This window comes from Dendrobates tinctorius, unplaced genomic scaffold, assembly GCF_039654945.1.
Source record: "Dendrobates tinctorius isolate UK_male_01 unplaced genomic scaffold, ASM3965494v1 ptg000016l, whole genome shotgun sequence".
NCBI classification, from domain to species: domain Eukaryota; kingdom Metazoa; phylum Chordata; class Amphibia; order Anura; family Dendrobatidae; genus Dendrobates; species Dendrobates tinctorius.
In genome coordinates this window covers 41898729-41970817 of record NW_027361684.1, presented here as the reverse complement: position 1 = coordinate 41970817, position 72089 = coordinate 41898729, and the positions used below count along the sequence as shown (strand labels likewise).

The 72089-nt window shown below is 45.3% G+C and overlaps 2 protein-coding genes across 4 annotated transcripts in view; one reads left to right on the top strand and one right to left on the bottom strand.

Annotated features, from left to right (window-relative positions):
- Window positions 1–8405, top strand: part of NSUN5 (NOP2/Sun RNA methyltransferase 5) — a 13749-nt gene extending 5344 nt beyond the window's left edge. The window contains exons 2-11 of one of the 2 annotated variants that reach the window (XR_012228952.1): window positions 1384–1506; window positions 1928–2099; window positions 2560–2668; window positions 2859–3006; window positions 3088–3203; window positions 3330–3508; window positions 6839–7049; window positions 7140–7286; window positions 7907–8035; window positions 8155–8289. Coding sequence is in view for 1 of the 2 variants with exons in the window: in XM_073565744.1 (XP_073421845.1) it covers window positions 1384–1506; window positions 1928–2099; window positions 2560–2668; window positions 2859–3006; window positions 3088–3203; window positions 3330–3508; window positions 6839–7049; window positions 7140–7286; window positions 8155–8335 (1386 nt within the window). In the remaining variant the exon portion in view is untranslated. Of the gene's footprint in view, window positions 1–1383; window positions 1507–1927; window positions 2100–2559; window positions 2669–2858; window positions 3007–3087; window positions 3204–3329; window positions 3509–6838; window positions 7050–7139; window positions 7287–7906; window positions 8036–8154 lie in introns of both variants that reach the window. The other variant, XM_073565744.1, reaches the window with a different exon arrangement.
- Window positions 8406–27536: 19131 nt separating this feature from the next.
- Window positions 27537–70876, bottom strand: LOC141080498 (uncharacterized). 2 transcript variants are annotated; one of them, XR_012228951.1, is made up of 14 exons: window positions 70338–70876; window positions 67443–67655; window positions 56051–56215; window positions 55356–55433; window positions 54881–55046; window positions 54703–54794; window positions 53659–53726; window positions 51489–51607; window positions 51307–51409; window positions 51062–51229; window positions 37657–38964; window positions 36796–36894; window positions 30121–30368; window positions 27537–29830 (listed from the first exon to the last, which is right to left on the bottom strand). XR_012228951.1 is itself a non-coding variant. In XM_073565743.1 (13 exons), exons 1-13 carry the CDS (start codon window positions 70814–70816, stop codon window positions 30268–30270), a joined length of 3159 nt encoding a protein of 1052 aa, XP_073421844.1. In that variant the 5' UTR covers window positions 70817–70875; the 3' UTR covers window positions 27537–30267. The 2 variants fall into 2 exon arrangements, 1 of the variants encoding a protein (XP_073421844.1); XM_073565743.1 differs by having other exon boundaries at window positions 27537–30368; window positions 70338–70875.
- Between the last annotated feature and the right edge of the window lie 1213 nt (window positions 70877–72089).

The following is a 72089-nucleotide window of genomic DNA, read 5'->3' as shown; positions in this document are numbered from 1 at the left end:
AAATGGCCAGGACTTTCCAAGAGCGATCAGCGATACCAGCAGGGGGGCCGGTCGCTGATCGCTGTCACACACAGCTATCTCGCTGGTGAGATCGCTATGTGTGACGGGGCCCTAAGACCCAGCTTATAGCAGGATTTAACAGGCCACTGTACTCTGGGGTTATCCAATAACCTTGAGGTACCATGACAATGATCGGCACCTGCGATTACGATTGCGGGTGGGAAATTCTATCAAAGGGGGTCTTTTAAACACATGGATATGGCTGTCATGATTGACAGTGATATTTAAGGGGTCAATCGGCCCAAATCAGTCCCAAAACCCGTCTTTGGTCAATGACTTTGGTGTCAGCTGTCATGTTAAGCTCTCACCCAAGGGAATTTTGCCTGCTGGCCCCTTAACGACCGCCATTTTAATGCATTACAATACCCAAAGAGATTAGCAAAATTAGGATTGTTTAGTCTAGAAAAAAGACCACTGATGGACGATCTAATAACCATGTATAAAGCCCCCGTTACACACTGCGATATCGCTGCATGTGATACTTACCTCTGACCGGCTCCCCCGCTGGTTATCGCTGATCGCGCGAGAAGCTCCTGGACCATTCATCGTCGGCCACTTCCTGCTGTGACGACGAGCGACGCGTGGAGCCGGGCGGGAGGACGCAGGATCGCCCCGTCTAACAGGTAAGTAGCGATCCCCGTCCCCAGCGATGTCGCTGGTGAGATCTGCCTGTGTGACAGCTCACTAGCGACCACCTAGCGATGCACCAGCGATCCTGACCGCGTTTTAATTTTAATTCTATTTTTTACAGGGATATGGTATCCAGAGCCTGGAGAAGAATCTCCTCTCCCCCAGACCGTGGGTACCATCCGCAAATGTTCTGCTTACTTTTTGTATGGTGGGCACAGCCACATGCGGAAAGTAAGCAGAACAATGCATTCCTATGGGTGCGGATTTTCCCACGATTCCGCACAAAGAATGAGCATGCTGCGTATTTTTCTGCAATGCAATTCCGCCGTGGAAAAATCCACAACATTAGCACAGCATGTGTTGAATTACATAGGATCGCATGGGATGCTTTTGTTTGCGTTTTCGCGGAAAAATCGCGTGTTTAAAATCGCCACGAAAATGCAAAAAAAACGCTATGTGTGAACACAGCCTTAGTTATTAGGTTCTTTAGACTTTTTGACCTTTCTAACTATGTTACTATGTTACATTTCAGGTGTCATTAAAAGGTCGGCAAAAATAATTGGTACTCTTTATTCTTCCAAAAGACTCAAGTGATTCTATGATTTATTGCTCCATGTGCGATACGTACAGTCCAAGTGTCAGTCATGTTATGTTTTCGCCTCCTCGGCAATAATGCTTCCTCATTCCCCCTAGAATGTGCGGCAGTTGTACGCCCTGCTCTGTCAGACGCTGCGCTACACCTCCGTGATTGAAGAGATCATCAGAAGTTCAGAGCTGCTTCGTGGACCAAAGAAATTGCCAATGAACTTGGCTACAGTAAGTAAAATAAAACTACAGTCCTGGGCTACAGAGTGACCATATTAGAAACTGAATTACAACCAGGTATCCTAGAATGTTAGAGTTGGAAGGGACCTCCAGGGTCATCATGTCCAACCCCCTGCTCAATGCAGGATTCACCATCTCAGACAGATGTCTGTCCAGCCTCTGTTTGAAGACTTCCATGGAAGGAGAACTCACCACCTCTCGTGGCAGCCGGTTCCACTCATTGATCACCCTCACTGACAAAATTTTTTTGCTAATATCTAATCTGTATCTTCTCACCTTTCAGCATTCTGTCACCTGGACCCTATTTACTCTATTGCAGGCATGAAGCTACTAGAGCAAAGAAATGGGGGTTCACAGTTGATGTATATGGAAATCACATGTGTGGTCAATGGCTTTTGTCTTTCCATGTCAGGTGCTGGTTTATGACTTGCTTTTTGGGAAAGGACTTCAGTGCGGAGGCCGATGGAAATCAACAATCCTAGCACAACGAGCAAGACTACATGCCGAGCTTGCAAAACTAAAAGTCAAGAAAAAGGTCAGCAGCAACCAGGACTTGGTGACGTCAATGGGTGGCTCATCTGATGGTACGTAGAGAAACCTTCCACCCGCAGGAGCCATTAAAGAGGTTATCTAGTCTTTTGATAAAGGAGTGACTGCCGGCATGTGAATCCTTACAGAATGCAAAACACACGCTGTCAGGATTCTCCAGTGTTAACGGTCAGAGCAGGTGGTCATGTGACTGCGGTTATTTGCATACTTCCGGTCACATTCCGACTAGACGTGCTCGTCATCGCTCAGTTCTCTCTTATTGAGCGAGGCTGAGCACATCTATTCAGCACTTGACTTCAGGAATGCAAATCACATTCTTGCGGTCGCGTTGCCATCCTCTCTTGATGGCAACACTGGAGGATCCGGACAGCTGTCATACGCGATGTAAGGATTCAGAAGTCTGCAGCCGCATAAAGCAACTGAAGACTTTTATCAAAACACTGGAGGACCTATTTAATATGCCTATGATTTGCTATTTAATGGTTTCTCTCATAGGCCCTGTTTTGCCACGATATGTACGTGTCAACACACTGAAGACCACCATGGATGATGTCATATCTTACTTCAAGCGCCAAGGTTATACCTACCTTGGCAAATCTCGCAGGTAAGCAGCCAACATGGTATTAAAAATAACCGTGAATTGTCACAATGGTACATTCTGGGGTCTGGGACAGGTCTTCTCCCTCACTTTTCAATCACCACTTGCGCTGATACAGAGCCATTTTGCCCTCGGCTGGACCACAGCTAGTGACATTTATGATGATCTGATTATACATTGATATTTTCCTCTGTAGTATCCAGGAACTGATAGATTTTGGACAGAAATCTGGGAAGTCTTTCCTCCAGGATCTCAACATCCCAAACCTGCTAGTTTTTCCACCCAGTACAGACTTTCATAAGGACTCCTTATACACAGCCGGACATCTTATATTGCAGGATAAGGTGAGCATACCCCTGTTGTATCCACAAGAAGAACTTGTCATCCGCTCCAGACACGTTACTAATAAAGCTCTTCGTCCCCAGGCCAGTTGTCTCCCAGCATTACTCCTGAATCCTCCTGTGGGGGCCTGTGTGATTGATGCTTGTGCTGCCCCTGGGAATAAAACTAGCCAGCTGGCTGCCATGATACAGAACAAGGGGTAAGGGAATCCTGTGAGTGATATGTAGCTGGACCCCTACAGTCTGGTGCAGCAGACCATTGAGGAGTAGATGAATGCATGACCCCGCTGCCATTGGTGTTCTTTAAAACTCTTTATTAATTCCAGAAAAGTGTTTGCCTTTGACCTGGACACAAAACGTTTGGCAACTATGAGTACAATGCTGCTGCGTGCTGGAGTCACTTGTCAAGAACTGGCCAATGTGGACTTCCTGACGGTCAATCCGAGCGAACCAAAATATCACAAAGTCAGTCACATCTTGGTGGATCCATCGTGTAGTGGATCAGGTAATTCATGCCTTTTCCTACAGATATAAGGTATCAGAGTCCCTTTGTAGGTCCTCAGTGGGATTGCCCTGGATTTTAAAGGGGCTGTCCATTACCGCACAGCCCCAATAAAGTTCCCCAAATGAAAACACAACCTCATCTCTTGGATCAGCGCCATTTCGGCAATGTCAGCGCTGTGTCTTCCAGCGGTTACGTGACAGTATGTCATGTGACAACTTCAGCCAATCAGCAGCCGCTGTACTGTGTACTGGTGTACAGTGTAGTGTAAACCATGAAGAGACCACAGTGTTCAATGGAAGGCAGCAGCCCCATTAATATCTGATTAACGAGTTCCAAGGGTTGGATCCCACCAATCTAATATTGAAGCTCAATTCTGACTAGAGGTCAGTGACAATATAATGAGTTTTATTTAAAGGGGGTGTCTGGACTTTCTGTATAATTTTTGTGTGTACCTAGGATGCATAATGTTAAGTGTGTAATATACTCCCTGTCCGCATACTGCATCTTGTCCTAGGTATCACACTTAGTCATGTGAGCAGCTGTCTCCTGCTTCTGGAGGAGCTGCTCACTCACTGACTAGAGTTTTCCTGCCTGGCAGAGACTGGTCATAACCGCCCCCAGTCTCTGCCAGACCCTCCTTCCTTGTGCACCAGCCTCACTGTGCAGTACACCGTGCGAGGCAGCAGGTGAATGACTCAGCTGACTGTAGGAACCATAAAGGAAAAGGCTTCTATCTAGGCGAGTATGATGTGCTGTGTGCATCCATCCATCCACACACCCATCCCTCCCTCATTCATCCATCTACACACACCACTATAGACTGAGGTTCTGCATCAGCTGAAGTGTATTATGTGGTATATATGTAGATATACATACACACATCACTATAGACTCTTCACAGTACTCGTATGTCGGGTAATGTGACGTCGTGTGACGCTCTATCACCACTGTGGATGTGATGTGGAGACATGAGATGCTCTATCACCACTGTGGATGTGATGTGGGGACATGTGATGCTCTATCACCACTGTGGATGTGATGTGGGGACATGTGATGCTCTATCACCACTGTGGATGTGATGTGGGGACATGTGATGCTCTATCACCAATGTGGATGTGATGTGGGGACATGTGACGCTCTGTCACCACTGTGGATGTTGTGTGGGGACATGTGACGCTCTGTCACCACTGTGGATGTTGTGTGGGGACATGTGACGCTCTATCACCACTGTGGATGTGATGTGGGGACATGTGACGCTCTGTCACCACTGTGGATGTGATGTGGGGACATGTGATGCTCTATCACCAATGTGGATGTGATGTGGGGACATGTGACGCTCTACCACCACTGTGGATGTGATGTGGGGACATGTGACGCTCTGTCACCACTGTGGATGTGATGTGGGGACATGTGACGCTCTGTCACCACTGTGGATGTGATGTGGGGACATGTGACGCTCTACCACCACTGTGGATGTGATGTGGGGACATGTGACGCTCTGTCACCACTGTGGATGTTGTGTGGGGACATGTGACGCTCTACCACCACTGTGGATGTGATGTGGGGACATGTGACGCTCTGTCACCACTGTGGATGTGATGTGGGGACATGTGACGCTCTACCACCACTGTGGATGTGATGTGGGGACATGTGACGCTCTGTCACCACTGTGGATGTGATGTGGGGACATGTGACACTCTATCACCACTGTGGATGTGATGTGGGGACATGTGACGCTCTACCACCACTGTGGATGTGATGTGGGGACATGTGACGCTCTGTCACCACTGTGGATGTTGTGTGGGGACATGTGACGCTCTGTCACCACTGTGGATGTGATATGGTGTGGTGTGGAGTGCAGTGATTGTACCGTTTTCCACAGATGAGGGCACTGCTCTGTTATTTCCAGTACTGGAGAGATGACTGAGGCCAGTGCTGGGGCAGATACAGACAGCCAATGAGTGTGCAGGGGGCGGGGCTGGACACAGACTGGGCGATGTGAGGTTAGATAATGCAGCACAGGGAGCTGTCATGTTTGGTAGAACTGCAGGTACAGTGGGTGCAGAGAATGAAGTGAGATTCAGGAGGAACAAAAGGCAGAACCAAAAAGCATATAGGGGTGTTGTATGTCACAGTACAGCACAGATTAGCTTAAAAAATTGTGAGCGTGCAGGTTTGCTCTGCCGGCACCATTATAGTCTGTCCTCTTCGGCGCATACATAACAATCCAATTTTGTTGGCGTTTCGGACACAAGCTCTGCCGGGACCCACGAACGTGCAGAGAAGCGCCGTGGGAAAGCACCCTTAGGCCCATAGTAAAAATAAATAAATAAAATGGGCCTGGATAATCCCTTTGAAGATTTATGGCTGCCTTTTTCTTAGGCTCTCACTTGTAGGGTATGTGCTCACAGTATGTAAGAAGCTTTTAAAAATTTAGTTTTTCCAGCAGAAATCTCTTCAGGGATTTTTTTTTTGGTTGTTTTTCTTTTCCTGAAGAGCTTTCCGAAGCTGTCTTGGACAACGCCTAGATTGGAGAGGTTTCATAAGAGGATCAAAGAAATGATATGCACCTCTGTTTTTCCACCAGGTGCTTTTCAAAACCTCTTCAGAAAAATAGAAAGCTTAAAAATCTGCTCATGATTTTTTTTTTTTTTTTTTTCCTTCTATATAAATGAATTGAAAGAGTTTTCCAAAAGTTCTTGAACAAGATTTTGAGAAGAATCCACTCCACAATACTCCATGTGCACATAGCCTTACATGTCTCATTCTTGTGCAGCTTTTTCTTGGGGAACATTAAGTCTATGTACACACAGAGGGCCCGATTAAGATGGGCATTGTTCACGCCAGTCCTGATGGGAAGACTTTTTGGAGTCAGACGCTCCTGATTTATTAAGAGATGCACACGTTTTAAAGAATCCAGCTTGTCTGTAGAGAGACGCGCACCTGTGTGCACAGCACCACAAAACCACATCCGGTCCTTGATGGAATAAGATTTGCAGCTCGCCCTGGATTTAGCGAGCAGGGATCGCCATGCTTCTGCCCAATTTGATAGAACTGAGTGAAAATGGCATGAGAACACCAGAAGTCGTAAAAATTTAGCACCGCTTCAGGTTACACCAAAATTGTGACCTTTCAAAACTTTTTACGCTGACTTAAGAGCTTTACTGAATCAGACCCCGGGTCTTTTTGCTGAGGTTTCAGAGCTGACACCAAGTGGAAAAACTCAACGTTTTTGGGGAGTTTAGAAATTTGGAGGAGGATTTCTGCTCCAAAAACTCCTAAGAAAAACTGTGTGCTTTTCTAAAAAAAAAGAGTCTTACATTTTCTCAGGGATGCCAGATCAGATGAGAGTCCTCACAGATGAGGCAGGGTCTGAAAAGGAAGATAGGCTGCAGGCCCTGTCCGCTTTCCAGAGACGAGCACTGTCCCATGCTTTGCAGTTCCCTTCTGCGCAGCACGTCGTCTACTCTACCTGCTCCGTGCACCAGAAGGAAAACGAGGATGTGGTCAAGGATATTCTAGAGCAGCACCCTGACTTCAGGTACCTTGCGTGTGTATGGTCTCAGCTGCTGATATGCAGAGAGTGTAATGCTGCTGACATCGTACAGTATCACATCTTTGTCTTTTACAGGTTGGTTAATGTTCTCCCCTCGTGGCCAATGCGTGGGCTGAATACATTCCCGGGATCAGAGTGCTGTCTGCGCGCCTCTTTATCAGATACACTGACAAATGGATTTTTTGTAGCACTATTTCAGCGCAGGAGCCCTGAAGAAAAAAGGTAGAAGAAAATAATGTGTTGTGACAATTTTCTATAAATGTTTATCTCTTTTGATAGAATAGATATCACTATTTGTTGATAGAATAAATATCACTATTTGTAAACTTGGATTAAAGCAAGAGTTGTGTGGTGCTACAAAGTGAATGTATAGTAACCTTCAGGCTATGTGCCCACGTATGCAGAAAATTTCTGCATGAAAACCGGACTCCTTCCCAGAAAACGGGCGTTTTTTTTTTTTCCGTACGTTTTGTGCGCAAAAAAAGTGCATTTTTGATGCGTTTTTTCCGCGCGTCCCCAGACACATAGAAAATAGCTAAAACGCGGACTTTTCCGCAAAATTAATGAGCATGTTGCGTTTTTTTCGCGGAAAAAAACGCATCAATATGCACAAAAAGTGCAAAATGCGTTAAAATGAATGGGATGCTTCTTTTGAGCGATTTTTTTTTTTTTTTAAGCGTTTTTGCCGGTAAAAACGCTTAAACGCGGAAAAAACGCTTACGTGGGCACACAGCCTCAGTGTATTCTAAACAGTCTAGTTTCATGATGTCCCAGCAGAGCTGGGGTGTGGGGTGGAGTCCCATGTTGTGATACACATTCATTAATTAGCAAATTTCTCCTAGCACACAGGAGAGGGAGGATGGGCCCTGTAGCACTGAGGAGAAGAAAATGCTGATGGGAAATGTAGTTTTATTAGTATAAGAAGAGAAATGTGCATTCCGCTATGTGAAAAAAATAAAACACACACAAAGGTACAAGAAAGAATCTTATGTTGGAGTGTATATGAACAATACGTATTCATTTTATTGCACTTTATGAAAGCAATGCAATTGTAGGAATAACCCTTTTACTATCTTTTTTATATATGCAGAATTTCCTGCGCCACTAAAGAGCTGAAGCCAGCGAGTATACAGGTAAATGTCTCAGATGGAGGGCATAAGAATGAGTTGGTCCAGTCTAAAAGGAAATCTGAATGCATCAGTCAGGATTCAGTTAGCAGCACAAAGAAAAATCGCAAGAAGAAGAAGAAACGTAAAATGGACCAGTCCTAATTTTTTTTTTTTTTATATGCTAATGTATGTATGATTTTGACACTTATAAAAAGATAAACTTTAAAAACCATGTTGTGCTTAAATACTTCTAAGGGAACATTATAAAAGAAAGCATGGCTCACTCCTCCATCCACCACTCACTCTGTCCTGTGGACCAGGGCATTAGAAGTCCAGTTTCTTGCTGTTGATCTGCTGTCGGCTTCGTATTCACACCTTAATAGCTGAGCCTGCACCATACATGGTGGGTGCTGGCTGTATTCAGTCAGGGCGAGACGGGAGAAAGCCAAATCGCTGTTGACAAACGGCCGGACAATTGTGAAAAACTATCACGTGCCAATTGGAGATGGCGATGGGTGAAGTTTCATCCTCTTGCTGCAAAAAAGTGAGCAACTCCTCCAAACAAAATAAAGACAAGTGTGAACAGGTGCAAGCTTTCACAACTATAAAATATAACCAAGAGAATTCGGCTGCACTCTGAAACGGTCATGTGAACCTACCTTTATTAGCATAGCTAGGGGTTCAGCTCATGGGGCAAAATGTCTGAGTGGGCCTGTAACCAGGTAACCCGGACTGCAGCCAGGGCTGTGACAAGGTATCTTGGTGAGCTAGGCAGATGAAGCCAATGTTGTTAGACACCCCCCCCCCCCCCCCAAGAAAAAGAATGGGTCAGAGACTAAGATAACAGGACTGCACTCACCCTCCTCCGATAGGTCGGGTAACAAGCTCTGACAACGACTTCTATTAGAATTATTAGCTTTTTAACAAAAAAAAGAAACACCGCAAAAGTAAAAAAGTGGAGTATGTTAGAGGTGAAGCCCCATTGGGAGCACAATTTCAATGATATAGAGTCATTCATTGTATGTGAACCATTTACATAATACAAGGGACAAATAGTGATATTCATCCCTGACATCCTATATTTTAAATTTCAGACCCGAGGATGGTCATGGAGACCAATATGACTTAAAGGGGTATTCCCATCCATCTCCAAGATCCTAACCCAATATTTAGTTGGTGTAATAATAAAATTAGCTAATATATCCAATTAGAAGTCCAGTATACTTTTTCTGATTGGATATGTCTCTTTCCTCATGTGCAGGCATGGCAGGACCTTAGGTATCCATGGTTACATCCACTGATGAAGTGACAGCTAGTAGCTTGTGGTCATAACCATGGATACCTAAGGTCCTGCAATGCCTGCACAAGAGGAAAGAGACACAGCTAATCAGAAAAACTATACTGCACTTCTAATTGGAGTTATTTGCTAATATTATTATTATTGCACCAACTGCATATTGAGATAGGATCTTATAGATGGGAATCCCCCTTTAACTATAATGGTGGCAGTTTAGTTTCCAATAGGGTATCCGCCAAATACTGGACACATTAACTGAAACAAAACCATCATAGATAAAGGGATACGTACGATGAGTTTTGGATCCGTGACAAATACAGCTTGAAGTGGAAAAAGTGCAATCCTCTCACCAGTCCGGTGCATGGCTACGCACTCCAAGAGATGGCAGTAGCAATCCAAGTAGGAAGCCAGCACTCGCTTTTTTCAATAAAAACAATGCTTTGTATCGAGTCTTATGGATTAATAAGCAACAATGGTGAAACAGCAGCACAAAAATACAAATGGCAAAGGGTGACCACGAGCAAGCTCAAGGCAACGCGTATATGACCTACATGGTCCTCAATCTGAGCCTGAGGGAAACATGCAAAACTGCAGAGGATATACAGTCCTTGCTCTATTAATTAACGAACAGGTGAGTAGTAAAAGTAATAATGAAAAAGACTAATTCACATGGAAAAGCACACATAAATTACATGAAGGAATTCCACAAAAAACTAGAAAAACAAATTGACTTCTTATTTAAACATGTAGGATGTGAAGCTTAAAGCATTAGTATCCAATATGCTTCCCTGATTAGCAAGGCTCTCCTCCTCAGGGTGGTCTGTTAACCCTTTCAATGGCATGAAAGAAAAAATGAATGAGATCGCCTGAACTCAACATTAGATGGATTCGGGGCATCAGAATCCCCCAAATCTGTGTTCCCGCATTCTCTGTATAAGTTTTCTAGTGGTAAATCCCACATAAAATTACAGGAAAACAATTTATCTTATGATAAGCGCATGTGTCTATTTTATTAGATGTTAAATTTGATGACAAAAGTAAATCCTGAAAAGGAAGATTCTCGTTGCCAATTAATGTAAATCTAAGGCCATACTAGTTACTGTTTAAATAATCCATAAATTGGGGTATGGCTGCTTTACTCTCAGACCTAATAAGGATTCAATCATCGATACAGCGGCCATACCATGTTTTGGAAAAAATTAGACATATAAAAATATATTCTTCCCAAATGGCAAGAATAAGATTTCTTATTGACTCACAATTCCTTTGTTTGAAGGAGATTATTATCTACATATAGTAGGTGCTTCCATGGGCGCAAAATACTCATTCTTTTTTTGTTGCCATTTGTTGTCTTTCCTTTCGTCTCCATCTTGTCCAGATGTCATGATGACCTTTCACAGCCATAACTTATCTTTGCAGACCTCCCTCTTCTTTGGTCTTCTGCAGCACATCCCCACACAGTGCCCTTAACCCCTTTGCCCCGAATCCTGTCTTCCCCTTCCTGACCAGGCCAATCTTTACAATTCTGACCACTGTCACTTTGAGGTTCAACGGATCCCAGTAATTCTGAGATTTTTCTCGTGACATATTGTACTTTGATAGTGATAAAAATTCTTTGATATGGATTGCGTTTTTGTTTAAAAAAAAAAAAAAGACAAATTTTGCAATTTTCAAACTTTTAATTTTTATGCCCTTAAATCAGTCATTTTGCACAAAATAGTTAATAAATAACATTTCCCACATGCCTACTTTACATCGGCACAATTTTGGTAACAATTTTTTTTCTTAGGAAGTTAAGGGTTAAAAGTTGACCAGCAATTTCTCATTTTTACAACACCATTTTTTTTTTTTCAGATGCTTCACCGGGAAAAGTGCCAATAAAGAGTTACCTTGGTATGAGTTCTGAAACTGAATAGATGAGTAGTAGCCTGTAGAGAAAAGTCCTCTAGGGAAAGCTGGATGATCCTCTTTTCAGAGCTAAAAAAAAAAAAAGGTGGTTACCTTTTAAGGAATGTCCTGTAGGAAAAGCTGGGTGATCCTGCCAATAAAGGGTTACCTTAATGCGAGTTCTGAGACTTTAAAGGAAGGTCCTATTGGGAAAGCTGGATAGTCCTCTTTTCAGAGCTAAAAGGAAAAGTGGTTGCTTTTTAAGGAAGGTCCTGTGAGAAAAGCTGGATGATCCTGCTTCATATTAAAAAAGCTCAATACCTCAGTTCACAGTTGAAACTCTCCAGATGGTGAAGTGCAGCGTCCTATTTGTTTCTCCTGCAGCACTTCACCATCTGGAGAGGTTTTTTTTTTTTTAGCTCTGAAAAGAGGATCATCCCGCTTTCCCTAGAGGACTTTCCTCTACAGGCTACTACTCATCTATTCAGTTTCAGAACTCATACCAAGGTAACTCTTTATTGGCACTTATTTTTATTACTAAGCTTTTTATTATCAAGTTTTTTGTTTTGTTTTTTTATTATATAGCTGATAGTATTATTTTATTTTAGGGTACATTCATAGCGCAAGTTCTAAACTATACTATTTTTTTTTTTTTACTTTCGCAAGGGTAACTGGATAAAATTGTTCCATACAATTTGTTGTGCAATTACTCCTGAGTGCGCAGATACCCCATATGTGGGGGAATACTACTGTTTGATCGCATTGGCAGGGCTCGGAAGGGAAGGAGCGCCATTTGACTTTGTGAATGTAAAATATGCTGGAATAATTAGCAATTGCCATGTCGCATTTGGAGAGCCCCTGATGTGCCTAAACCCCCACAAGTGACCCCATTTTGGAAACTGGACCCCTTTGGGAACTTATCTAGATGTGTATTGAGTACCTTGAACCCCTGGGTGCTTCACAGACGTTTATAATGTTAAGCCATGAAAAAAAAAATCACTTTTCTCACAAAAATCTTTTTTAGCTACAAATTCTGTATTTTCACAAGGGCAAAAGGACCTCCTAGTTTGTTGTGCAATTTCTACTGAGTCCACCGATGCCCCATATGTGGTCGAAAACTACTTTTGAGGCACAGTGCACAGCTCAGAAGGGAAGTAGTGCCATGTTACAGTGCGGATTTTGCAGCACTTATTTGAGAGTGCCATGTTACATTGGCAGAGCTCCTGAGGTGTCACAACAGCAGAACCCCCCCCCCCACAAGTGACCCCATTTTTACAATTGAAACCTCTCAATGAATTCAGCTAGGGGTGTAGTGATTATATTGACACCACAGGTGTGTCACAAACTTTTATACCATTTGGCAGTGAAGAAAAAATAATTTACATTTTTACCACCAAAATTGTGATAGCCCCAAGTTTTACATTTTCACACTGGGAAATGGGTAAAAATGGGCCCAAAATTTGTCCCACAATTTCTGCTGAATGTAGGAATACCCCATATGTGGCTGTACAGTATTACTTTGCCATATGGAGAGACTCGGGAGGGACGGAATGCTATTTGCCTCCTGGAGCGCAGATTTAACTAAACTAGTTTGCGGACTCTATACAGAGCCCCTAAGTGATAGAAATGCAGAATCCTCCCTCAAGTGACCCCATTTTGGAAATTATAACCCTTTGGGAGTTTATCTGAAGATGCAGTGACGATTTTGACTCCATGGGTGTTTGACAAAAACAAGCAGCAATGGATGTTGGTGAGTAAAATTTGCAAACTGCCGTTGTAGTGGCCAGTACGTTGCAGTCACCAGTACATTATACCCTACTCATGCTTCTGGAGACACGCACCTGTTAGTTAAGCGAGCTCTAATCAATACAGAAATGCCAAACATGTGGGCGCTAAATGTTGTTTAGGCACACTGGGGCTCGGGGGGGGGCATTTGAGCGGAGAATTTGCTGAATTTCTTTTAGGGAGCGAGGAGCCATTTCGCTTTTCCAGAGCCTTTGTGCTACCAGTAATGTAGAAGCCCCCTATGTTTCCACTAACAGATGACAGACCTCAGTGGGGACTTGCTTTTTTGTGGATTGAGTTGAAGCTTTTATTGAGAACATTTTTCATAACCTGTGGCGTCACATTTATCCGGAGCGCTATGCTAAGCACTTTGGGGTTTCCATCTAAATATCTGAGTGACGTGACGGATGAAACCCCTGAGGGATCCATTCACTATAATGAGGCAGCAGAGTTACTCTGGACTCCGTCTGGCCTCCAGCAGTGTCCTTCTTTTCAGAAGTGCAGAAAACTGTGGCCGATGGCACTTTTATGCAATCCTAAAAAGATGGACACCGCCAGATCACAGGTCATATGGCACCCACAGTGCCTCCATCTGCCTCATTATAGGGAACCTTCAGCCAGAGGTTCTATCTGAATCACGTATTTCATTTACACGGACCCCCAATGTAAGCGCAGAGCGCAGGATAAACGTGTGTCGAGCCTTACTGTGATCTTTGGGAGGCAGAATGAAAAAAATCAACAGCATGTGAAGAATTGGTTTTATTTACGCCGTTCCTTGTGTGCAATTACAGCGATACCAGATTTATATCAGGTTTTTATGTTTGCTGTCACACACTAAGACTCTTTTTATTGCAAAAACTATTTTTAACTTCACCATATTTTGTGAGCTATATTTTTACATTTCGACCGACAAGCTGATGTTTTTATTTGTAACATTTTTTTGGGCACATGAAATTTTTTGATTGCTTTCTATTCTGATTTTTGGGAGACAGAATGAACAAAAACCAGCAATTCAGGAATTGCTTTTTTTTAATATCGTTCCGCCTGTGGTAAAATTGGTAAGGCAGCTTTATTCTTCAGGTCAGTACGATTACAGGGATATCTCGTTTATATAAAATTTTGCATCGCTTTATTCTGAGAGCTATAACTTTTTTATTTTTCTTCTGATGGAGCTGTATGGTGGCTTGTTTTTTGCGGGACAAGATAACATTTTCAGTGACGCCATTTTTATTTACATCCGTCTTTTTAATTGCATTTTATTGCACTTTTTGTTTGGCGGTATGATGATAAAGCATTGTTTTTTTGCCTCCTTTTTACGGTGTTCACTGAAGGGGTTAACTAGCGGGACAGTTTTATAGAGCAGGTCATTACAGACGTGGCGAATCCAAATATGTGTACTTTGTTTTATTTACATAAATGTATTTATTGGAAAAATATATTTTTTTCTTTATTTAAGGATATTTTAGAAAATATTTTTACACAGTAATTAAAAAAAAAAAAACTTTTTTACATTGTCCCAATATGGGACATCGCTATATATAATGTCAAATTGCTGATCTGACACTCTGCACTGCAGTTTCAGATCAGGATCTGACAGGCAGGGAAGGAGGCATGCCGGCAGCAGGCGCTTGCAAGCCACCTTCCCTTCAGGACCCTGCAGCCATCTTGGTGTCAGTGGTCTCCATGGAGACCATCAGGACAACACGATCGCATGACGTTGGCCTGATGGAAGCGTGCAGGGAGCCCCCTCCCTGCGCGATGCTTCTCTATGCCGCTGTCACTACTGCTAATTAAATGCCTGCGATCGGTGCTAGAAGTAACCACCCCCAGGGAACAAGTTAACATTGATCCCGCAGTCCCAGGGACTGTAGGTCTCACACCAAAGACAGGAAAACACTGAAGCGTGTAGCGTGGCTGGCTCTGCCTTTTAAAGCTGTAGTTTTCCTTTCCTTGGAGAGCATATCTTTTCCATGGAGTTGTTGGTGTGTGTGTGAAAAACAAAATGTCGGCTCTACAGTACAGGATCCAATCCCTGTGCCACCCATCTCCTCTTCCTCTGTGTTAATGCACGAGCATCCTAGGCAAGATTGCGTCAGACATTGAGGCAATTCCGATGTACAATAACAAAAATACACTGGCGCTTCTTAATATAAAAAAGGAAGGATATTTGCAAGGTAGCCGCTGCTGGTATGCGTGCTGGGTCTGTGCACACCCAGAAAAGGAAAAAATGACATAAAAAGTACCTGCGCTGGCTAACTATATCCAATAGTGATGATGTGCAAAAATCCCCTGAGTGAACAAAGTGGTAGAGAACCAGGAAAAAACCTAAACTGGGGTGGGAATAAACAGAACACGTGACAACCTAAATAGGTGTATGAGATGGAAGCCAACAATGAAAGTGAAGGTGGATAGGTATACCACTTACTTCATGTTGGTTGCGGGGCAGGAAACAGATCCATCGAATGGCACGTGAGGAGGTGGCTATGCCGGGGTGGTGGAAGCAGAGACGCAGCACCATGGAGGCGTCCCTCCTATGAGTGTTGGTGCGGAGGCGTCTCTGATGCTGACAGCCGCTGGGTGGATGAACAGTGGCGGCGCACTCCGGCCGAGAGGCGCCGCCGGTATGCAGCGGCTAAAGCAGGGAGGGGGAACCAGGTCACGTCACCTATTTAGGTTGTCACGTGTTCTGTTTATTCCCACCCCAGTTTAGGTTTTTTTCCTGGTTCCCTACCACTTTGTTCACTCAGGGGATTTTTGCACATCATTACTATTGGATATAGTTAGCCAGCGCAGGTATTCTTTTTATCTATTTTTTCCTTTTCTGGATGTGCACAGACCCAGCACGCATACCAGCAGCGGCTACCTTGCAAATATCCTTCCTTTTTTATATTAAGGTTGATTATCCATAAGTCCCTAGCTGGTGATTTTGGGGATTCACATATCCAACAAGAATGGGATACAATGTTTTTTAATTTTTCTCTCAAAACCCTTGAATTTGTGATTAACAAAAGGACATCTAATTTAGATAAAACAAGTCGCCAGGTGGAAAAATTATTAGATCAGCTAGAAAAATATAACCACTTAACTGATCTCCAAAATTTGGTTACAAATATCCTCTCTAGATTAAAGAACAGAGAAAGAGAGATTATCTCTAAAAAAAAAAATAAAAAAATTTCAAAGAGATAATGTACCTAGCGAAAGCTATTCTGATTGTCCATTTTTTTTTCTCCTCCCACCACTTCATTACCCCACACAGGTACTCAACGCCAATCTGGGCAATTTTTGGTGCTTGATGAATATAATATCACTCCACCATGCACCACCCCAGATAATTCAATTGTATTTTCAGTGTACGCCAATACCAATTCTACACAGTATACTCCGGTCTCCATGTATCAAAATAAACGGGATTGTCCGGTAAACCATAATTCAACCTCATTACCGAACATTATTTCACCTGAAATATCACTTGAGGCCAATATAACCCCAAACACTGAACCAGGTCCTTCGCATATAAGGCATGCTCATGAGGGGACCCCTCTCCCAATTTCTAACAGATTTCACCCGCTACTGAATATGGAAGTTGATGGGGAAACTTCTGGTAGGTGGGTTGATGGGGTACCCTCTAGTAATCATAAAAATACATGTATGGAAGAAGCCCCTACCCCTAATTTTAGAGAAGGAACCAAACAACCAAAAACAAATTCAAACAAAAATACATGTAAGCGACCAATACAAGCCACCATACCCAAATATGCACGGTTAGATAAGAATCAAGCGACCAGTAACATTCTCAGAAAGGGACCACCCACTCAACAGTCTAAAAAAGGTAAAGGTCCCACCTACCCAATGAACCGGGATTTTTTCCGGGTAAAAACCACAGGACCAAAAGGGGTAAGAGGGGTGGGAAACTCACCAAAAAGAAAATAACATCTACACCTCCAGATTCCCAAACGATATTCAATTTGAGTTCCCATACTCTAACGGCCCCCGAAGAATCCTTACTGAGAAAAGGTTTAAAATTTGCCCCCACGGCTACCGCTAAGCCCTTTAATTTTTACATCAGCCTCAAGAAATTTTTACGCAATCTGGCTATTAAAAAATATTTTTTGAAGAAAAGGCCAGCAGCTACCCATGTACACCAACTGGGTACATCCCAGTATGTACATACGAATTTAGCTAACCCCTCTAAATTTAATCCAACCCAGGAATACTCCAGTGCATTTTGCACTTTCGAAACTATGGTCACAGCAGATATTAGACGCATTAAGAAAAAGAATTATACGTTTTTATCTCAAAATTTGAATGCACAGGAACGTAAATCTATTATAGCTCTCCAAAAAAATAAGAACATTATTATACGGCCTGCCGACAAAGGGGGGGGGCATTGTAATATTTGATTACAACATGTATCATCAAGAATCCCTAAGATTATTGGGGGACACGGTTACTTACAAGAAACTAAATGGGGACCCCACTGCCCGATTTACCAAGAAATTAAGCATATTGGCAGAATGGGGTAAGACCCATGGTTTATTAAACAAGAAGGAATTTCAGTATATAACGAATAGATCTCCTAGTATATCCATATTTTATCATACTCCGAAACTCCAAAAGGATAAACTTCGCCCCCCAGGAAGACCTATAATCTCTGGGATTAATTGTTTGACTTCTAACCTTTCTCGTTATGTTGATATGCACCTTCAGAAATGCATGCCCTTGGTGCCTGCTTATCTTAAAGATACTAGCCATACATTACAAATCCTTGAAAACATTCAATGGCAAAATGGATTCATTCTTGGGACTCTTGATATCAAATCTTTGTATACGGTGATTGACCACCAAAAAGGATGTGAAGCGGCTAGGTATTTTTTTGGAGAAATTGGATTATTACACTGATACTCAGATTTCCTGGTGGAAAGCATTCTTTTTATCCTCACGCATAACTATTTCCTGTACGAGGATCAATTTTATTTACAAATGTGGGGTACCGCCATGGGTACTCTTTTGCACCCAGCTATGCAAATTTGTATGTAGCCAAATGGGAGGAGACCCATATTTTTCAATCTGGACAACTTCGATCTGATTTAGTAATGTGGTGACGCTTTATTGATGACATTCTGTTTATTTGGAAGGGGTCTTTTAGGGACCTAGAGGCCTTTATTTCTGGCCTAAACCATAATGTATTTGGATTGGAGTTCACCGCTACCATTAACATTACGAATATTCATTTCCTTGATCTTGAAATTTATGTGGAGGAGAATGATTTATACACTAAGTGTTACCACAAAGAAGTCGATGCTAATAGTTTTATTGACATAAACAGTTGTCATTTGCCAACGTGGCTCCTAAATATTACAAAAGGGCAGTTTATGAGACTTAGACGGAATTGCTCTAAAGTGACAGAATATACTGTCGAGGCCATGAATTTAACTAAGCAATTTCTCGCCAAGGGTTATCCTGAAGACCGACTTGATGCAGCCAGAAAATAAATTGAACTGTTATCTAGGCATGCTCTAATCCACAAAATTGATTCTAATGATGCCAACCCACCCACCATAACTGACCAAATCAATAAGTTACCCATTATCACCCAATATCATTCCGGACATAAAGAATTTATGAACATCATCCATAAATATTGGTTCATCATTCGGGGTGACAAGGTAATAGGTGATTTTTTACCGGAACACCCGAGATTTGTGTTCGGTAAGGCTCAAACTGTGGGAAATTTAGTAGCTCCCACTATTAAATTGTCTACACACCTCATCAGGGGAGCACACCAAGGGTTTTACACCCTGTGGTTCGTGCTCTTGTTGTAGTCGTACTAATTTTAAGAGAAAAACACAAACCACATTTACCGATTCCCACAACAAATTAGTGTTTAAGAATAAGGACACTATTACCTGTTTCACTACTGGTGTCATTTACTTAATCAGGTGCCCCTGCGACAAAATTTATGTCGGTCGTACTAAACGAAGACTCATGGATCGGGTGAAAGAACATTTTAATAACATTGAGAAAGGCTACAATGGTCACCCCCTTTCTAGACACTTTAAAGATTACCATAATAAATCTACTAAGGGAACATCTTTTTGTGGTATCCAAGTAGTACGCAAAAACATAAGAGGCGGTGACTACTTGGGACAAATGTCTCGGGTTGAGTCACAGTGGATTTTTACTTTAGATTGTTTGTCCCCTAAGGGCCTCAATCATGAGGTTGAATTGTATGCTTTCTCATGATAGGTTATAACCATCAGGTTTAAATGTAAATCCATATTTTACTATACAGTTATTGATGCAGTTAACGTTATTTTATTTCATTTTATTCCAATAGTCAAGCATCATATTCACGAAATGACTTTTTAACACATATATATATTTTAAGGGCAAGTTGTACCTTATATTATGCGTACAATACATATATATTCTATATATCTTCTATTATTTATTTTTTATTTCCATTAGTTTTTAACTTAATACAATTAAAAGTTGTTTTTAAAGCATTTTTTACTTTTTTTTATTTTCTCCATTTTGCATATACATGCTTTTTGCGCATTTGGCCCCACACTTCAGTTGGTGACATGAGGAGCATTCACCGCAGTGTGGTATGGTTTGTATGCTGACAGGTGGGGGGAGGTGTTCCGTGCCCTATATACGGATGGGCGCAGCAGGGTCTGACAGCCCTGATGAAGAAGGTCTGCAGACCTTAGAAACGTGTTGGCTTCTAGTTTGGCCTGCACGCGCTCCCGTCCCTTCCCTCCCGAAGACGTCACCTGGTTCCCCCTCACCGCTTCAGCCGCTGCATACCGGCGGCGCCTCTCGGCCGGAGTGCGCCGCTACTGTTCATCCACCCAGCGGCTGTCAGCATCCGAGACGCCTCCGCACCAACTCTCATAGGAGGGACGCCTCCTTGGTGCTGCTTCTCTGCTTCCACCACCGCGGCATAGCCACCTCCTCACGTGGCATTCGATGGATCTGTTTCCTGCCCCGCAACCAACATGAAGTAAGTGGTATACCTATCCACCTTCACTTTCATTGTTTGTTTCCATCTCATACACCTATTTAGGTTGTCACGTGTTCTGTTTATTCCCACCCCAGTTTAGGTTTTTTCCTGGTTCCCTACCACTTTGATCACTCGGGATTTTTGCACATCATTACTATTGGATATAGTTAGCCAGCGCAGGTATTCTTTTTATTTGTTATTGAGGCAATTCCAGTTCCTCCTAGGTTATTCCTTACTTCTCCCTGGCAGATCGTGACAACGGACACCAGCCTGCTCTGTTGGAGTAGTTTTCCAGTCCTCCTTTGCGTCAACATCCTGTAATTCCGTGCAATTTGTCTTGCACTACTGCACTGGCACGATCAGCTGTCGGGTATTCCAACTTGGATCCAGTCCAACAACATCAAACGTTGTAGATATCAACCATGAAGGAGGAACTCAGTTGTCAAGCAATGTCAGAGGATTCCAATTCTTACCTATTCTAGTCTCTCTATGCTACCCAAGCTGCTCAACATCAGATCAGAGAGTATTCCCTATGGACCCAGACCATGAAGTGGACATTCCTCTCGCAGATGTTCAGTGCACTACAATGCCCTCTTTATGAGCCAAGCCACAGCATTTCCCCCCCATTCTGGTTTTCTTGGAATGTGGCATTCCTGATAGTTTAGATACTTGCCCGATTGCAATCTCCTCTGTCTTGCCACTCCCTTTCTTATCCTTATAGCAAGCTACAAATTTGAGGATAACAAAATTCAAGCCTATGTCTCATCCCCTGATAACACCACTAACTCAGTGAAACATGGGGGGCGGCAAGCTAGTGCGCTAAGATATACAGTCCTATTCTGCCAGATAAATATTAACACCCCAGAATGCTACGTACTACATGAGAGAGCAGTAAGCACTGCGTAATATAAAAATAATTCAGGCAGATTAAGGATTGAATTTTATACCCTAAATTGCTTACATTTCAGATAAAAAAAAGTTAAATTTTAAAGTCTTCCAATGAGTGTTTATTTGGGGTTCTTCCCAATATGTTAATAACTTTCTTATCCTTCACAAGGACAAGGTGGTGCTGCACCTGATGCCTTCATTCTTTCCACCTTAACCCATTTACTCCCAAGGGTGGTTTGCATGTTAATTCCCGGGCCAATTTTTTACAATTCTGACCACTGTCCCTTTATGAGGTAATAACTCTGGAACACTTCCATGGATCCCGGTGATTCTGACATTGTTTTCTCGTGACATATTGTACTTCATGTTAGTGGTAAAATTTCATTCATATAACTTGTGTTTGTTTGTGGAAAAAAATGGAAATTTGGTGAAAATTTCACAATTTTCCAACTTTGAATTTTTATGCTCTTAAATCACAGAGATATGGCACTCAAAAAACTTAATAGATAACATTTCCCACATGTTTACTTTACATCAGCACAATTTGGGAACCAAAATTTTTTTTTGTTAGGAAGTTATAAGGGTTAAAAGTTGACCAGCGATTTCTCATTTTTACAACACCATTTTATTTTTACGGACCACATCACATTTGAAGTCACTTTGAGGGGTCTATATGATAGAAAATACGCAAAAGTGACACCATTCTAAAAACTGCACCCCTTAAGGTGCTCAAAACCACAATCAAGAAGTTTAGTAACCCTTCAAGTGCTTCACAGGAATTTTTTGAATGTTTAAAAAAAAAAAAAAAAATGAACTTTTTTTTCACCAAAAAAAATTAATTCAGGCTCTTTTTTTATTTTACCAAGGGTAACAGGAGAAATTGGACTGGAAAAGTTATTGTGCAATTTCTCCTGAGTACGCCGATACCTGATATGTGGGGGGGAACCACTGTTTGGGCGCATGGCAGAGCTCGGAAGGGAAGGAGCGCCGGTTGACTTTTTCACTGCAAAATTGGCTGGAATTCAGATCGGATGCCATGTCACGTTTGGAGAGCCCCTGATGTACCTAAACAGTGGAAACCCCCCAAAACCACTATTTGGGCGCATGGCAGAGCTCAGAAGGGAAGCAGCGCCATTTGACTTTTTTGGCTGGAATTGAGATCGGATGCCATGTCGCGTTTGGAAAGCCCCCGATGTGCCAAAATAGTGGAAACCCCCCAATTCTAACCCCAACACACCCCTAGCCCTAATGGGAAAATGGAAATACTTTTGTAATTTTATTTTTCCCTAACTAAGGGGGTGATAACGGGGGGTTTGATTTACTATTTATAGTGGGTTTTTATGTTTGGCAGCTGTCATACGCTAAAAGACGCTTTTTATTGTAAAAATAGTTTATGCATCACCACATTTTGAGAGCTATAGTTTTTTCCATATTTTGGCCCACAGAGTCATGTGAGGTCTTATTTTTTGCGGGATGAGTTGACATTTTTATTGGTACTATTTTCGGGCACATGACATTTTTTGATCGCTTTTTATTCTGATTTTTGGGACGCAGAATGAACAAAAACCAGCGTTTCATGAAATTCTTTTGGAGGTGCGTTTACACCGTTCCACGTGCGGTAAAATTGATAAATCGGTTTTATTCTTTGGGTCAGTACGATTACAGCGATACCTCATTTTTTTTTTATGTTTTGGCGCTTTTATGCAATGAAAACAATTTTATATAAAAAATAATTATTTTTGCATCGCTTTATTCTGCAAGCTATAACTTTATTTTTCCGCTGACTACGCTGAGTGATAGCTCGTTTTTTGCGGGACAAGATGACGTTTTCAGCGGTACCATGGTTATTTATACCCATCTTTTTGATCGTGCGTTATTGCACTTTTTGTTCGGCGGTATGATAAATCATTTTTTGTTATTTTTATAGGGGATCAATTAAGGGTTTAACTGGCGGGACAGTTTTATAGGGTGGGTCGTTACAGACACAGCGATACCAAATGTGTACTTTTGTTTTTTATTTTCAAAAAATTAGGGGATTTTTTTTATTTAGCGATTTTTTTTTTTTATTTTTTTTTTTTTTAAATTACTTTCACACTTTTTTTTAACTTTATTACATTGTCCCAGGGGGGACATCACTGTCATGTGACAGATCGCTGATGTCACATCACAGATCAGCGATCTGTTACAGGCGCTTCACAGTCTTCCTCATGCCTGCGCTCTGCAGGCAGTGAGGAAGCCGCCTCCCTGCAGGCCCCCGCCGCCATTTTGGATCCAGGGACCTGCAGGGGAGACCCCCGGAGCAGCGCTGCACATCGCGCTGCTCCGGGGGACTCAGGGAAGCACGGAGGGAGCCCCCTCCCTGCCGATGCGTCCCTTAACCCCCGGTACACTGTGATCGTGTTTGATCACAGTGTGCCAGGGGTTAACGTGTCGGGGGCAGTCCGTGACCGCCCCTGACATTGTCGGGTGTCAGCTGTGATAATCAGCTGACACCCGGCCGCGATCAGCGGCGCTCCCCACGGGGGGCGCCTCTGATCGCTATGACGTACTATTCCGTCCTTGGGACTTAGGTCCCAGGGTCGGAATAGTACGTCCAATGTAGGAAAGGGGTTAAAGGGATTGATTTTTGCTTTCACCCTTCTCCTACTGTTGCAAAGAAATGTTTACATTGTTTGAATGTGGTCAGAGCACTGCCTCACTATCTTAAGTTGATAGACACTGCAGATGCACCTCAGACATCTGTCAATATGGTGACCATTGCCCTCTGGAATTGTTCTGCCCTCTTGGAAGCCTATAAAGCCAAGCAAAAGGGGGCGTGGCATGTCGGGCGAGGAGTGAGGACACGCTTTGAAGAGGCTCCCGCTCCTACCCCGGTAACCGATCCAAACAGAGCCTGATAGGATCAACTTTATTCTCATTTGCACAAGGAAAGACTAGAAGCAATGGGATGAAACTGAATGGGAGGAGACACAGATTAGATATTAGAAAAAACTTTTTGACAGTTAGAGTGATCAATGAGTGGAACAGGCTGCCACGAGAAGTGGTGAGTTCTCCTTCAATGGAAGTCTTCAAACAGAGGCTGGACAGACATCTGACTGGGATGATTTAGCAAATCCTGCTTTGAGCAGGGGGTTGGACCAGATGGCCCAGGAGGTCCCTTCCAACTCTACGATTCTATGATTCTATGATTCTATGATATAACGCCATTTACCCAGATGCTTACAAGGAAGAGCAAGGGGAGTGTATCCACCGGTCCCGCGGCGCCCGACAAAGCTCCTCAGAAGATTTCCCGCTACCTTTCAGGAGCGGTGAAGAGGAGAGCTGCAGGCGCCATGATGGATGTGGCACGTGGCGCACGACCTTCCCCGCTGGCGACGGGAGGCACAGCACCCTTATTCTGACTGCTCATGCTAAAGCAAAACAGAAACCATTGGCTCTGCTGTCGATTGATGCAGAAAAGGCCTTTGACCGTGTACACTGGGGATTCATGTTTGCCCTTCGACAAATGGGACTGGGTAATCGCTAAGGATTGCGGCTCTCTATTCCAGCCCTTCGGCGAGGGTTAAAGTCAACGGGGCGACGTCGGATCCTATAACCGTTGGGAACGGAACCCGGCAGGGGTGTCCTTTATCGCCCTTGTTATATGTAATAGTCATGGAACATCTTGCAGTGGCGATCAGGAAGAACCCCAGTGTGCACGGTTTATGGGTAGATCAGGTACATTATAAGGTCTCTCTTTATGCGGATGACCTCCTCCTATATATATCCCAGCCTCATATTACCCTCCCATCATTGATGGAGGAGTTCCAAAAATATGGAGCAGTCAGCAACTTTAAAATAAATTTCCAGAAAACCGAAGCCCTCAATATATCTCTGAGGCAGACAGAGCTTACAAGAATCATGGGAAACTTTCCCTTCAGGTGGAGGTTTAAAGCTATTCAATACTTAGGAGTTCAAATCCCTACTGATATGAATGATCTGTACAAATTAAATTACCTGCCCCTCTTGGACTCAACCTTAAAATGTTTAAGAGAGTACGGACGAAAGAATATCTCGTGGTTTGGTAGGATGAACTCATTTAAGATGGATATTCTCCCCAGATTTTTATATTTGTTTCAGGCGGTTCCGATTACTCCGCCGAAAACGTTCTTCCAGACCATCAGATCGGCATTGATCCGATTTATCTGGCAGACCTCCAAACCCCGACTAAAGTACTCTACCCTGACCGCCCCGAAGTTCAGGGGTGGCGCAGGCCTCCCTGACCTTGAGTTATACCATAGAGCATCTATACTGGCACGCTTATTTGATTGGCAATTTGGTCATCACTCCAAACAGTGGGTTCAACTAGAACAGACATCTTATAAGGTTCCATTGCGCCATCTCCCATGGATCCGACGCCATGACTTGGTCACAAATGATTCTGAGGGAAATACAGACGTTTTGACTCGTGAGGTTTTACAGTTATGGAATCGTGTTAAAACCAGAAAGAAACTGATCAGCACCCTAAACCCGCTGACTCCAATAATTGGTAACCCGGATTTTCCTCCAGGGTGTTGCAGAGACCAATTTCTGGGTTGGCATAGAAGGTCTGACTTGCGTTTGGGACAGGTGTTGATAGAAGGGAGGGCTCCATCTTGGGAAAGCTTAAGGGAAGGGTCCTCCTCGGGAGCAATCTCCTGGTTGGAATATAATCAGTTGAGATCTTTTATTCGGGGACACTTGGGCGACCGTTCTCCTCACCCACCCATGACACGATTTGAAAACTTATTATCACAAGATCCTCCTTCTCACCTGATCTCTCTTTTATATAAGATACTTCACTCAGACGATCCGGATGCGGCTCCAAGTTACATCCGAGCATGGGAGGAGGAGATGGGACATAAATTTACATCTGAGGACCTTGATAAAGCTTACTTTTTCACACATAAAATGTCTCCGGCCAGGGGCGCACAGGAGAAAAATTTCAAGATACTGTCCAGGTGGTACCTGTCCCCCGTCAGGCTAAAGTCAATTTATCCGTCAGCTGACGACACCTGTTGGCGATGTAAGACGGAAAGAGGCACGCTTTTCCATATCTTGTGGCAGTGTCCTGCTATACAACCCTTCTGGGTAGAGGTCTTTGGAGCGTATCAAAAGATTTCTGGAACGCATGTTCCACCCTCCCCGCAAATTGCCCTCTTGTCAATCCTCCCAGGCCCCATATCCACTCAGAAAAGAAGCCTTCTCAGATTTTGCATTTCTGCGGCGCGCATGGTTATTCCACGCCATTGGCGCACACCACCACCGACCATGGCAGAATGGGTGACAGAATTTGCAGATATATTCCGTATGGAGGAATTAATGGCCGAAATGGAGGGAGACTATACCCGCCTGATTCGTGTGTGGCAGCCTTGGATACTATTCAAGGAAACCCCCGAATTACCTCGCTTGGTCGAGGGAGCAAATTAAAGGTCGGCATGGAGGCCCGCTTACTTCACCTCCCTTTTCTTTCCTCCCCCCTTCACGCTCTTTGAGTTTCTTATTTTCTTTTCTTAGGTTCTCTTTATTGTTGCTTGACGTACACCTCCACTGGTTACATGGAGACTTTGTTAGGCACGCCCGCAGTTACTACTCTCTTAATTAATGATGTTGATGTTCCGAAAGAAACACGGGGCGGCGTGACATCTTTTCCGTTGATGTCTGTATACGCAATAATATATGACAAATGTATATATAGTTAAGAACAACAGCCACGGGATGGTATACGTGTGCCCTCTGGTATACAATTATTTTGATGACTCTGCGGCACCAGAAGATATTTCGTCATTACGAGTGTATAGCAATAATGTGGCTTCATGTGCCTTGGTGTACACTGTTTGTTGTCTTGTACTTTGTTGTTTATTTGTTTTCAATAAAATAGATTCAACATAAAGCCAAGCAAAAAGCACCCCCCCCAGGGGTGAAGGCTCATTCCACTCAGCAAGTGGGTGCTTCCTGGGCTCTTCAGCATCAACCTTAGGGCTTTATAGGGATGCTACTTGCTCACAATGTCTCTAAATTTTACAAGGTCTACAGTTTTGCCTCAGCCTGCAGGCTGGGGAGAAAGGTGCTACATGTGATAGTTGCTCAGTTACATCCTTAGGAAGTTACTTTTACACATTTCCCACCATAAGGACTGCTTTGGTGCATCCCATGGTTTCTGTTACCCCAAATTAAGCACCTGAGAAAAGTAGTAATCATTGAGGGACACCTGAGCCTCCCCTTTGATCATGTTGCCTCATTGGAAGAATGTGTATGTTTATTTATCGATCATGTAGGGAGAAGCAGAAGACAAACAGCTTGGTTGCCAGTAGACAGTGTAGCTTTCTGACATTTCTTGGTTATAGTTCTTAGTGTTAGCCTCTTGGCAGCAAAGTACACCTATGGTCTATCTCCCAGTGAAGGCTAAGATGTTACAGTAAGTGCAAAAATCCTCTTTATATCCCTGTGACTTTATGTACAATATAAATTGACAAAACAAGTTAAGCAATTTTGTTTTATTTAAAATCAGAGTTTTAAGACATAAGAATTTATTTAAAAAAAAAAAAAAAATCTAAAAATCCTCCCAACCTGAATCCAGACAAAACAGCAAGCTTACAAAACTATGTACATTCCACCATACACATTGTCCACAGCAGATTTCAGTACTGATAACCACACAGTAGTTCTTTGGGCTGTAAAGTTGAAGAGTCTGAAGGCTCTGTTCTAGCTCGATGACAGTTCTGCAGCGTAGAGCAGGGTTCCCCAACGCCCACCAACAGGATGCAATTATCACCTGGGCAATACTAAGGAAATCCTGAAAACATGACCTGTTGGTGGGCCTTGAGGACTGGAGTTGGGGAACCCTGGTGTAGACCATCAGGTAAGGTACAATAACACTGGGTTTTCCCTCCTACTTACATTACTGAATACATTGCTTTAAGATTGCAAAAAGGAATTGAAACATTTTGATCAATACAGGGGTTGTCCTAGTATTGAGCATCAGCTCATGTAAATGGACCGTTCCACATTCAGGAAGAAGCCCCAAGTAAACAAAATCAAACACCGCTTGTGTAAGAACAGAGGGAGGCAAACTAGCAGGTTTGGGGTATCAGCCAATATTCTGCTTTGCCCAGTTCCTCTTTCGACTGGTTCTTTGTTCTGTAGCACCACAAAACAGCGATGTGACGACAGATGCAAAACCAAATAGACAACAGTATGTTGGAAAGGCCAAAAAGAAGAAGAAAAAAAAAAAAAAAGGTATCCAGTCATGTTAGAAATACTATTTACTTGCAGATGTTGGGCTAATCCAAAAGGTAAATGGCATTAAAATCCTGCCTTACTGGAAGCACAGCTACAGGAGACAGATCAACTCATATCCTCCCTGCAGCCTCTTGCTTTCGGTCATAGGGATGTGCAGGGAGTGATTACAATCCTTGTCAACTATACTGTGAGCGTGACTAATCACACCCCGACACCGACAAGCTGGCAGGGAGCAATTAGTCAAGTGGCTGCAGGGACGATATAAGTTACTTGTCATTCTGGGGCCATCAGTAAAGAATGCAGGTATTTTAAATTAGAAGCCAGTGCATTTTCCACCACCATCCATAAAAGCAATTAGTTCTTTTAAAGCACTAGCACTCAGTGGTAGAGTGAGATTTGCAGACATGAGCTCAAGTGCGAGACTCGACAAAGCTTTAAGCCATCCACGCTCTGTCCGCTACACATGGTGAACATTAGTGGAACGTATGGTAACAACTACATTTTAAAGACCCCAGCATCTGCTGTGCACAGTCTCATTCTAACATGCGCTTCACTTTCACTCTTCCCCTTAGAGGTAGCTTACAAAAAACATTTTTTGTTTTTTTCACAAACACAAATAAAGTGACTGACAATTCCAAAATTACGTCATACGTTAAGGATGGCGCCCGCTTGTTCTGGAGCGTACAATCTGCCCGAGGGTGGAGAACTGCCTTACAGAGTAACAGTCACTTTAGTTTTCACAAGTCAATGCTGCACCTGAACCTAAGCAACTGTGCAATGCATCAGAAGAGAACATTTGCTTATTTCTCCTGCAGGACAGATTTTATCCATGAGTGACGGATCAATGTTCAGTGAAGACAGACTCTCCCATAACAGAGATACGACAGTCTGAGATTTAAAAATTCTATGGAGGAGTAGACGGCAGACATACTGCTGCACGTTCTCCTGCAGTGGCAGACGACAGCTAGTTCTCATGAAGTTCTATGGAGAACTGTAACTATCACAGTAGTGGGGGGGGGGACAACAACCTATAAGTCATTGAAGACTGATTGGACCTGTGAAGTGAGAATTTTAAAAGTGAAACAAAAAAAAAAAAACACATTTCTTCATTACAAAGTTGTTGTTTCTTCAACCCCCTAAATTGACTGTACAAGTGAAAAGAAAAATGAGGGTTACACGTTAACAGTCCAAACATCCTAAATCTTTAGGCGTCAGAGCAAATAAATGGAGAACAGCAATGCTGATTTATACAATGGCAGATTACTGCAAGTCCTGGTATGATGGAGAAATCCTGACAAATTCTGAATTAAAAAAAAAAAAAAAAAGCCACACGAGTCCCTTGTATACACATGGAAATATGCACAGTTCATCAGGGAGCAAGGCAGTCATCGCAGGTCACTTGGTCAGTTTCAAGATTGTAAAATGTGTTAAATATTCAGTATGAACATTGCGCTCGTCATGGTACATTGGGTCCAGGCTTTTGGCACTCCTTCCCTTGATATTCTACTCATTGTTGAGTTTTTCACCAAGTTGCCTAGATAAAAAAAAAAAAAAAAAAAAAAAAAAGCACTGCAAATAAACTAATCTTAAACAAAATCCAAAACTGATGAACAAGCAGTTCTACAGAATGCTTTTATACAGGAAAGGTAGGTGAGGTGTTGAGAAAAGAAAAAAAAAAAAAAAGCCGTTTCCAGCCACAGGACGACCACGCCGTCCAGATGAGAAAGCGAATAAAGCAGTTGAACAGTTTGGCAGTGACATTATGCATGTTACAGTAGCTCCATCAGAAGAATAAGGAGGTTAGCAATAGTCTATAGACCTCACCTGGGGAGAACATTGGCTCCCCTCTGGGGTAAAATTTCAGAGTGTCCAGCTTTCTCATTTCTCAAAAAAAAAAAAAAAAAGCCAAGTGTGAAAATATAAAATATTAGGATGTATAGTTTAAAAGCGAGTGGATGCAGTGCCACATTTCTACTTCTTCCGGGCATGCTGGCGCCGGGCCATAAGTCGTTGCCGAGTTGCTGAAGATTTATTAGAGGTGACTCCGATTGAGAAACCATGACTCGATTGACCTTTATTAATACACAAATGAGAAAATAGAAAAGTGACTGTTAGCCAAGCTGTCATACAATATGCAATAGTTCTAGTATTTTAGTGGTTTTATGAGCTACACAAAGTGCTGTTGCTAATAACTTGCAGATATGGGGTTAAAGCGAACCTGTTAGCAGTTTTGGCCACTAAGATGCAGCCACCGCCTTTCAGGGCTTATCTACAGCATTCTATAATGCTGTAGATAAGCCCCCGATCCAACCTGCAAGATAAGAAAAATACGTTTTATTATACTCACCCAGGGGGTGGTCCGGTCCAAAGGGTGTTGCAGGTCCGGGTTCAGCACCTCTCATCTTCTTGTGATTGCCGCCCTCCTGTTTGCTTCATCACTCCCAGCATCGCACTCCTGTACAGGTGTACTTACCTGCCCTGTTGAGGGCAGACCAAAATACTGCAGTGCGCAGGCACCAGGAAAGGTCAAAGAGGACCTGCGCACTGCAGTACTATACTGCAGGAGCACGATGCCAGGGAGCGATGAAGCAACAGGAGGGCGGCATCACACATAGATCAGAGGCGCCAGACCTGCAACACCCTTTGGCCCGGACCACCCCCCGGGTGAGCATGACGACATTTTTTTCTTTTCAGGTCGGACCAGGGCTTATCAGGTCGGACCAGCATTATAGAATGCTGTAGATAAGCCCAGAATGGCAATGGCTGTATTTTATATAGGCCAAAATGGCTGACAGGTTCCCTTTAATGATCCGAATCTGCCAAGGGTCTGCACCTCAAGCCTCAATGCCAGGTGGAAATTAACTTAACTTTATTCCCCCCAGCAGTAGTCGGCAATCCGTCACAGCGGTGGGGTCAGTGCTGATTCAGTCACAGCTGTGTAAATAGAGCAGCAGCTGTAACCGCACCGCCAGCAGATCACCGTTAGAGCCAAGTGTCAGTCTGTGCCACTCTACAGATCGGCAACTGCACCCGCATGGGCGCCTCCCCCATGCCTGAAACCCAAACAATGCCAGGGGGAATAAAACGTTCATTTCCTCCCAGCAGCAGGTTTTTCACCCCTTAGCAATGGAGCCAATATTGGCCTTAAGAAACGAGGCCAAATTTTGACCGGTGTCACTTTATGAGAACCCTGGAACGCTTCAATGTATCTCACTGGTTCAGAGAGTGATATTTTCATAATCATACACAAATCCTATTGACATTGTAAAGTTGAAAAATTGTCAATTTATGCCCTTAAATTATTTTGTGTGGTATAACTAACATCCACATGTCTACTTTATATAATTTTTTTCAGTTTTGCAACACCAAAAAGTAAACCCAATAGTTTGTTACAGGGTTTATGAGCATGGCGATACCCAACATTTAGTCAAAAATTTCTGCTTGGACAAACATCAAGGCTCGGAACGGAAGGAGCAATGTTTGAAGTTTGGAACACAAATTTGGCTGAAAGGTGGCAGGCGCTATGTAGCATTTGCAGGGCCCCTAAAAAGGTGCCTAAACAGCAGAAACCCCCCCCACTAGTTACCCCATTTTGGAAACTACCTCTGGATAAAATCCTTGAGGAGCGTTTAGCGAGCATTTTAAACTCAGAGGTACTACATATAATTTGACAACATTAGGTCATTTTGAAAAAGTTTATATTTTTCACAAAAATCTTGCTTTAGTCCCAAATTTCTCTCACTTTTTGCAAGAATCAACAGCAAAACATGGACCTCACTTTGTTATCCATGTTTTTACAAGCACGGCAATACCCCACACATGTAGGGAAAAAGTTCTGTTTGGATAAACGACAGAGCTCGGAAGGGTACAATTTGAGTTGTCGAACACAAATTTGGCTTTATTTGGAATAGATTGGTGTATTTGTAGAGCCTGTGGGGTTCAAGAGCAACAGAAATCCTCCATAAATATCTTTTGTAAATTGTACCCTCTAATGTATTTATCTAGGGAGGTAGCGAGTAGTGTGATGCCATTTTTTTATGCTGTTGATGCAACATAAGTTAGAGAAAAAAAAAAATTACAATTTGCATTTTTTCCCCACTGTCACCATCATTAATCTTTTTTGTACTAAGAAAGACCTCTAATTTTATTGCACCAGTTTCTGTAGTAATAGTCCGTGTACATGTGGTACCCTTGGTGAAGAAATGGCGTAGTTACAATTCTACCCGGGATGCCAATTGTCTTGGGGTAGTTTGGTGTTTGTTTTTTTGGATGTCCCTACCTTCATATATTAGAAAGGTGCATGTGTATCCTGATGTGCTCTTGCATATTATATACAATTTTACACCGCATTTGGCACACTTGGAGGGGATAAACTGGCGAATGACAGATGGCCTTAAACTCACGAGGAACAAGTCGACTGCAACATTTTTCTCTGGGGAATTTTTATTTAATCTTAAGAGAAATTAGGGGGCTCAATCAATAGTATTCGCAAATACCTCCAATTAGAAATGTAGTTTAGTTTTTCTGATTTGTTAGGCCTCTTTTCTCATGAGCAGGCAGTGCAAGACCTTAGTTATCTGGCTATGAAAACTGATATAGTGACAGTTCGCTTGCTGCTAGTGGTCGTAACCATGGATACCCAAGGTCCTGGAATGCCTGCACATAAGGAAATACATAGCCAATCAGAAAAGCTGCTGCTGTGTTTGTTTTTCACTCCCATTCTTTCCAGAGTCATAACTTATTTTTCTTTCAATATGGCCGTGTGAGGCTTATTTTTTGCATGACGAGTTGTACTTTTGAACGACACCATTGGTTTTAGCATGTCATGTACTTGGGATTTTTTTTTTCCTGTTTTCAAGTGTAGTTAAATTACAATAAAAGTGCAATCCATACTTGTTCTCTGTTTGGATTTTTGCTAGATTCACCAAATGCTAAAACTGACCTGCCATTATGATTCTCCAGGTCATTACAAGTTCATAGGCACCAAACATGACTAGGTTTTTTTTATCTAAGTGGTGAAAAAAAAAAAAAAAAGCCAACGTTTGCTTTAAACACACAAAACAAAAAGCACAATTTTCCGACACCCGTAGAGTCTCCATTTTTCAGGATCTCTGCTTGGGTGAGGGCTTATTTTTTGGGCGCCGAGCTGACGGTTTTAATGATACAGTTACGATCTTTTGATCGCAATTCTGGCGTTTTGATTTTTTTCTCTCGCTACACCGTTTAGCGATCAGGTTAATCCTTTATTCATAGATCGGGCAATGCCAAATGTGTATGTTTGATTTTTTTATTGTTTTATTTTGAATGGGGTGAAAGGGGGGTGATTTGAACTTTTTTTAAATTGTTTTTATATTTAAGAACATTTTTCTTTAACTTTTGGCATGCTTGAATAGCCTCCATAGCCTCGATCGGCTCTGCTACAGAGGCGATGATCAGATCGCCTCCATGTAGCAGAACTACTGCATTGCTATGAGCACCGACCACAGGGTGGCGCTTCACAGCAATCCATTAACAACCATAGAGGTTTCGAGGAAACCTCTGGTTATGACAACATATCTATGGCCACCGATCACATGACAGGGGTCAGCGGTGGGCGTATTTCCAGACCGATGGCCGGAAGCGGGCATTAAATGCTGCAGTCAGAGTTTGACAGCAGCATTTAACTAGTTAATAGGCGCAGGTGGACAGCGATTACACCCACAGCTATTCCGGGCACATGTCAGCTGTTCAAGACAGCTAACATGTCCCGGGCTTTGATGCGGGCTCACTGCCGGAGCCCACCTCAAAGCGGGGGATACGGACATCGGACGCACTATACCGTCCGATGTCAGTAAGGGGAGAGGGGTAAGGTCATTTCTTGGGGAGGGCTTGGGAATTATCACTAAGATTAAGGAATCTCATTAGGGCTTCATTTGGGGCTCATGACATAAAAGCTGCAAATACAGAGGTGATGTGGACACATTCTGTTGCCCAGTATGAGCAGAGAATGGATTTTTTACTAAATCCATGTTGAAGGTGAAGCCCATAAATTTTTTATTTTAGGGAAATGTGTGGCGATCCATGGACAGGAATGAAATGATGTGTTTTTTTGAGAAATATATTGTCAGGCATATAGTGGTTTAGTGGGTAATTGTATAACGACTGGACTACAAATTTGGAAAAATTGGAGGATAAACTGACGTTAATTTATTCCAAGGGCTGCTTAAGAAAAAAAAAAAAAAAAGGGGGGGGGGGGTTGGGGGGAGTATGCATTGTCACGATACAACAATGCAGAGGGGACTGCAGAACGTGGCCCTGACTCACGCTTCAGCAGTGACGACAGACTCTGCTACCATTGGGCTGTAAAATCCCGTGTAGGAAAAGGAGTCGTTACTGGGTAAAAACTGCTCTGCTTCAGAAGCAGATTCTGTTTCACTCCCGGAGCAACGCAGGCTAAACGCCTGCTCTGCGGGGGCCACTTTTATTTTATATGAATGTCTAGCAAAGAAAAAAGCCACAAAAAAAAAAAACACAACACACCTACCCTTACCCACCACTAGTACACCCAACATAAAAATAATGAAACAAAATTATGGTTAACGAACTCCAACCTTAGAATTTAACATGCAATCCCAACCCTAGCTAAAAGAAAACAAAAAAATTTAAACTAGGGGAATGACAAATATTGGACTTTTCATCATTGTGATTCAGGGACCAATAGAAAAAAATCCCTGTAATCTGGGTGTACGCATTGCATCCAACACTTTGCTTGAGGAAGAGAGCATGGTGTTACTGGTACAGAGGTACCATGGCTGCCCTCAGGACATCATTTATCTTTTCTGACATGTTAATTTCGCTCTCACCTCTGACAAGATTTTTTTATTAATTCAGACTTTAACATGATCGTTGTTATTCGGTGATCATGTGACAGAGGATTGGAAAAAACAGCCCTGATCACGTTATCCAGGATTTTCGCTACCCCAGTAGCCAAAACACTGGAGATTTTGAAATGCTGGGGGACACTTAGTTATTTCTCAGAGCCGTTAAGTGGCGCCCAGGAGTAATGCCCCGTAACGGCTGCTGTTAAAAGGCGCATTGGCGGTCATTAAGGGGTTAAGTGCAGGGTCATATCAATTTTGGTTTTGTTTTAGTGTGATTGCAGCTCTGTTGCCATGGTGATACTCCTGTGAAGCCCATGAAGTCTTCATAATAGACCGTTATTTTAGCTGTGCACTGACACTACACTGACCTGGATAATCCTACTACAAGGTCATTTCTTCCACATACTACAAAGCAATCCCCCGAAAATCTCTTGGCCTAGGACAACTCAAAGTCCCATAGCTTCCAGTACCACCTGTATGCAGACGACACTCAGTTCTACCTCTCTGGCCCAAATGTCCCCTCTCTGCTGTCCAGAATCCCGGAGTGTCTATCAGCCATAGACTCCTTTTTCACCTCTCGCTTCCTAAAACTCAACGTAGACAAAACTGAACTCATCTGTCCTCCATCTCAAGTATCTTCCCTACCCGATCTATCTATTATGGTAAACAGTATCACGCTCTCTCCCTGAAATCTGCTGCCTCGGAGAAACACTACTCTGCCCTGTCCTTCAAACCACACGTCCAAACTCTTGCCACCCGTCACCTCCAACTCAAAAAATATTTCCAGAATCCGTCCCTTCCTCAGTCCTCAATCCACTAAAACTCTTGTACATGCCCTCATCATCTCCTGCAACACTCTCCTCTGTGGCCTCCCCTGCACCACTCCAGTCTGTCCTCAATTCTGCTGCCCGACTAATCCACCTCTCTCCTCGCTACTCCCGTCTCTCCCCTCTGCTAATCCCTCCATTGGCTCCCAATTCCCCAACGAATCCAATTCAAACACTGACCTACAAAGCCATCCACAACCTTTCCCCTCCCTATATCTCTGAACTAATCTCCCAATATCTTCCCTCACGTAATCTTCGATCCTCCCAAGACCTCCTACTCTCCTCCACACTTATTCGTTCCTCACACAACCGCCTCCAAGATTTCTTCCGAATATCCCCTATTCTCTGGAATACCATGCCTCAACACGTCCGATTATCCACCACCCTCGGATCCTTCAAACAGAACCTGAAAACCCATCTTTCCAGGAAAGCTTACAGCCTGCAATGACCATTCTGCAGCCTCACCACCGCCTGAGCTGCCGCCTCATCACCACCAGAGCTGCTGCACCCCCGACCTTCCGTCTCTTCCCCACTATCCCGTAGAGTGTAAGTCCGCAAGGACAGGGTCCCCTCCCCTCTGTACCAGGCAGTGTAGATTTGTCTACTGTTAAAGTCCCCCCATCCATCCCCTTTTCATGTCCTTCACCCTCCCAGAGTTCATTACACTTGGAATTTTTAGTACATTGACTGGTGTCATACAAAACAATTAGGCTTGTAAAAAGAAAGCTCTCAAACAGCTCTGTCAATAAAACATTTTTTCCCCCTCAAATCCTGCTCACGCCAAATCATAGCCAGTCATACATGCATCTTACCAAATGAGGTGGGGGCAGGGCTGCCAAACGAGGAGGTTGGAGTCCCAAAATTAATGGGTGCAGGGGAGGCATTCTGGCCAAATGGTGTAGCAGGTGTCCCTGTAGGTAAAGAGATCATATGGAATAATTAGAAATAATTCAACTCATAAGCCAGTCTGACACTTCGGCCTGGCCAGTCAATAAAGGGGATCCCGTCAGCACCCTTATGCTGCTCGAGGGCAAATATAGATATTTTCAAAGTAGGAACCAATCTATGTTTCACACAGAATTTCCATGCCTTGTAGCAGACCATTTTGCAACAGCTTTTACAGATTACAGTAAGGAAACCTGAAGTGCACGAGCCAGAAGGTCAAGAGGGAATAGTAGAGTTGCCAAAGCCTATTCTCCAGGTGAAGTTTGGTTACTCACCACATCAGGAGGGACTTATTAAAAAGTGATTGCCTTATGGTCATACATTTTTAAAATTGGTGGCTGTAAATTAACTTTACATTAATCTCTGAAGATCACTAGATCCAGCCAGATTAGGCGCCCCTGCACTCGGGCCAACGGCTCAGTTACCTCTCAATATTCGGGAGTGCACGGTCCCTCAGCAATAAGAAAGCCAGATGTAAAGAGCAGTGCGCTCCTGAATAACACATGAGAATCCCTTTAAAGGGCTTGTTCACAAAAAAAAAAAAAAACTCTCATAAGGCAGCTCCAGTGATGATAGTTCACTGCTTGAAATCTCCTTTATTAACTTTGGCCAGAAAGTGTGGGCAACTCTTAATGCCCTGTTGTATCAAACAGCTTTCAAAAAATATTGTAAAATATTGCTAAAACTGTATGAAAGATCATATTTGACTCAGACAATTTTACACTCACCAAAAGACAGCTTGTTTTCTGTTGGTCCAGGGGTCCCAAGTGTGCTATTCTGAGCTGCAGAAGAGTTTCCAAAAGTCATAGCTGGAGCAGGCACAGTGGTTGTGGTTGCACCAAAGGACACAGAAGTGTTTGCTTTTTCCCCGAAAGAGAAGGGCTTTGAAGCTCCAAACTGGCTTGCTGCAGGGGTACTGTTTGTTTGTGTGCTATTCATTGTGCCAAAAGTCATTGGGTTTGTTGTTGCAGGAGCAGATCCAGATCCAAATGCAAAAGTTACATTTGCACCAAACGCTGTCTGAGAGCTGCCTCCAAAAGTGGGCAGAGTACCGGGTCCAAATGTAGAAGAAGCTCCAGATGTTCCAAAGCTAGCAAGTGAATTAGGGGCAGGTTTGTCTGCCTGTATCCCACTCCCTGAGCTACTGTTATAAGTGGATGCACCAGAACTAGCAGGATAGGGTGGAGGATTGGAGTTGAGCGCAGCTGAAAATGCAGAAGTTGTAGAGCCAAACATGGACGACTGTGGGGGTTGAGACGTTGGAGCCATTTGCGTATTCCCAAACACACTCTGGCCAGGTGCTGCTTGTGAGGTAGGCGCCTGCCCAAATACAAACGTTGTCTTTGTTTGGGAATCTAAACTTGTGCTGCTTCCTAAGAATGTACTTGTGGGAGCAGAGGCAGCTGTGCTACTAGAGGTTACAGCCACCGGAAAGGTGGCACTAAAGCTAGTGGCAGCACTGCTCGACACCGGTAAGGAAATTGACGGCTTGGTACCGCTGTCTGTGCTTGGAGTTGTACCGGTTGCTGAAGCACCAAACCCAGGAAAAGATGGAGCAGTGGATGTAGGATTGGAATTCACTTGGAATGTGAAAGGGGATGCAGATGTGACGGCAGGTTGCTGAATAGACGAGTCCCCAAATATTGGCTTAAATGTATTTGCAGGTAGATTCTGCTCGACACTTTGCTCTCCAAATATTGGTTTAAAAGTATTTGTCAAAGTGACAGAGGGCACAGATGGCCCATTGGAGGAAACAATGGGGGGAGTAGCACTCTCATTACTGGGAAATAGTGGCTTAAAGCTAGCCTGTGAGTCAGTCAATGATGGTTGAGTAAGAAGTTGGAGAAGACTACTTTTTGAGTCAGTTTTGTTCTGGACTGCACCATTAGGCTGGGATGTGGAGATGCTAGGTGCCGCTGTAGCTTGTGGGGACACCAGCTTGAGGGAAGCATTCTCACCAGAAACATCTTTAGGAGACAAACCCAAGGATATCACCTTCTGATTTGGAAAGTCTGCAGCAACAGTTTGTACAGGCTCTGAAGGACAAAACAAAAGCATTTTAGATGACAGCACATCAGGTCTCAGTTATACACTTTTGCCAGGACTTACAAGTAACATTTTGGCTAGCAATGTCATATTGTACTTGTGTGACCACCACTGATCTTAAAAAAAAAAAAAAAAAAGCTGCAGCAGTGATGTAGCCCTACCGCCCAGTGTATGTACTCCCCGCAGAGCGGAGCTTCTGGCCTCACACATGTGCAGTGAGAGACACTGAACGGTCTACAGGGATACACCAGAGCTGTAGATCCTAGGAGACCAAATCCCTCAATCATAAAGTGGTGGAAAATTGTAGCGATATATCACTTCACATTTATAATTTCACGATTATCTTCACATGCAATGACTGTCCCATCTTACCAGATAACATTGCCATTTAAACATATGAGGAGAGTCCTTTCAGTCCATGGCTCTTCCACATTGTCATGACTATACACTGGATAACCAATGATGTAGAAAATTTTGGTCTGAGGGTTGCCACAAATGTTGCTCCCTCTCCCCCCCCCCCAATAAAATGGTTGAATTCCTGATATTCATATTAAAGCAAAAAAAACAAAAAAAAACGACATTTGGAATCGCTGCGTTCAGAATCGTCCGAAAAGAAAAATAGGGATTTTTGTGCACTCATAGTAAAGTCCTTTTCTCCGAGCCAATCATTGGGGGACACAGACAGTGGGTGTTATGCTGCTGGCCACTAGGACACTAAGTAAAGAAAAAGTTAGCTCCTCCCCTGCAGTATACACCCTCTCGCTGGCTGAGATTTCTCCAGTTTGGTGAAAAAAAGCAGTAGGAGCATAAACAGTCAATAACCATAACCATGTCAAAACCTAAGAATGCTACAGTGAGCCAATAGGTTAAACAGGGTGGGTGCTGTGTTTCCCTCAATGATTGTCTAAAAAAAAAATGATTTTACGGTGAGTACACAAAAATCTCTATTTCTCCTACGCCTCATTCCCCAATGACAGTGGGATGTCCTAAAGCAGTCCCTGGGTGGGGAGCATACATCTGCTAATACCCCATGTACCACTGAGTCAACACTGAGGTACTGCCGATTGCAGGCTGTGTCTGCCGAGAGCTGCATCCGCAGAGGCCTGAGAATGAATTAAGCAATGTTTGTAAAGGTATGCAGGCTGGACCAAGTTGCAGCCTTGCGAACAGGCCTGAGAATGAATTTGGTAATTTTTCTTTAAAAGTATGCAGACAGGACCAAGTCGCAGCCTTGCAGACCTGTTCTGCCAAGGCCTGGTGCCGAATGGCCCAAGAGGCGCCCACTGACCGGGTAGAGTGCACCTTAATCCCCGCTGGGACAGGCGCATTCCTGACACGGTAGGAGTCCTGAATCGTCAAGCGAAACCACCTGGCTAGTGTCGCTTTTGACGCTGCTAGACCCTTCCTATGCCCCTCTGGAAGCATGAACAGGGCATCTGACTTGTGGAAGGGAGCCGTCCGCAAGATGTACAGTCTCAGCGCCCTAACCAAAACCAGGGTGTGGAGGGCCTTCTCAATGCGATGGACTGGCGCCGGACAAAAGGAAGGTAAAACAATTTCCTCGACCTTGGGCAGGAAGGACGGGGACGTCCTGAGAACTACCTTGTCCTGATGAAAATTCAGGAAAGGAGAACGACAGGACAGGGCTGCCAATTCCGAAACTTGTCTGATTGACGTAATTGCCACTAGAAAGACCACCTTCCAAGAGAGGACGGTCAGTGACACGTCCTGCAGCGGTTCGAAAGGAGCCTCCTGTAAGGCCCACCCGAGAACCAGGTTAAGGTCCCATGATTCCAATGGCCTTCTATCAGGAGGCGCCACATGGGAAACTCCCTGAATGAACGTCTTGACCTGAAGTTTGGTGGCAATTTTGCACTAGTAAAGCACTGACAAAGCTGAAATTTGGCCCTTGAGGGAGCCAAACACAAGGCCTGACCTTAATCCGGATTGAAGGAATTTCAATATGGCCGGAATGGAAACCACCAGAGGTGATCGACCATGATCCGTGCACCACGAAAAGAAGGTTTTCCAGGTTCAGTGATAGATGCGCATAAACACAGGCTTCCTACCACTAATCATGGTGGAAATCACGTCATGAGAGAACCCAGCCTGTGCTAAAAACCAGGATTCAACAGCCACGCCGTCAAAGACAGGGCCCCAGAGTTCTGGTGGTAAATCAGGCCCTGCGAGAGTAGATCCATGCGATCAAGAAGTCTCCAGGGGACGTCAGCAACTAGTTGTATTAGTTCTGCATACCATGCTTGGCCAGGCCAATCTGGCACGACTAGGATCACTGGTACTCCCCCTCCGCTCTGATCTTCTTGATGACCCTCGGAAGCAAGGGAAGATGTACGGGAGCCGGAACCGGTGCCATGGCAGAACTAAGGCGTCCGCTCCGATGGCGCATGGATCGCGCGATCGGGCAATGAACCGAGGAACCTTGCCGTTTAGTCTTGAGGCCATGAGCTCCACATCCACAGTCCCCCAATGATGACAAATTTGCTGAAAGACTTCCGGATGAAGAGACCACTCTCCCGAGGCAATGCCTTGGCGACTGAGAAAATCTGCCACCCAGTTTTCTACGCCCAGGATGTGGATTGCTGAGATAGGCGAATGGCTGGTCTCGGCCCAATGGAGGATGTGACTCACTTCGTGCATGGCCATCCTGCTCCAGGTACCTCAGAACGGGTTCTAGTCCCAAGCTAACAACAACGCATGTTGTAAGGGACAGATGGAACTGCTTCTATCGCTGCCACCATCTTTCCAAGAACTCATGCTGAAACGAATGGAGGGAGAAACCGGTCAGAAAAGAGTCCACGCTGCCTGTTGTAAGGCTTGGGTCTTTTCTGGAGGGAGAATGATAAACCCGCGGGAAGTGTCCAAGATCATTCCTAAAAAGGAAATCTGCTGAGCTGGTTTTGGGAAAGACTTTTCGAAGTTTATCTTCCACCCCAGGCGAGAAAGTATTTACTGTTATATCAACAGATTCCTCGCAGGCTGGAAGGGACAGACCCTTGATGAGCAGGTAGTCTAGATACGGTAACACCACTACTCAGAGTGGAGAATGGCCATGACAGCTGCCATGACCTTGGTAAAGACCATGGGGGCAGTGGCGAGTCTGAAGGGCAAGGCAATGAACTGGAAGTGTTCCTCGTAAATTGCAAAACGCAGGAACTGCTGGTGCGATGGGCAGATTGGAATGTGAAGGTAAGCGTCCTTAATGTCAATGGATGCTAGGAAATTTTTTCCATGGAAGCGACAACCGATCGGAGAGATTCCATTAGGAATCGCCGTACCTTGACAAACTGATTTAACAGTTTGAGATCAAGAATGGGTCGCATCGTCCCGTCCTTTTTTGGAACCACAAAAAGGTTTGAATAAAATCCTCTGAACCCTTTGTGATGAGGGACCGGAATGATGACTCCGTCCCTTAGAGCCTGAACAGCACGAAGGAAGGCTCGTCTTTTTCTTGGAGGGAGAGGAAGGGAAGAAAATAATTCTATCTTGTATCAGGAGGACACCAGCTCCCTGACCCACTTGTCGTGGATGACCGCGAGCCAGGTGTGGCTGAAGGAAAGTAGGCAACCGCCAACTTTGTTGGTGTCCGCCAGATACCGCAACAAGTCATTGGGTAGATCTAGATCTGACTCCCCTAGATCCAGAAGCCCTAGGCCTGGGTTTCCAAGAGCAGTTAGGTCTGTATGAGACCTGGGAGAGCCTCTGTCTCCGTGCGGGGACTGACCTGATCCAGAAGAGGAGGACCAACTGGAATTGTTGCGAAAAGATAAAGATCGAAAACGTGTCGGCTGTTGGGTGCGAAACAGCCGAACAGCCTCTTGTTGAGGAAGGAATTTACTTTTTCCCCCCGGCAGTATCAGGAATGAGCTGGTCCAGTTTCTCTCCAAAAAGACAACCCGTTTGAAAGGGGAGAGAAGTCAACGATCTTTTAGATGTGGCATCCGCCCGCCAGCCGCGGAGCCATAGGGCTCGTCTAATGGAGATCGCATTGGCGGCAGTTTGGCGGCATCAAAAGAAGCGTCTACTACAAGGTCCACTGCGTGATTTATCTGCCTGGCGACAGTGTTTGCCTCCAGAGGAAGATTGGTGCCCTGGAAGGAAGTAATCAAGACTTCTGCCCAAGCGGCCATTGCCTTAGTGACCCAAATTGCCACGAAAGATGAAAAAGCGCTGCTCCTGAAGCTTCAAAAACTGAACGGGCAAGGTAGTCAATTTGACTATCGGAGGGGTTTCTGACTGAAGACCCCTTAGAAAAATAGGAACGTTTTAGAAGCAAGACGTGATACAGGAGGGTCCACCAGAGGGGACTTAACCAATCCTTCATTAGGTCTGGATCAAAAGGGTATTAAGCCCGAGTAGACACTTGCCCTGTGAACCGCTTATGTGGCCGATCCCCATGTTTCTGGACAATTTCCTTAAACACCGGATGGCTGGTAAATAACCTGCAAACACGCTTGGTTTTCTTAAATGAGATAGCATGTTCTGGAGCAGGAATATTTTCCTCATCCAACTTCAGAATCCTGTTGATTCTATAAGAGAATCAAGCGACTCACAGTTGGGGGATTCTGAGGGGCTGATGTGTCAGATTCGAATTCAGAGTCGTGCTCACTGTGAACCTCAGGAGAGGGTGAGCAAGAGACAGGAGTCGCCGATGCCGAGGCGCGAACGTGACTAGGGGACGAGTCATGGGTCCACTTTCTAGAGACCTGACCATTCCTTGAACGAGTATGGTCCCTGCTGGTGGACGGTTCCCGGCCGACGCCAGAGCCCTCCTCGGGAGGCAAGGACGCTTTCTGACTTAGAGTCCTCCCAGAGGAAGAATATAGCCTGGGTCCGAGACTCCACCGACCGTGACATGGACGCAGCCCACTCAGGGGTACTAAACGCAGGAGGCCCATCAGCAGCGAGGGTGTTTGAGCGCAGGCCAGGTGGCAGTCCGTGCATAACAGATTAGTCTGTGCAATGGGTATGGCACACTTGCAAGTGGTACACACGGTAAAAAACGCAGTGTGCTTAGCAGCCCGTTTAGTCTCCTTAGATTGAGACATAGCGCTCCTGAAAGGGTTAACGGCAGTCTGTCTGCAGCTGCAGGGAATGTGCCAGGAAGGGGTTAAGCTTTAATCTGAGGGCAGATGCAGCTTACCCACGGTCCTGTGCCGTGTCCCCCAGGAGGAAAGAGGTGGCCCTGTGGTGTCACCCGGTATCCGGCTGCCCAGAGCAGGCTGAGGTAAAATAGCTTCGTTACTCACCGATAACGGTGTTTCTCGGAACCCATGACAGCACCACGGAGAGGGGATCCGCCCTTCAGGGACAGGAATCTACAGATAAAAAGGGCGGTACCTCTCCTCCACCTCCAGTTGGTTACAGAGCATCAGAGGGTCTCCAGGTTAGTTAGACAACAGAAATATATGCACAACATTATAATATTGCTTATTATCAGAAGCACCGTGCCTAAACAGAAACACTCTACTAACAGTAAAACGTGCTCACCACACTCGTGAAGGGGAGGGGAATAAGCGGGTGCTATCATGGGTTCCGAGAAACACCGTTATCAGTGAGTAACTAAGCTATTCTCTCTCACCCATGACAGCACCACGGAGAGAATTACAGAGATTGGTAGCTTAGGGAGGGACCACCGCCTGAAGGACCCTTCTCCCGAAGGTCAGGTCAGACGTAGAGGCTAGATCTAATCTATAGTGCCTGAAAAAGGTAGAAGGCGATGACCAGGTGGCCGCCTTACAGATTTGTTCTATTGATACCTCAGATCTTTCAGCCTATGAGGTCGCCATCGCTCTTGTGGAATGGGCTCTCAACCCTTCCGGGATGGTATTTTCACTGGATGAATATGCCAGGGCAATCACATCCCTTATGCACCTTGCCAGGGTACTCTTAGATGCTATGAGTCCCTTCCGAGGTCCCTGAAACCACACAGAGAGCCTTCCTTCCTATATTTCTTGGTGGCCTCTAGATACTGCACTAGGCACAACTTCACGTCTAAGGTGTGGAATTTTTCTTCTCCCTTCTTTTTAGGATTTGGGCAGAATGAAGGAAGGACTACCTCTTGGGACCTATGGAAGTGTGATGACGCTTTCGGTAGATAGGCCGAGTCAGGCTTTAAAAAGACCTTATCATCTAGAATCTTTGTGAAAGGTGGCCCTACTGATAAAGCTTGCATATCGCTCACTCTGCGAGCTGATGTTAGCGCTAAAAAAGCACTGTTTTTAACGACAGGATTCTTAGGGATGCTGAGTGAATAGGTTCAAATGGAGGGCCTGTTAGTGTGGATATTACAAGATTTAGGTCCCATGATGGTAATCTTTGATTAGCTATCGGCCTGGATCTGGATACGGCCTTAATAATCTGTCACCCAAGGATTACCTACCACATCATGGTTATAAAGGCACCCAAGGCCGCTACTTGTACCTTTAAAGTGTTGACCGCTAGACCCTGTTCTAGGCCCTCTTGCAGAAATTCTAGGATGTTATCAATGTGAACCACGTCCTGAACCTTTACCCCCGAAGTGGATAAGAATTTTTTTTTTCCACGTTCTCCCATAGGCTCTCATCGTAACCGGTTTCCTACTTTTTTGTAATGTGGTTATCAGGTTCTCTGAAAACCCTCTGTCTCATCAGTGCCCTCAATTTCCATGCTGTTAAATGGAGCCTCCCTGCCTGAGGGTGTAACACTGGGCCCTGCGATAGCAGGTCCGGGAGATCTGGTAGGATCCATGGGTCGGTTACCGAGAATATTCTTTGCCAGGAGAACCTGGTTCTTTTGGGCCAGAAGGGGGCTATTAAAATCATTCTTGCCCCATCCTCCCTGACTTTTCTTAGCACTGCTGGGATCAGCATGATCAGGGGAAAGGCAATGTTAGGCCCTATGTCCATGGGAGTATGAAGGCATCCAGAGCTAGGAGGATTCCCCCTGGGGTCTATGGAGCAGAAAGTTTCCACTTTTTTGTTTCTGAAGTCGGCGAACAGATCTATGTCCGGGCCCCCCCCCCCCCATTTTTTTACAATCTGCCGAAAAACAGACCGCTTTAGGACCCATTCCCCTTGTCGTAATTGGGTGCGACTCAGAAAGTATGCCTTTTGATTCTCCGTGCCCCGGATGTGTAGTGCTGACAGAGATAGCAGGTTTGCCTCTGCTAATTTGAGAACTCTGGAGGATGTGTCCATTAGGGTTCAGGAACTGGTTCCCCCCTGATGATTTATATATGCTATTGAGACTCGATTGTCCTAAAATATACGGACATGACCCCTGAGCAGGGGTAAGAAGTGTATTAATGCATAGCCCACTAAGAGCTCTTACTGGTTAGAGGAGGATTCTAATTCTTGAACTCCCCACGCACCCTGGGCCACTTCGTTGTTCATGTGTGCTCCCCACCCCGTGGGACTGGCGTCTGGTAACTATGTGTGTTATTTTTGTTACCCAGGGGATCCCTTTGGAAAGGTTGTCTTGGCTTTTCCACCAGGTTAGGGAATGAGTAGTTTTGAATTTAGGGTAATATGACCCTCTAGGTGTCCCCCTATTGCAGACTAGTTGGCTAGTACATCCCACTGTAGATCTCTCGTGTGTAACTGAGCCCATTGGACTGCTGGCAGGCAGACGGAGAGAGAACCTAGTCGTGACATCACTTTTCTTAATGTCATGGAGGGATTTTGGATGGCTCGTTACAATTTGAGCGATTTTCTCCTTCTTGCGGTCTGGGAGGCAACACTCTTGAATGTTTGAGTCCAATGTTAGACCCAAGAATTCCTGTACTCTGCTGGGCTCCAATCTTGATTTTTTTAGATTTAGGAGCCAGCCCAGGCCCTGCAGAGTGTCCATCACCCTGTCCCTCTGTTCCCAGCGTTTTTGAGCCGAGCTGCTTGCTATTAAAAAAGAGTCCAGATACGGGATTATTATTATGTCTTGCTCCCTTATATGGGCCATCAATCTCTGCCACTATTTTGGTAAATACCCATGGAGCTACAAATATTCCAAATGGCAAGGCTCTGTACTGGAGTTCTCTTATCTCGCCCTTTATCGAGACGGCTAACCTGAGATATTTCCTGGAGTTTTTGTGAATGGGGACGTGATAATAAGCGTCGCTGAGATCTAACACCGTCATGAAGCAGTTCGGAAACAGGATTTTGGTGGTGCACCTGATTGACTCCATTTTGAAGCTTTGATTTTTATTTTTTTTTTTTTAATTTATAATTGTCCGAAACGTGCCGTCTGGCTTGGTCACCAGGAAAAAGAGGGGAGTAAAACCCCCTGCCCCTTCCCTGCAGGGGAACCTCCTGGACGACTCCTTTTTCTACCAGGCTTAGGACTTCGTTTTCTAGGGCTTTCTGCTCTTGCATACTGGATCTTAGCAGAGTCATTACATAATTTTGAGGCGGGAGGGGGAGAAAGTCTATCCTTAGGCCCTCCTGGATTAGTGGTTTACAATCCATGGATTGTTTGAGATTCTTTTCCAGGCTGGGAGAAAAAGGTTTAACCTTCCCCCTTACCCTGAGCAAACTGTCACCTAGAGGGCTTTTTGTCTCAGGACAAGTTGCCGAAGAGGAACCCTCTCTTCTCATCCCACTTTTGATCTCTCGGTGGTCTCCGCTGAAGAAACTTTCTATTCCGAAAGGGCCACTTAAATGCTTCCGGCCCTAAATTTGGGAACTCTTTCTTCTTGCCTTGCTTTCTGGAGGATGTCCTCTAACGTCTCCCCAAAAAGGAATTTTCCTTCACAGGGGATTGAACACAGATTCATCTTGGTCTGTAGGTCCACCCGGCCAACTTTTAAGTCATAATGTTCTACGTGCTGCATTTGAGAGTGCTGCTGCTTTGGACGATAACCGGACTGAGTCTGCCGATGAGTCCGCTAGGAAGGCAGCCGCTCCCCTTATTACTGGGATAGAGTCTAGGATTTTATCCCTTGGCGTCCCTTCTTAGTTGCTTTTCTAGTTGGTCCACCCAAATCATTAGGGCTCTCGAAGTACATGTTGCCGCTATGGCTGGCCTGAGGTTACCTCCAGCTGACTCCCATGCACCTTTAAGAAAGGTATCTGCCTTTTTATCTAGGGGATCCCTGAGGGTGTCCATGTCCTCAAAGGGGAGGGCGAAATTTTTTTTTTTTTTTTTTTTTTTGAGGCCTTTGCGACAGCTACATCAAGCTTTATCCCAAGATGTAGATGCCTCTTCCTCAAAGGGATATTTCCTTTTAAGGGAAGAGACCGTGGTGTTTTTCCTGTCTGGTTTATCCCATTCTTTTTTGATTAGACCTCGCACATTTTTATTTAGCGGGAACACTCTCCGCTTTTTCTGACCTAGTCCCCGGAACATTATGTCCTGGACTGTTTTATCGGGCCTAGGGTCCAGCACCCCCATGGTAGACATTACCGCTTTCACTAGTTTGTCTACCTCGTCTAGGGGGAAGCAGTGACGCCCCTCGTCTGATGAACTGGAATCTGTTTTTTTTACATGATTTCTCCCGACGTCGAGGAATCCGACTGGGAAGTCACTATTGTGTCTTTTTTGATTTGTCCCTATGCTTGAGATGTAAGGGCACTCTGAAACTCCAATTTTATTGCGGCTCTTAGGTCAGAGGCCAAATTCAGAGTTTCCTAACAGAGGATTTCTTTTGTACATGACTCTTTTTTCCTCCCAAGAGATATGTAGGGGACTAGCACAACTGAGGCACTCCCTGTTCTTTTTCCCCTTTTCCTAGTAAGGGAAATGGATTTTTAAAACAATGGTGAACATTCACGAAGATCACTCACCCAAAAGTATTCGGCTGCAGGTACCGATTCGGGAGATGGAGTCAGGTCCTGAATAGGCTGCTCTCCTGGTGGCGATTTGCTCCTTGCAGCTGATGTGCTACGCTGCGTGGAGTGACTACTGGAACGACCATCCGTACTGCGTTCCTTTTGACGATGGTGGTGCTGCTGCTAAAGCTGCTGCCTGGCTTGCTGCTCCTGTTGCTGGTCACTATCCTCTTCAGGATCGCTTCTAGCCAGGAGCGCTTATGCAGCCACCATATTAAATTTCCCGGCTGAGACGTCACCGCTCCCATCCTGCACCGCGGTCCCCGGGACAGCGCGCATGCGCCAGTTCTCGGGACCCAGAAGCCGGCTTCTACTTCCGGGGCGGCCGCCATCTTGGTACACCTCTGTACCCCGGCGCCGCCCGCATGTTTGCCGGGTCCCCGCGAGCCCCGACTTCCTCTCCGGAGCGGCGGCTCCGGCGTCTCTCCCGCCCGCTCACCCGGCAGCCCACATCGGCCCCAGCAGTGGCGGCTTCGGGCACCGCACCCTCCCGAGGCAGGGGCCTCCTCGCTGCCATCACAGGTCAGGCCGGCCCCAGATCCTGGACACACGAAAGGTACCGTCCTGTGGGTCCCCTGTCAGGGACAGGAACCCAACTGGAGGTGGAGAGGTACCGCCTTTTTATCTGTAGGTTCCTGTCCCTGAAGGGCGGATCCCCTCTCTCCGTGGTGCTGTCATGGGTGAGAGAGAAAGACATGGCCCCCCGAGATTAGAATTGCACGTCTCGTAAGGAATGAGAGGCGCCAAGAAGAGGCGGAGGAGGCGGCGGCGACGTTAGCGCGGGCGGAAGCTATTCAAATTGCAACCTAGTAGGCCGGAAAAGCCGGGGACTAAATTTCTGGCCACCCCGCGGTAAGAGCTGGGGGGGGGCCCACGAGTGTACCGCCGCTGACACCAAGTCAGCGCTTCTCCCGGGGACAAGGACTCGACCCCCATACCTTCACTCCTGTGCTCAGACAGGTCACGCTGTCCGGAGTCTTCCAGCTGCGGGTGCCTCATCCTCCGGGCAATGTAGCAGAGCTGGAGGAGGTCTTAAGGAGGTACGGCTCATTCGATCCACCCTGTGGCAGGGGGATGGAGAGCTCTGGGGCAGATTCAGGGCATCCGAAAAGCGCTGCTCAAGTCCTCTCCATGCACTCCTGTGCTTCGTCCTGTTGCGCTTGCCCTCGTATCTGTGGAGTACCGACCGTAAGGGAACCATCAGAGGAATCAGCCCCATTCGTTGCAGGAAAGTGTACAGGGAGGTATACTCCGCATGCTTACCTGTTGGTTCGGGGGAGAGCGGGCCGTAGAAAGGAACAGTCGCCCCCTTTCACTCCATTAATTAAAAAATAAAAACTTACAGAAAATCAAAAATGAAAATAAAAACTGTGAGGTCTGAAACCAGACCCAAGTGCCTCCTATAGACACTAAGCAAGAACTGGAGAAATCTCATCCAGCGAGAGGATGTATACTGCAGGGGAGGAGCTAACTTTTTTTGCGGTTTACTTAGTGTCCTCCTAGTGGCCAGCAGCATAACACCCACTGTCTGTGTCCCCCAATGAGGTGTAGGAGAAAAATGGATTAACCTGATTGCTAAACGGCGTAGCAAGAAAAAAAATCTAAACACCAGAAATACGTTTTTGGTCGCCGCAACTTTGCATTAAAATGCAGTAACTGGCGATCAAAAGATTGTATCTGCACCAATTTGGTACCATTAAAAACGTAAGCTCGGCAAGCAAAAAGTAAGCCCTCACCCAACCCGAGATCACGAAAAATGGAGATGCTACGGGCAACAGAAAGTAGCTCAATTTTTTCTTTTTTAACAAAGTTTGGAGTTTTCACCACTTAAAGAAAAAAAAACAAAAAAAAACTAGTCATGTTTGGTGTCTATAAACTCGTAGTGACCTGGAGAATAATAATGGCAGTTCAGTTTTAGCATTTAGTGAACCTAGCAAAAAAAGTCAAACAAAAAACAAGTGTAGGATTGCACTTTTTTGCAATTTCACCACTCTTGGAATTCCTCCCATGTTCTAGTACACAACATAAAACTGATGGTGTTGTTCAAAAGTACAACTCATCCCGCAAAAAACAAGCCTCACATGGCCATATTGATGGAAAGATACAAAAGTTATGGCTCCGAGACAGAGTAGCAAAAAACGAAAACTGAAAAAGCTCCAGTCATGAAGAGGTTACAGTGAATGGTACTGAGATGCAATACCCCCTGTGGATAGGGGAGCTTAGACCCCATATTGTCATACATGCCGAGATATCAAAGCTTCCTCACCTTGTGAACCCTCCTTGCTTTGCATTTTTGCTAGGCTCTGTAGTAAGGGGTTACTGCTTGCTGTAGAGGACTGTGATGTCAGAGCAGATGTGGTATTAGCTAAAATAAAGAGAGGTGATGCAGTAATCGTAGTGGTCATTGGTGGAGTAGAGGTGACAGGGATAAGATCTGTAAAAAATAAAAATAAATCCGTGTAATTTGGACAAGGTTTCACCAATTCACCATCTAGTAACCAAAATACTCACCAGCAGGTTCTTCCAGTGCCTTGTTAAGCCTCTGTAAAAATGCCTTTTTCTCATTATCCAGATCCTTAGATGTAATGTTATATCCAACAATAGGTGGTGGGGGCTACGGGGAGAAGAACACTTATGAACACCTCATGAAGGAGGAAAAGGGTCAATGGGTAAGAACAGATACAAGTATTTACCAGTGGGTAATGATCACCACGCCCAGAACACACCAACAAAACCTTCTTCCTACGTGGCCCACCACTTCCATTATCAGATGAATTAAAAGCAGAAGACTTGGAGGACGAAGTGGCGTTCACTAAGGGAGGAAAAAAAATACCAAAAAAAAAAAACAAAACAAAACAAAGGGAAGTCAACTTATGATAGATGTAATTAGTTGCCATGGGCAGCTGCTACACTTTTCCTTCATATTGCTTTTGAAAGCACCCAAATGTTTGAGAACAGGAGGAAAAGTCAGTTATTAAAGCAGACACTTGCTTATAACTGTGGCATTGGCATGGAGGAGCATGCAGGTTTACTTCAATGCGGAAAGTGAAAAGCCTCTGATTGCAGCATCTATATATTTCAGGAGCAAATGAGGAATATGTCGGAAGCAAGCAGCACCCCATTCTGGTCAGCTACGAAAGTCTACTGGTCTGATGCCACCAAAATACACTTCCGCAAACTTTTGCAATGGCTAGCATAATATACAGTGCCTACAAGTAGTATTCAACCCCCTGCAGATTTAGCAGGTTTACACATTCGGAATTAACTTGGCATTGTGACATTTGGACTGTAGATCAGCCTGGAAGTGTGAAATGCACTGCAGCAAAAAAGAATGTTATTTCTTTGTTTAAATTTTTTTTAAATTGTGAAAAGTTTATTCAGAGGGTCATTTATTATTCAACCCCTCAAACCACCAGAATTCTGTTTGGTTCCCCTAAAGTATTAAGAAGTATTTCAGGCACAAAGAACAATGAGCTTCACATGTTTGGATTAATTATCTTTTTCCAGCCTTTTCTGACTATTTAAGACCCTCCCCAAACTTGTGAACAGCACTCATACATGGTCAACATGGGAAAGACAAAGGAGCATTCCAAGGCCATCAGAGACAAGATCGTGGAGGGTCACAAGGCTGGCAAGGGGTGCAAAACCCTTTCCAAGGAGTTGGGCCTACCTGTCTCCACTGTTGGGAGCATCATCCGGAAGTGGAAGGCTTATGGAACTACTGTTAGCCTTCCACGGCCTGGACAGCCTTTGAAAGTTTCCTCCCATGCCGAGGCCAGGCTTGTCCGAAGAGTCAAGGCTAACCCAAGGACAACAAGGAAGGAGCTCCGGGAAGATCTCATGGCAGTGGGGACATTGGTTTCAGTCAATACCATAAGTAACGTACTCCACCGCAATGGTTTCCGTTCCAGACGAACCCGTAAGGTACCTTTACTTTCAAAGCGTCATGTCAAGGCTCGTCTACAGTTTGCTCATGATCACTTGGAGGACTCTGAGACAGACTGGTTCAAGGTTCTCTGGTCTGATGAGACCAAGATCGAGATCTTTGGTGCCAACCACACACGTGACGTTTGGAGACTGGATGGCACTGCATACGACCCCAAGAATACCATCCCTACAGTCAAGCATGGTGGTGCCAGCATCATGCTGTGGGGCTGTTTCTCAGCCAAGGGGCCTGACCATCTGGTCCGCATCCATGGGAAGATGGATAGCACAGCCTACCTGGAGATTTTGGCCAAGAACCTCCGCTCCTCCATCAAGGATCTTAAGATGGGTCTTCATTTCATCTTCCAACAAGACAACGACCCAAAGCACACAGCCAACAAAACCAAGGCCTGGTTCAAGAGGCAAAAAATCAAGGTGTTGGAGTGGCCTAGTCAGTCTCCTGACCTTAACCCAATTGAAAACTTGTGGAAGGAGCTCAAGATTAAAGTCCACATGAGACACCCAAAGAACCTAGATAACTTGGAGAAGGTCTGCATGGAGGAGTAGGCCAAGATAACTCCAGAGACCTGTGCCGGCCTGATCAGGTCTTATTAAAAGGCGATTATTAGCTGTAATTGCAAACAAGGGTTATTCCACAAAATATTAAACCTAGGGGTTGAATAATAATTGACCCACACTTTTATATTTAAAATTTATTAAAATTTAACTGAGCAACATAACTTTTTGGTTTGTAAGATTTATGCATCTGTTAATAAATCCTGCTCTTGTGTGAAGTTTGAAGGCTCTAACTTATTTGCATCTTATCAAACCTGCTAAATCTGCAGGGGGTTGAATACTACTTGTAGGCACTGTACGCAAGCACCAACACATACACTTCATATTACGTTTTACAAAGTTGACAGCAGCAGTGTAACTTACAGTCCTCCAACTGATTCCCACTTCCTGATTTCACTGGGGTAGGGAGGCCCGTTTCATGCATGTCGTCCCTACAAGAAGGAAATCAAACAACTACTACAGAATTTCAGAGCTGGTGAGAAGACCTGTAGCTCTGATCTTTGACATCAGATAATTGAATCTTTCAAACTAACTTGCACCATAAGAAAAATACCACCACAATCCCCACAGACCTTCCCAGACGTGGATGTGTTAGGAACCGCGTGAGTCTTAGATATTCAACGTCTTAAGGACATTCCCAACTTACAAGCGAAAGTGTCAATTTTTATTTTTTAAAGTAATTGAGCTTTTTTTTTTCTCCATTTGTTGGCGTAAGAGTCAAAGACACTTACACATTGCATATACTGAAGCCACAAGGCATAGTAGATTGCAGTCGGCACCCAACCCCATCACTTATACTGTGACTATCAGGTATGAACTGGGCATGACCTCAAACATGAACAGTTCACGGCTGAAGGTTGAGCCAGGCACTATTATTTGTAGCCTGGGATACAATTCTCATTAGTCATCTTTAACAGCAGAGATCTGAGCAGGGTAGTCATATGTATCTACCCTTAAGTATGATACGGACTGCTGAACTGTGATCTGAGCGCATCAGTCACAATGATATCACTGCTGTTCAGATCTCTGTAGAGACCAGTAAGCAGCGCCAACCTAAAGAATTGTGGCTGCCTGCCATTTTCTATGACACTGTTCAATTTGCCAATCACAAACAAGTTGCACTGCCATCCCAATCTTCATTCTCCCTATCTTTTTGCAAACACCCATATACAAGCTTATCTCCCCTACATTTATTGCAGTTGTAAAGTGAACTAGCACTACACTAGGTTTTCATGGCAAATGTCAGCAACAGCTTCCCTGAGTGTTTCAAAGTTGAAAGTATTAAAACTTCAGTAACTTTAAAGTGAATATCAATGGTAAAAAAAAAAAAAGGAATACCACCCCCCCCCTACCTACCCCTTTAATAACACATTCTGACTAAAACCTTCTGCATAGATTAGTCGTTACCTGGCCTTTTTGGAGGACACGTCTGGCGTTTGGCTCCGAGATGAGGATGGGCTTGAAATTACAGATGTATTCTGGTAGTTTCTTTTTCTTTTCTAAAGGAGGTAAAACAATTGCATATCAATACAATGTTATTATTGGTCACTGGTATAGAGCCATATATCTATCACCCATACAATACCTGTAGGAGTACTCTGCTGGAACTCAAAGAGCTGGTGATTGCATTATGAGAGGACATTGTAAATCCATTTATTGTGCAGCTACTCAGTGAGCTATTTGAGGAGGTACGGGAGCGTTTGTTGCTCGTCTCATCAAGTGTATTTAGAGCCCTTTTCAGGGTGTCTGACCTAAAGAAACAAGTGTGTGGGTACAGGCAAAAGTTAGAAAAATGACCATGTATAGTCAGGGCCAAAAAATAAATACCACTAAAGCTGTTGGAGCATAAAGGCTTCAAAAAGAATGAATGAGGACCCCCCAAATGTGTATTTCAGGAAAAAAAACTCAACAAAAAGGTAGTTTTCAAATGTACAGTTTAAGTATTTAAAATGGTCCTTGTAAAGCCAGATAAGATTGTGAACAGCTACACATTCAAGAAAAAAAACAAACAAAAAAAAAAAAAACACACAACATGGGCTAACGAAACTGACATTACTTACTTGGAACCACAAGACAAGGAACCATTTACCACTGGAGATTCAGCTGAAGACTCCCCATTTCCATTGCTAACCTGCCTCCTAGCAGAAGGTGAAGGGGAAGAAAAGTTACTGTCAGATACAGATGTACAGCAGAGCCAACTGAGCTCTTGACTAATCAGTACAGCTCCACTTAGAAAGTTAAGAATTTTCACCACTAAAACAAATACGCTGCAGTCCTACATTAGTACTTCTGTATTCGAGTCTCCCACTTTGCCTAGCTTACAAGGTCAATGCAGAGTTGAGGTGGCTGAGGGTACCGTTACACTTAGCGACGCTAGTAAGCTGTCAGATTTACCCAACGACGCAGCAACGATCCATATAACGACCTCGGCGGTCGTTGGGACCTTGCCACACAGCAGTGATTGACGGCTCCCGCCTGCGTCCATGATTTCTGAGTCGCTAACGAGGTCGCTCGTCGGTGTCAAACACAGAGATGCGCGCTGGCAAGCAGGACACCAGCGATCAAAAAATGGCCCAGTTCATTCAAGCACGATCAGCAACATGGCAGCAGGGGCCTGGTCGCTGCCAAGTGTCACACGCAACAAGATCGCTGGTGAGGTCGCTGTTGCGTCACAAAATCTGTGACGCTTCAGAGATCTCGCTTGGTGTGAAGTATCCCTTAGTCTCCTGCCATAGTCAGCACTCAGAATTCTTACCGTCTTTTGTTCTCCAACTCTCCACTTTCACAGTTTTCTTCATCTTTGTTAATTCTCTTTCTGCGCTCTCGGATGGCATTGAGCACAGTCTCCTTTGCACAAGGGTCTGGAGGTGGACATGTAACTGACGGGGAGGTCGAGCTAGCAGATAACAGACTGTTCAACCTTTAAAGGGAAGAATAAAATTTTTACTATCCAAGAAGTGTTACGACAGCATAGACTAGATCTGAATAGAATCCAATAAAAGCCTATATCTTGTATTTATTCCTCCACTAAGAATGCAGTGCAAAGATATCTTATGTTTCCTGACCCGGTCCAAAGGAGTGCAAAACAAGGGGTATGAGAATACTAGCAATTCTTATTTTTATTAGATAGTCCACAACGCGTTTCAACAGACAAGTTCTGTCTTCCTCAGCTGGCAATATGAACAGTATACAGGGGGCAGATATTTAAAGGGGCAATAACCAATGAGAAACGAACAGCTAATGACATCATGCATAATTACAACAAAGTAGTGCACATAAAAGCAATAAAAATGATAAAAATCATTGCGCAAAAAGTAAAAACAAACTATAATAAAAGACTGCTTTATCCTGAAGGGTGATCCGGTTCTGTTGGTACATTTGCTGGCGCAGCCTATCACCATTTTTAGGAAAAACCAAACCCTTCGGAATATTGTGGCTCCTAGTAACACCTCTGTTAGGTATTCACCTTCTCCAGCCACCCAGATTTCTCCCAACCCAGGGTGCTTTGCATGCAGGGCCCCAAAGTGCCTTTGTTGCACATCCATCCTGGATAGAGTGCAACATTTCAAATCTCGCACCACTGGTACAATGTTTAAAATTAACTGCCGAGTTACTTGTCAATCAAGCTAAGTTGTCTATCTGATCGAATGTGACTGTGGATTACAGTACATGGGTAGGACGATACAGGCTATGCACAATAGACTCAAACACTGTCAGAATATAAAAGACGGGTTTTTACTGCATAGCCTTTCTAAACATTTCCTTTTAGTACATAAAATAGGGATTTGTGTACTCACCGTAAAATCCTTTTCTCCGAGCCATTCACTGGGGGACACAGACAGTGGGTGTTATGCTGCTGCCACTAGGACACTAAGCAAATCAGAAAAAGTTAACTCCTCCCCTGCAGTATACACCCCGCAGCTGGCCGAGATCTCCAGTTCAGTGAAAAAAGCAGTAGGAGCTTAAACAGTCAACAGTAACGAACTATGTCAAAACCTAAGAATGCTACAAATGAGCCAGTAGGCTAAACAGGGCGGGTGCTGTGTCCCCCAATGAATGGCTCAGAGAAAAGTATTTTACGGTGAGTACACAAATCCCTATTCCTCCTATGCCTCATTGGGGGACACAGACAGTGGGACGTCCTAAAGCAGTCCCTGGGTGGGGAGCATACATCTGCTAATACCCCATGTACCTCTGAGTTAAGACTGAGGTACTGCCGAATGCAGGATGTGCCTGCCGAGAGCTGCATCTGCAGAGGCCTGAGAATGAATTTGGTAATGTTTTAAAAAAAGGTGTGTAGACTGGACCAAGTCGCAGCCTTGCAGACCTGTTCTCCCGTGGCCTGGTGCCGAATGGCCCACTGACCGGGTAGAGTGCGCCTTAATTCCAGCAGGGATAGGCGCGTTCCTGACACGGTAGGATTCCTGAATCAAAGAGCGAATCCACCTGGCTAGCGTTGCTTTGGACGCAGCTAGGCCTTTCCTATGCCCCTGAGGAAGTATGAACAGGGCATCCGACCTGCCGTCCGCGAGATGTACCGTCTCAGCGCCCTGACCACATCCAGGGTGTGGAGGGCCTTTTCAATGCGATGGACTGGTGCCGGACAAAAGGAAGGCAAAACAATTTCCTCGTTGAGATGGAAAGAGGAAACGCCCATGGGCATGAAGGACGGAGACGTTCTGAGAACCACCTTGTCCTGATGAAAATTTAGGAACGGAGAATGGCAGGACAGAGCTGCCAATTCCGAAACTCGTCTGATTGACGTAATGGCTACTAGAAAGACCACTTTCCAAGAGAGGATGGTTAGTGACACGTCCTGCAGCGGTTCAAAGGGATGTTCTCGTAAGGCCCCGAGAACCAGTTTAAAGGTCCCATGGTTCTAATGGATTCCTATAAGGAGGCGCCACATGGGAGACTCCTTGAATGAACGTCTTGACTTGAGGTTTGGTGGCAATTCTTTGTTGGAAAAACACTGATAAGGCCGAAATTTGGCCTTTGAGCGAGCTAAGCGCGAGGCCTGATCTTAGACCGGATTGAAGAAACTACAATATGCTCGGAATGGAGAATACCAGAGGCGAACGACCCTGGTCCTTGCAACATGAAAGGAATATTTTCCAGGTGCAGTGATAGGTACGTCTGGATACGGGCTTTCTAGCACTAATCATGGTGGAGATGAGTTCTGGTGGTAAATCGGGCCCTGAGAAAGCAGATCCGAGCGATCTGGAAGTCGCCAGAGAACGTCGGCGACTAGCTGTACGAGTTCTGCATACCATGCTCGGCCAATCTGGAGCGACTAGAATCACAGGCACTCCCTCTGCTCTGATCTTCTTGACAACCCTCAGAAGCAAGGGAAGAGGGGGAAAGATGTACGGAAGCCAGCACCAGAGCGTCCGCTCCAATGGCGCATGGATCGGGCAATGAACCGAGACACCTTGTTGTTTAGCCTGGAGGCCATGAGGTCCACATCTGGAGTCCCCCCAACAAAGACAAATCTGGTGAAAGACTTCTGGATGAAGAGACCACTCTCCTGAGGCAATGCCTTGGCAACTGAAAATCTGCCGCCCAATTTTCTACACCAGGGATGTGAATTGCTGAGATGGAGGAATGGTTGGTCTCGGCCCAATGGAGGATGTGACTCACTTCATGCATGGCCATCTTGCTCCGGGTATCTCCCTGGCGGTTGATATATGCTACAGCCGTGGCGTTGTCTGATGGGATCCTGATGGGGTGACCTGCGAGGAGATTGTGGAAACTCCGTAGAGCCAACTTGATCGCTCGAATCTCCAAGATGTTGATGGGGAGACGAGATTATTGGGTTGACCACAGACTTCAGAGTCCACCACTTCAGGGCTTGCCTGACCCGCAGGGACAGAAGGGATCCAACGGTCCAGGGAGAACGGGTTCTTGTCCCAAGCTGACAGCAACTGGTGTTGTAAGGGACGAAGATGGAACTGTGCAAACGGAACTGCTTCCATGGCAGCCACCATCTTTCCAAGAACTCTCATGCTGAAGCGAATGGAATGAGAAGCTGGATGGGAAAGTTCACACCGCCTGTTGTAAAGCTTGCGTCTTTTCTGGAGGAAGAATGACCAACCCGCGGGAAGTGTCCAAGATCATTCCTAAAAATGAGATCTGCTGAGCCGGTTTTGGGGACGACTTTGCGAAGTTTATCTTCCACCCCAGGCGTGAAAGTGTATTTACTGTTATGTCCACAGATTCTTTGCAGGCTGAAAGGCAGGGCTGTGGAGTCGGTAAGCCAAACCTGCGACTCCGACTCCTCAATTTCCCTTACACCGACTCCAACTCCGACTCCACGACTCCGACTCCCACACATATTGCTTATATTTAAGTGAAAAATTTATTGTAGTACAATGTGAACCTCAGACATTTAATCATTTTTATGATCCCATAATCAAGATATTTAGATAGAACAGAATATATATTGGTGTACTACCCGGTTTTCATTCTTTTTGGTACAGATACGATATGGATAGACAGATATGGATAAATGGATAGATAGAGCAGATTTCTAATCTGCTTTTGCTATTGAAAACATTATCTATGAGCTCAAAAACCTTTCAGGTGATGCAGTTTTTTAAAAAGATGATCGGCTTTTGCAGCTGAAAAAAGTATCCTCAAAAAACACAGGAAAAACGCTGTGTGTGAATGTAGCCTTAGATCAGGAATAGAACAGCCATTTATAAGACATTTCATAACTTTCCCAAATTCCTATGAAAAAATATTCAGCACATTCTGCATTGAATTACTGTACCCATTATATATTTTAGGAGTCGGAGTCGGTCCATTTTATACCGACTCCGACTCCACCAAAATGAGCACCGACTCAGACTCCACGACTCAGACTCCACAGCCCTGCTGAAAGGGACGGACCTTTGATGAGCAGGTCGTCGAGATACGGCAACACTATTCCCCGAGAGTGAAGAATGGCCATGACAGCCACCATGACCTTAGTAAAGACCCTGGGGGCTGTGGCGAGTCCGAAAGGCAAGGCCACGAACTGGAAGTGTTCGTGAATTGCAACGCACAGGAACTGCTGGTGAGACTGGCAAATCGGAATGTGAAGGTAAGCATCCTTGATGTCAATGGATGCTAGGAATACCCCTTTCTCCATGGAAGCGACCACTGACCGGAGAGATTCCATTCGGAATTGCCAAACCGTGACAAACTGATTTAACAGTTTGAGATCCAGAATGGGACGCATCGAGCAGTCTTTCTTTGGGACCACAAAAAGGTTTGAATAAAATCCTCTGAACCTCTCGTGATGAGGGACCGGAATTATGACGCCGTCCCTTGAGAGCTTGAACAGCCCCCGAAGGAAGGCTCTTGTCTTTCCCTTGGGCGGAGAGGAAAGGAAAAAGAGTTGGAGGGAGAGAGGAAAACGCTATCTTGTATCCGGAGGACACCAGCTCCCTGACCCACTTGTCGTGGACGACCGCGAGCCAGGTGTGACTGAAGGAAAGTAGACGGCCGCCTACTTTGTCGGCGTCCGCCAGATACCGCAACAAGTCATTCGGTAGATCTTTGAGATCTGGCTCCTTTGGATCCAGAAGCTCTAGGTCTGGGTTTCCAAGGACGGTTAGGTCTGTACGAGACCTGGGAGCTTCTGTCCCCGCGCGAATCATAGAATCGTAGAGTTGGAAGGGACCTCCTGGGCCATCTGGTCCAACCCCCTGCTCAAAGCAGGATTCGCTAAATCATCCCAGTCAGATGTCTGTCCAGCCTCTGTTTGAAGACTTCCATTGAAGGAGAACTCACCACTTCTCGTGGCAGCCTGTTCCACTCATTGATCACTCTAACTGTCAAAAAGTTTTTTCTAATATCTAATCTGTGTCTCTTCCCATTCAGTTTCATCCCATTGCTTCTAGTCTTTCCTTGTGCAAATGAGAATAAAGTTGATCCTTCTACAATGTGACAGCCCTTTAGATATTTGTAGACAGCTATTAAGTCTCCTCTCAGTCTTCTCTTTTGCAAACTAAACATTCCCAAATCCTGCAACCTTTCCTCATAAGACAGGGTTTGCAGACCGGTCACCATTCTGGTCGCTCTTTTCTGAACTTGCTCCAGTTTGTTGATGGACCTGATCTGGACCTGATCTGGACCTGATCTGGAAGAGAAGGTAGAGGAGGATCAACTGGAGTTGTTGCGAAAGGACCAAAAGCGCGCCGGCTGCTGGTTGCGAAACGGCTGAGCAGCTTTTTGTTGAGGGAGGAATTTACTCTTCCCTCCGGTAGCATTGGAAATCAGTTGATCTAGTTTCTCTCCAAAAAGGCGACCTGTTTGAAACGGGAGAGAAGTCAAGGATCTTTTAGACGCGGCATCCGCCCGCCAGTCACGGAGCCAAAGAGCTCTAATGGAGACAGCATTAGCGGCAGTTTGAGCAGCGCAGTTAGCGGCGTCAAAAGAGGCGTCGACTACAAAGTCACCTGCGTGAATTATCTGCCTGGTGACCGCGGTTGCTTCCGGAGGAAGATTTGTTATGAATGAGTCACCGGAGGAAAAAAAAAAAAACCAAGTCCAGAAAACCGGAGAGGTTGGTAGCTAGCGGATTGCAGACCCCTGATCCTATTCACCACAACTAACAGTAGCCGTGGGGGGTTCCTACAGTGCCCTAGACCCCTCGTCACAGCCGGAGAGCTAAATAAGCCTAAAGAAAGAAAGTGGAAATCTAAACTGCCCCAGAGCAGACCCCAAAGCAATAGACAGCCCCCAACATGTATTGTCGGTGAAAAACAGATGAAAATACAGACAGAAAGACAGGCTGAGCAAACAATGGGGCCCCAACTAACTAGATAGGAAAGGACAGAAAAGATGTTGGCTGCAATCCGCAAAAAAACCTGCCAAAAATAATGTCCAACACGTCTGATAGAAAAGGCCCTGAAGTCACTAGACTTCAAAATCACTATATCAGCACTCAGGTATATTCTGAAGACAGAGCAAAGAGATCAACTGATCAGAGACAAAAATGCAGTTCAGCCCGTCCCAACCAGGGCAGGCTGAACACAAACACTAAGCAAACAGACAATCTCATGGAAAAATAGCAGAGCAAAAACTTAGCTTTTAGTAGACAGGAACTAAACTGGATGCCAGCGCTCAGAGCAGAAAGGATCAGCAGCAACCCTGCAGGGCGTCGGCTGCCTTATATCCATTCAGAAATTCCAGATGTCCAATCACACTCCACCTGTTCAGATGACAGGTTCTTCCCATCCAGATCAATTTCACTACCTCCTTTCACCAGCAGAGGGAGTTCATCAGACATCAGAGGTGAAGGAGAAAATGAACTCATAACAAAGATTGGTGTCCTGGAAGGAGGTAATCAAGACCTCTACCCAAGCGGCCATTGCCTTCGTGACCCAAATTGCCGCGAAAGATGGAAAAAGCGCTGCTCCTGAAGCTTCAAAAACAGAACGGGCAAGTGTTTTTGATCGATGACCCCCTTGGACAGACAGAAGTGTCTTTGAAGCCAGGCGCGAGACAGGCGGGTCCACCGGAGGGGACTGTAACCAATCTTTCATGAGGTCTGGGTCAAAGGGGTATTTAGCCTGAGTAGACTTGTGCCCTGTGAACCTCTTATGCATGCGATCTCTATGTTGCTGAACAACTTCCTTAAAGTCCGGATGACTGGTGAATAACCTACGCACACGCTTGGTTTTCTTAAGAGAAATAGGATGTGTTGGAGCGGGAACATTATCCTCATCCAACTTCCTCATCCTCATTATCCTCATCCAACAGGATCTTGTTAACTGATTCTATAAGAGAATCAAGCGACTCTTGGGGGAGTTGGGGGATTCTGAGGGGCAGACGTGTCAGAATCACATTCAAAGTCGTGCTCGCTGAGAACCCCAGGAGAGGGAGAGCGAGAGATAGGAGCCGCAGATGCAGAAGCGCAAACAGGGCTAGAGGAAGCGTCAAGGGTCCACTTTCTAGAGGCCCAACCATCCCTTGAACGAGAACGGCCCTTGCTGGCAAACGGTTACCTTTGAACGCCAGAGCTTTCCTCGTGGGGTAAGGACGCCTTTTGGTTTAAAGAGCCCTCCCAAAGGGAGAATATAGCTTGGGTCAGAGATTCTACCGATCGTGACAGGGACGCAGCCCACTCAGGGGTACTAGACGCAGGAGACCTGTCGGCAGCAGCAGCAGGCTGCGATTGAGCACAGGTTTTGGCGCAGTCAGTGCATAACGGATTAGTCTGTGCACTAGGTAAGCTGGTTTTGCAAGAGGTACACACGGTAAAAAACAGTGTGCTTTTTAGCAACCCGCTTCACTCCCTTAGATTGAGACATAGCGCTCCTGAAGGGGTTAAAGGCAGAGTCTGCTGCAGCTGCAGGGAACGTGCCGGGAAGGGGTTAAGCCTTAACCTGGGGTAGGTGCAGCTTACCCGGCCCTATCTTGTGTCCCCCCGGGAGGAATGGTGGTGGCCCTGCGGTGACACCCGGTATCCGGCTGCTCGCCTCACAGCTTCTGTGCAGCTGAGGTAAAAAGGATATGGCCCCCGAGAATTGGATCACGCGTCTCGTGCAGGCTGAGAGGCGTCAAGTGAGGGGGCGGCGCCATTCAAATCACGGCCTAGACCTGGATTTTGGGCCTACAGCCCACGGCACCAATGGGCGGGCCGGGGCTGAGCCAGTGGGAAGGCACCATTTAAATTGCGGCCTAGCAGGCCAGAAAGCCGGGGACTAAATTTTTAGTTCTACCCGCGGTAGCGCCGGGGGTTGCGCGATGGGCGCTGAGGGTGCACCGCCGCTAACTATCAGCGCTACTCCCGGGGGACAGGACCTGACTCCCATACCTCCACTCCAGCGTTCAGCGCCGTCCGGTCATCGATGCAGGCTCTCATCCTCCAGGATGAAGCAGAGCTGAAGGAGTTCTTAAAGGGGCCACGCTCAATCGACCCTCCCTATGATAGGGGGATGGAAAGCTATGGGGCTGATTTAGGGCCTTGTAAGCGTTGTCCAGTCTTCTCCGCGCCAGCCCCAGACGGGAACTCCATGAAGCCAAATGTAGAGGAATCAGCCCTAAAACGTTGCAGGAAAGGTACGTGAAGGGTTACACCACGTGCTTGCCTGTTGGTTCGGGGGAGAGCAGGCCGTAGAAAGGAACAGTCGCCCCCTTCACTCCGTTAATTAAAAAATAAAAATTTACAGAAAAATGCAAAAATAAAACGGTGGGTTCTGAAACCAGACCCACGTGCCTCCTACAGACATTAAGCATGAACTGGAGAAATCTCAGCCAGCTGCGGGGTGTATACTGCAGGGGAGGAGTTAACTTTTTTCTGATTTGCTTAGTGTCCTCCTAGTGGCAGCAGCATAACACCCACTGTCTGTGTCCCCCAATGAGGCGTAGGAGAAAATCCAAGTTCATTGAAACTCACAATCATAGATCACATTCGTGATGACGTAGCAAACAGTTATGCCAATCTAATCAGAAGAGAGTTTTTGGATCTTTAAACTCGGCACTTTGGCTCCAGAGGTGTCAAATCTCACAAGAAAACTAAGGTCTGCTGGATTTCTATGGTCATTTCATTTTATGATAAATTTCAAATTTTATATGCTTTTGGGTTTTAACCACTTTATCTTGTATTTTTTATTATAGTGTTTGTTTTTACTTTCTGCGCAATGATTTTTATCATTATCATTTTTATGGCTTTTATCTGCACTACTTTGTTGTAATTATGCATGAGGTCATTAATTGTTCGTTGTTTCCCATTGGTTCTTGCCCCTTTAAATATTTGCCCCCGGTATACTGTTCATATTGCCACCTGAGGAAGACAGAACTTGTCTGTTGAAACACGTTGTGGACTAAAAAATAAGAATTGCTAATATTCTCATCCCCCTTGTTTTGTGCTCCTTTGGACCAGGTCACCAAGCTCTGCAACCCCTTTTTTTCCCTCTTCTGAGGCACCTGGCTGGAGCTGCATCTCATACCCTAATTCAAGCATGGCTGGCACTCCTAACTGACTGTCTTCTACTTTTCTTGGACGCATGTTTCCTGATGGCATACATTCAATGCGACACGCAATGCAACTAAAGACAGAAATTACTCATGGTTTAACCCTGTCACGACATGACTTCTATGTACACATCCCTGCCTTTGATGCAGGCTGACACAGAGCCCCCGCATCTTTCCCAGCAGATGATTGTTGATTTAATCGGACATCTGGTGTCTAACTGCCGTGGGTGAGGCAGAGTTCTGCCCATAACTTTTAACCTGTCAATCCTGCTGAATTTAACATGCGCCAGCAGGAAGAGGCATCATTCCATGCAACCACTGGCATGTCCATGACATGATGGAGGGGCGCCGAAGGGTTGCCATGTCAGTCTGAGCTCTGCTGAAGAGCTCCATGCTTGGCATGACTATTCTCCTATGAAAGCCAGCTCGTAGCTGGCGCTCATAGGAGACCCATGATTTTATCTATACATAGCAGCGTTGATTAGTCACCAAGTATAGCACAAGTGATCACACAAAAGCAGCTTCAAGCCCACTAAGTGGACTATTACATACAGTAAAAAGTTAGGAACAAGAATTTCCTTTCACCCCCAATTTTTTACAGCGGCACTTAACTTGCGCTTACCGGAAGTGTAATAAATCCCGCCCATTGTCATTGCTACGAGCACCACCCCACAGTTGGCGCTTACAGCAAGTGAGCATTTGCTACATACAGGCGATCTGATCATCACCTGTGTGTAGCAGAGGCGATTGAAGTTATGCAGCTTCCAGTCTCCCATGGAGGCTATTGCAGCATGCAAAAAGTTAAAAAAAAAGTTTTAAAAAATATTAAAGTTCAAATCACCCCCTTTCACCCCATTCAAAATAAATGAAATGCACACATTTGGAATTGCCGTGTTCAGAATCGATAAATATAAAAGAATTAACCCAATTGCTAAACGGCTTAACGAGAAAAACAATTCAGAACGTCAGAATTACAGTTTATTTCGGTCGCCATTACAATAAATAGGTGATTAAAAGATTGTATCTACACTAAAATGGTATCAATAAAAAAAAAAGTCAGCTTGGGACTCAAAAAAAAAAAAAAAAAAAAAATAAGCCCTCACCCAGCCCGAGAGAACAAAAAAATGGAGACGCTACAGGTTCCAGAAAATGGCGCCTTTTTAAACCAAATTTTGGAAAAAAAATATCACCACTAAAAAAAAAAAACAACCTAGACATGATTGGTGTCTGAACTTGCAATGACCTGGAGAATCATAATTGTAAGTCAGTTTCAGCATTTAGTGAACTTGGAAAAAAAAAATAAAAATTGGGATTACACATTTTTTGCAATTTCACCACAATGGAATTTTTTCCTCTCCCATTTTCTAGTACACGATATGTTAATACAAATGGTGTTGTTCAAAAGTACAACTTGTCCTGCCAAAAAACAAGCTTATGCCTGGCCATACTGACAGAAAATTTTAAAGAGAGTTATGTGTCTGGGAAGAAGGGGAGCCAAAAAACGAAAATACCTCTGGTCGTGAAGAGGTTAAATTTCAGCGCACTGATTTTTCTTTCTTTCCAGTGAATCACATGGCAAAATGAATCATGTAATTTAAAAAGTACAACTCATCCCACAAAAAGCAAAGCTCTCATTCGCCTAAGTGGACAAAAAAATAAAACGTTATTACTCTCGGAAGAAAGGGAGGAAAAAGATGATTAACAGAATCAGGCGCTAGGTTTAGGAAGAGCAGCTTCACTGCAACTTAAGGTGTGTGCACACGCTGCGGATCCACAGTGGATTCGGTCTTGCGGAGCCGCAGCAGAAAGGTGCACAGTACCATTATATTCAATGGAAAATGAAATCCGCAGTGCTCATGGTGCAGAATTTTCCACGGTTTCAAATCCGCAGCATGTCAATTCTTTCTGCGGATTCCGCTGCGGTTTGGCACCTGCTCCATTGTACAGGTGTCAAACTGCAGGGTAAACCGCAAAAAAACTGCAGATAAATCGCAGGTACTTTAACCTGCGGATTTACAGAAATCCGAGCGGAAAATTCTGCAGCAAAATCCACAGCGTGTGCACACACCCCAAGCCATCCATCTTACTGTAGCAATGGCCTAAACCCACCTTACCCCCATTATAACAAATCTTCAGCACTCCCAACCTCTGAAAAACTCCTAGAACAGCAGATCACTTACACTGGCGATCGAGCAATATTCGCATCAGGACGGGCAATTTTCACTGTCCCAGGACTGCGCATCCGAGAATGTTTAGGAGACAGCAGAGGTTTTCTTGGAAAGCCATCTATATACACAGGAGGAAGAGATCCCGGCACACTGAATTGGGGCTGGTGGGTAGGGTACCGCCTGCATGGGCTCATGAATGTCTGGTTAATTACAATAGGAGTCTCCCTAGAGATGAAGAAAAAAAAAGAAGCTTTAATATAGATCCATATTATCTACACACACTTAAGGAATTGACAGGACAGCAGTACAATATAAATTAGTCATCGATGTGCGAGACCTCCAATGACCTGTCCGTACATGTGGATATCAGAGTAATCCTTCTCTACAGAGGAGGTGGCACATGTTCTATGTCTGTGGGTGAACACTGGTACTCAGATGGACTTGTAGCCACCCCTGCTTAAAGGGAATCTGTCACCTCATTTTTGACTTATGAGATGCGGCCACCGCCATCAGAGGCTTATCTACAGTATTTTATAATAAGCGCTGGATGTAACCTCAAAGAAGAGAAAAGAGGAGCTGCGACAGAAGGAGGAGGATGTTATCGCTACAAGATGGGAGGCGCTAGACCAGACCGCGACATCCATCAGACCGGACCCCTGGGTGAGTATAATATAGCTCGTTTTTCTTAGCTTTCAGGTTACATGGGGGCTTATCTACTGCATTACAGAATGCTGTAGATAAGCCCTGGATGGGCTGTGGTCGCATCACACAGGCCGAAAATGGGGTGACAGATTCCCTTTAACCAATTCATGGCTTCATAGAAAAACACTGTATATTCCCCTTCTGCAGCAGCACTGTCCCAACCACACTAGTGCTGGTTCAGGGATAGTGTCCTGTGACCACAGTCGCATCTAGTCAACATTCCATCAGAACGGACACGCGCTCCGACAATACTACAAACTGCATAAAGTCGGCAGCCATGGACTATGAAGCTGAAGTCACATCAGCCGTGTACGGTACATTGTTCTCTGTGGGGCCCAGAAGCCGTTACCCCCCCCCAGGCGTTTTTAAGTAAAAGAGCCACCTTGTGCAGCACTATTGCTGTATTCTGTCAAGGTGGCTCTGTTACTTAGCCTCCATTCCACCGCAGAAATAATCTTTTATATAATTGTTCAAAACTACCTGAAATTTGACAGGGGGGCAGGTCTTTCCCCCTCTGACAGACGCCTCGCATCCATCACTCATTTCGTATTTGGCGCCGCCTCCTCAGTTTTCTTTTGAAATGCGCTGCCAGATAACATCCCGGCCTTCATATCACGCGGCCACAGATCCCACCCTGCAGTCGCTTACGACTTGAGCATGAGAGCCGCAGATAACTACTGCGCATGCCAGAGATTCCCAGCCCCGCAGTGTGAATAAATCATAAGCGACTGCGGGGCGGGATCTGTGGCCCCACAATATGAAGGCTGGGATGTGATCGGAGCGCACGGACAGCGCATGCCAAAGATATAGTACAGCGCAGGCGCCGCATTTCAAAAGAAAACTGAGGAGGCGGCGCCAAATACAAAATGAGTGATGGATGCGAGGCGTCTGTCAGAGGGGGAAAGACCTGCCCCCCCCTGTCAAACTTCAGGTATTTTTGAACAATTTTATAAAAGATTATTTCTGTGGTGGAACGGAGGCTAAGTAACAGAGCCACCTTGACAGAATACAGCATTAGTGCGGCACAAGGTGGCTCTTTTACTTAAAAACGCCTGGGAGGGTAACAGGTTCCCTTTAAACAGCCTCCTTTGAACTTTTTTTTTTTTTGAGAAAAACCTGCACGGCGAGTGGCGTTATAGGTGTAAGGCGGCCACTTCTCTACATTCTACCATCAATGGCACATGCACAGAAGTCACGATTGTGGCAACACCAGCCTAGTGACAGGAGCTGGTGAGGAGGTCTTGAACATGCAAATTGGAGCCAAAAATATCCATTTTGTGGTAATGAAACAAAACTACAGATAAATGATCTTCAGAGAGCCCATTATATAACTTGCCAGTCTGGTCCGACTGGGACCCCACTCCGCTGGGCACCTAAATGCGAATTCAGGACGGCAGCACATGAGTGAAGGGAGACGAGGCGGCTCACAGCCAATTCCTAAATCAGACCCCTGCCCTAATGCAGAGACATACGTTCAGATTTATCTAGATTGTAGTGCAAATCCTTCTGAAGATGTCACTTTACCCAAAAAGTGAGCTGTCAAACAGGCAGCTTCACCAGCGACATGTGGGTAACAAGCGACGCATGCAACTTAGTTACCCGCAGTGTATCTTAGTTACCAGCGCGCTGGTGCAGGGAGCTGGTAACCAAGGTACACATCGAGTTTCTAAGGGGAGCGCAGCACTTGGAAACCTGATGTGTACCTTGGTTACCAGCGGCAGCTCGCTGGTCTCCTGCCTGTCACACGCAGCAATGCTTGCTGGCCAGCGGGAGACCAGCGACAAAAGAAAGTCCAGACATTAAGAGACGGGCTACACAACTAATCCCCGGGACCCCCACTGTCAGTACAGGCCCCTGGCAAAGAGCCTGATCATAGGAGTGACCACAGGGCTCAGGACCCCCCCCCCCCCCACTACTGACCACAGGGCTCAGGACCCCCCCCCCCCCACTACTGACCACAGGGCTCAGGACCCCCCCCCCCCACTACTGACCACAGGGCTCAGGACCCCCCCCCCCCACTACTGACCACAGGGCTCAGGACCCCCCCCACTACTGACCACAGGGCTCAGGACCCCCCTCCACTACTGGCCACAGGGTCCCCATAGGGGCTTCTATTCCATGCATAGCTGTCAGGCAGCCGCCACACACACGGGGTCCCACGGTAGACACGTCCCTGGCACTCAGACACGAGCATGCAGCACCCACCTGAACGACAAGCGCCGGGCAGGGGTCGGCACCGTGGGGTTGGGTCTTGTGAGCCGCTCTCTCAGGTCCCGGGCACCGCGCCCCACCGCCCGGGCTGGCGGCTCCGGCTTCCCAAGGTAGCTGCCCATCAGGAGCAGTAACGAGGCAGGAGTCCACCGGGCGGTCGCTCTCCGGAGCTGCACAGGTCTCTGCCTCCCCGCGGCCTCAGGAATTCTCCACCAGCGGCCGCCCGAGCCGCTGTAAGCCCAGCCGGCGATCACACACAGCAGCAGGGCGCTGAGCCCGGGCCAGCAGTACACGAACAGCAGGAGGAGCAGGGCAGCGGGCAGGAGCAAAGTCACCGGCTGTAAGTCGCGATTCAAACCGTCCCGAATCAGCCGCCTCAGCCGGTCCCTGACCCCTCCTACCCGCCCTCCGGACGGACACATGATCGGCCGCGCGCCCCGCCAGGCCTTAAATACCCAGCGTGCACCACACATGCAGGGCCTCGTCCGTCACATCCCGTGTAACCAAGCAACACACACTCCCCCCACCCACCGCTGCTTTCAAATACAGGCCCGCTACTGGTTAGTTTCCTGTGGGAGGAGCTTATGTATGGGGACGTCATTTCCTACAGTTGTCTATTGGATAAAAAAAAAAAAAAAGTCCCGACTCCGCCTCTAACGGCATTTGGCGGCAGAAGAGGCTGACATAAAAATGTGGACTCGGCCAATGGCGAGAAAGATTGCGATCACGTGGTCTTGAAGTGCTACTTTTAAATAGCGTTCCCAATGCCCTGGAAACTGGGGGAACAGCAGCAGGAGTCAGGCTCTGGGTTTTGGCTCCTTCCCCTATTGGAGATGGTTTTGTGCTAGTTGGTGACACATTATTTTGGTATCCGGAATAGCACCATTAATATCATCATCCTTGGGCATTTTAATGCTGGCTCAGGTGGCTGTCCACGGCCTGAGTGTTTGTCAGGAGTTTAGCTTCTTCCACTTGTCTCAGCTCCAGCTATGTATCTAATTATCTCCTCTGCACTCCTGACCTCCATTTTACTACTGGTGTTCATTTGCATGCTCCATTCACTGTATCCAGGCGTTGTTCACACCTAACATTCTGCAATCAGAATTCTAGATAACCAGCTTCTCATGCCTCCTCTTGTTCTTGTTCACACCTTAAGGCCCCCCATATGCATTAGACTAAATTTGGCCAAGCCTGCCAAAATCGACTGGTTCGGTTGACAGTCTAATGTCTATAAGGGCACTAGATAATTATTGGTGGGAATAGAAGGAGACGACATGTCCCATTTTGGACTGTTGTTCCTATTTTCCTCTAGAGATAAGCTGCCACCAGAAATGTCTCCAGCTCTCTCATAGACGACTTAGGAGTGCTTGGCAAAGCGAGCACTTCCATGCATGGGACAGTCAGGCGAGATAGCTGGTGAGCACCTACATTGTATGGGGGGCATTAGTCCCTGCTACCAAGACCAGCTGACATACTCTTCTGTTTTTGAAGTGTGTACCACATTTCTGCAAGTTTCACACTTCAGTTATTTGACGTCAGTCATAATCCGCCGTTTTTATAAAAAAAAAAAAAAACGGATCCGCGATTTCACTCTTGGCAGATTTCAAACAACTTGTCGGACGTCAAACAACTGAAATGTGAAACAGGCCTAAGCTACCAGTTGACTAATGCACTTCTGCTATTTATGTATCTACTGCATTTCTGCAAACAAGTCACTAGTTTGCCAATACATGACTTCTATCCTGT

Coding starts and splice junctions, on each gene's coding strand:
- LOC141080498 (XM_073565743.1), bottom strand. CDS start 70,816: ATGTGTGGTGCACGCTGGGTATTTAAGGCCTGGCGGGGCGCGCGGCCG. Junction 67,656..70,337: donor GCCCGGCGCTTGTCGTTCAG/GTGGGTGCTGCA, acceptor CTTCATCTCTAG/GGAGACTCCTATTGTAATTA. Junction 54,795..54,880: donor CCAGCAGAGTACTCCTACAG/GTATTGTATGGG, acceptor TACCTCCTTTAG/AAAAGAAAAAGAAACTACCA.